General features: G+C 38.7%; 3 protein-coding genes and 1 long non-coding RNA gene across 5 annotated transcripts; 2 read left to right on the top strand and 2 right to left on the bottom strand.

Annotated features, from left to right (window-relative positions):
• Positions 1 to 27,776: 27,776 nt before the first annotated feature.
• Positions 27,777 to 30,475, bottom strand: LOC122039875 (protein terminal ear1 homolog). Its single transcript, XM_042599297.1, has 6 exons — positions 29,754 to 30,475; positions 29,489 to 29,660; positions 28,976 to 29,404; positions 28,767 to 28,889; positions 28,100 to 28,241; positions 27,777 to 28,028 (listed from the first exon to the last, which is right to left on the bottom strand). Exons 1-6 carry the CDS (start codon positions 30,280 to 30,282, stop codon positions 27,861 to 27,863), a joined length of 1,563 nt encoding a protein of 520 aa, XP_042455231.1. The 5' UTR covers positions 30,283 to 30,475; the 3' UTR covers positions 27,777 to 27,860.
• Positions 30,476 to 46,000: 15,525 nt separating this feature from the next.
• LOC122041899 (calcium-dependent protein kinase 21-like) lies at positions 46,001 to 48,206 on the top strand. The gene is made up of 8 exons (XM_042601762.1): positions 46,001 to 46,549; positions 46,656 to 46,779; positions 46,850 to 46,993; positions 47,080 to 47,232; positions 47,319 to 47,434; positions 47,511 to 47,678; positions 47,760 to 47,987; positions 48,078 to 48,206. The coding sequence occupies exons 1-8, from the start codon at positions 46,001 to 46,003 to the stop codon at positions 48,204 to 48,206; spliced, it is 1,611 nt and encodes a 536-aa protein (XP_042457696.1).
• Positions 48,207 to 48,650: 444 nt separating this feature from the next.
• LOC122041900 (PTI1-like tyrosine-protein kinase 3) lies at positions 48,651 to 58,105 on the bottom strand. The gene is made up of 8 exons (XM_042601763.1): positions 57,901 to 58,105; positions 56,905 to 57,031; positions 56,099 to 56,346; positions 55,833 to 55,959; positions 55,447 to 55,720; positions 52,842 to 52,974; positions 49,352 to 49,438; positions 48,651 to 49,140 (listed from the first exon to the last, which is right to left on the bottom strand). The coding sequence occupies exons 2-8, from the start codon at positions 56,996 to 56,998 to the stop codon at positions 49,003 to 49,005; spliced, it is 1,101 nt and encodes a 366-aa protein (XP_042457697.1). The 5' UTR covers positions 56,999 to 57,031; positions 57,901 to 58,105; the 3' UTR covers positions 48,651 to 49,002.
• An 8,062-nt stretch (positions 58,106 to 66,167) lies between these two features.
• LOC122039874 lies at positions 66,168 to 69,512 on the top strand. 2 transcript variants are annotated; one of them, XR_006128417.1, is made up of 3 exons: positions 66,168 to 67,086; positions 68,429 to 69,223; positions 69,331 to 69,512. It is a non-coding gene; the product is annotated as an uncharacterized LOC122039874 (long non-coding RNA). The 2 variants fall into 2 exon arrangements; XR_006128416.1 differs by having other exon boundaries at positions 66,168 to 69,223.
• Positions 69,513 to 72,089: the final 2,577 nt, after the last annotated feature.

Raw genomic sequence — 72,089 nt, 5'->3', positions numbered from 1 at the left:
TGGGACTGAGTGGGTGACCTCAGGAGCTGAGATGGTACACACTAATTTGCTGGCCTATGTCACAATCTAGGTGCCCGGACGAGTCAGAGTTCCCAGAGATAGATAAAATTTACTGGATGAAGTTTCGATAAGAGCACGTCATGTCAGCCTAGTGGGGGCGCCTAGGGAGGAGTCTAGACGCTCAGATGGGGCCATAAAAGGAGGGTTCGACCAACATCTTTAAGACATCAATTCGAACGACTTTCTCTCCTATGCACTACTCTGGAAATGACTCTACGACATTGAAACACTGCTCTGATGATCGAAAGCTCGAGTCCATAAATCTTTAGCTGTCGGTAACTTTTACATATTCGCACTTACATTGTAATCAAGATATATTGTGTAATACTTCGAATTGATAGTGAATTGTCTAACGAAAATGATCGACAATCATGAGCCTTAGAGTAGGAGTTGTCACAGACTTCAAACTAAGTAAAATCAACTTGTTAACGATTGTTTGTTTTCTATCTCTTTCTTTTCACTGTGTTTATTCTGATCGATTGTTTTCCAAACAACATGAAAAATCCACGAGCGTTATTCTCCCCCTCCCCCTTTAGTGCTTTCAATCCAACACTGCTCGGGCATTTGAGGCGCCTCAAGACAATTGAGGCACATCGGGTTTTCATGATCAACCCTCAAGTTAACCATTTTCAGGCGCAGCTCGCTTGGGTCATTTCTGATCATCTGGAGTTGAGCTCGTCCGAACCCAACTCCGACTTTCTCCTCAAGTAGGCTTCCTCCCCGACTTCTTATCCTTCAGATGCAACGTGTGCATCCTTTTCACTTCACCTGTGTACTGTTTCATAGCTCCTCATCCCTCGGATGCATCGCGCCCAATGACTCTCTTCTTGTGTCATCCTTTTCGCTCGTTAAATCTTCTGCTCGACTTCTTATGATCATATATATAGGATCGATGTACGTGAGAGTGGGGATGAATTATGTGTATTTTTCGAAAACTATCTTTTCCATTTTTTATAAAACAAGTGCATGGCGGAAAGAATAAAAGAAGAATGAAGACAACAAGATAGAAAATGGGCGTTTTTTACTTGGTTTAGAGCCTTCAACGACTCCTACTTAAAGACTCATGTCCATTGGACCTTGGCGATGGATAATTCACTATCAAATTGTTTCTTTATAAAACTTAGGTTGGTAACAAAACTACCAACCTTAGAATGTAATATGCAGGAAAAAAAATGATAGAAAAATTATACAATAACTACACATTACTAAAGTCTAGACTCGTTTAAGCATGTAGCGATAGCATGTTCTTCTTGCATCGTTGAAGCTTGAATGTAGCAGCAATGTGACGTGGTAGACTAGTCATAAGAGCTTGTGTATTAGTTGAGTTTCTTCTATTGGCCGAACTGTTGGTTGCTACTCGGAAAACCTAGAGGTTCCACTGTACAAAAATTTTGTACAAAGGTCTGAACCTTTTCCTAGCTACCATGTGTTCTTTTAAATTAAATTTTGGATCACCTGCGGAACTTAACACGTTTGATCCAAAACTTAATCTATTCGTTCTTTTAGGTCTTGACTTGGGTCTCCTGCGGAACTTAACACGTTCGACCCAAATCACCTTAAGTTATTAATTCCATTAAATATTAATTTCCATAATTAGTTCCCAGTACTGACGTGGCGAGGCACACGGCCTTCTTGGATATGGGAGCAACCACCACCGACTAGACAAAACCTTTTATGGAAAGATAATATTTAATTTCCTAAAATAACTTTAGGTTAACCAAAAAGAACAATCAAATCACAAGGAAAAATAAAACAAAAGAACACAATATCGAAAAACATATTCGAAATACTAGAATCGTAAGCCTCTTGTATTTGGTATTATTTCCATAAATAACTAGTATGATGCGGAAAAGGAAAAACTACTAGTTATACCTTCTAGAAATACCTCTTGATCTTCTACCGTATTCCTCTTCTAACCTCGGACGTTGTGTGGGCAACGATCTTCCGAGATGAGAAACCACCAAGCACCTTCTTCTCCTCCTAGCTCGGTTCGGCCACAACAAGAAAGCTTCACCAAGGAAGAAGAAAAAAAACACCAACCAAGCTCCAAGAGATGCAAGCTTTCTCTCCTTCTTCTTCTTCTTCTCCAAGTAGTATCCGGCCTCCACAAGAGCTCCAAGCAATAGAAAGTTTCGGCCACCACAAAGAGGAAGAGGAGAAGAGATGATGATCGGCCACAACACCAAGGAAAAGAGGGAGAGAAATAATAGAGGTTCACACCATGAAGGCACCCTCACCCCTTCTTTTATATTCCTTGGTCTAGGCAAATTAGGAAATTTAATTACAATAAAATTTCCTTAATTTCCTTGACATGATTTAATTGAGAAAAATAAAATAAAATTTCCCCAATTAAACTATATTGGTCGGCCACATCAAAAGGAAGTAAATTAGACAAGTTTTAATCAACAAATTAAAACTTCCTAATTTGTTTCCGGAAATTTTAAAATTAAAATTTCTATTCAAAAATCTCTTCATGGTTGATAAAAAGAAATTTTCATAATTTTAATTTTACAACATGTGAATAATTTTTAAAGAGAAAATAAAATGTCTCACCAATCTATAAATAAGGAAAGAGATCTAATCTCTTTCTTTAATCTTTTGTAGATCTTTTACAAGAGAGATATTTTAATTTTAATTCTCTTTAATAAATTATATCTTCTACATAATAAAAAATTAAAATTAAAATTCTTTTTAATTTAATATGGTCGGCCCCTCTAGCTTGGGTTCAAGCTAGGGCCGACCACCCTAAACCCATGCTTAGGCCGGCCCTAGCTTGGTTCCCAAGCTAGCTTGGCCGGCCCCCTTTAGGTGGGTATAGAAGGTGGGTATAGGTGGGTATAATACTCTATAAATAAGATGCTACGATAGGGACCGAGAGGAGGAATTGGTTTTGGTCTCCCGATAAAATTAAGCATCCCGTGTTCGCCCCGAACACACAACTTAATTTTATCAATAATAATTCATTCCACTAGAGAACTATTATTGAACTACCGCACCAATCCCAAATTACATTTTTGGGCTCCTTCTTATTATGAGTGTGTTAGTCTCCCTGTGTTTAAGATATCGAATGTCCACTAATTAAGTGAGTTACTAACAACTCATTTAATTAATATCTAAGTCCAAGAGTAGTACCACTCAACCTTATCGTCATGTCGGACTAAATCCACCTGCAGGGTTTAACATGACAATCCTTATGAGCTCCTCTTGGGGACATTATCAACCTAGTATCTCTAGGACACAGTTTCCTTCTATAATCAACAACACACACTATAAGTGATATCATTTCCCAACTTATCGGGTTAACTAAATCTCACCCATTGATAAATTAAAGAAATAAATATCAAATATATGTGCTTGTTATTATATTAGGATTAAGAGCACACACTTCCATAATAACCGAGGTCTTTATTCCTTTATAAAGTCAGTATAAAAGAAACGACCTCAAATGGTCCTACTCAATACACTCTGAGTGTACTAGTGTAATTATATAGTCAAGATAAACTAATACCTAATTACACTACGACCTTCTAATGGTTTGTTCCTTTCCATCGTGAGCTACTGTTTATAATTTATAAGGTACTAATAACATCATCTTCTGCATGTGACACCACATACTATGTTATCTACAATATAAATTAATTGAACAACTACAAACAAATGTAGATAATTTGACCAAATGTGATTCTTTATTCATAATGAATGTTTACAAAGCTTAGGCTTTCAGTATACACTCCAACACGAACAACTCTTTTATTGAGCATTGAGGGTGCCTCCAACCTTATCTGAGGCCCCTCCAACCTCAAAATCGATTTCGTAAACTTTAGACTTGATCAACTCCCTGAACTCTGGTTTCTATTTGTGAGTGGACACCTCCAAGCACTCTAAGGAGCCTCCAATTCTCCTCTGGCGCACTCAAGGCGCCTCCCCATAGCAAAACTTTACCCACAAAGTTTATCTCCTCAAGGGTGCCTCCAACCTATCTAGGGCACCTTCATTCGAGCTTTGAGGCTCCTCCAACCACCTCTGAGGCGACTCAAGCATTGTTCATTCAAGAGTTAACTTTTGCACTTTACTCATGCAAAATATATTAGCAAATATACCCTGCAAAACAAAGTTAGTACAATATAAAATAAATTTATCATGACTTAGATGTTGTCTTACCAAGATCAGGATCTAGTCATGGTCTCAATTTAAACTTCCAAAATGGATTTAAATTGGACCACCGCCTATAGTCTCACTGGGGCTCATCCTCATTGGATCTCTCTCTTCAGTTGTTTACCTGACCTTACTGTTGGGGTTGCAAGGTTGCAAACATAGTCCCACATTGAAAACACATGGAAAAGATCATGGGTTTATAAGAGAAAGATATCTCCATTGGCATGAGGCCTTTTGGGTAGAGCCCAAGAGCAAAATCATGAGGGCTTAGGCCCAAAGTGGACAATATCATGTCATTGTGGAGATATTTAAATTCTTTTCGATCCTACAATTGGTATCAGAGCCCGAACTGCCAGAAGGTTTAACCGCCGACTGTGCACAAGAGCTATGGTCTGATTGAACCATATGAGTACAATATTGACCTCGAACAAAGAAAGTGGGGGCTCCTATGTTCGGATCAAGAGGACCAGACATCAGGCAGGAAGTCCTAGTAGGTCGGGTGGACCGAGGGGCAGGAAGTCCTAGTTGCGGCTAGGCAAGGAAGTCCTAGTAGGTCAGGTGGACCGAGGGGCAGGAAGTCCTAGTTGCGGCTAGGCAAGGAAGTCCTAGTAGGTCGGGTAGACCGAGGGGCGGGAAGACCTGGTGGGTCGAGGATCGGACGTGGGAAGCCCATGGTCCTTTGTTTGAGGGGGGGATTGTTGGGGTTGCAAGGTTGCAAACATAGTCCCACATTGAAAACACATGGAAAAGATCATGGGTTTATAAGAGAAAGATATCTCCATTGGCATGAGGCCTTTTGGGTAGAGCCCAAGAGCAAAATCATGAGGGCTTAGGCCCAAAGTGGACAATATCATGTCATTGTGGAGATATTTAAATTCTTTTCGATCCTACACTTACCTGTCAGACATTTGGTTCTCTAGACCTATTTAGACTGTCTCTATCCCTCCTTAGTATCTGATCATCCTGATCAACTAAGACTTTCTATAATACTAAATTAGCACAATAGATATAAAACAATAAAATAAAACAGTGTTAGCAATATTAAGAATTCGCTAGTCCGGTCAACCGTGCACGGTCGACCAAAAACTAGCCGATCACCTAAGGTTACCTAGCTTCACTCATCAAGACTTCCACTGTCTAACTTCACTCACCAGGACTTCCACTACCTTGCTTCACTCACTATGGTCTAACTTCATTCACTAGTATTATATCGTTACACGCATGAGAGAAATGGTGAATCATGTGATTTTAAAACTTTTCTTTTTAATCTTTATAAATAAAGTGCGTGTAGTGGAACAAAAACTAGAAAAAAAAGCACAAGAAGTCAAATAATTTTACTTGGTTCGGAGTCTCGGCGACTCCTACTTTAAGATCTAGGTCTCTCGGATCTATTGAAGGGTAATTCATTAATAGCCTCTTCCGGATATGTCAGAAGAGATCAAACGGGATATAATAATATAAACGAATAAAGGACATTGTAACAGCCTACACTTTCTTTAATAATATAAATGAACAACTTAATTTAAATGTTACTAACAACCAAAGTAGAAGCGGATCGCTCGTGTGTTGGTGGCAGTCTATCTGCTGTAGTCGGACGTGACACTTTCGTAGCAGAGTAGCAGCATGAAGTCGGAGCAGTCGGAACGTCAAATGAATGCATAGAAGCTTATAGAAGAGTTGTGACTTGAAGGTTGGTCAAAACACTCTTTTATTAAGCATTGGAGGTGCCTTCTATAGCACTGAAGGTGCCTTCAATGTGCAAAGTTTTATCCTGAAAAACCAGTGCCTTATCGTCGCTAAGGTCTTTTTCGTTATCTATTTGAAGGAACCTTCCAAGCTCTTGAAGGTGTCTTTCATCGCCTAGCTAGGTGCCTTCCTTTGCATGGAAGGTGCTTTGGGTATTGTTCACTCGTCATTTTGTGCTTCTTTTACCCTGCAAAATGTGTTAGTCCAACATAAAATATCTAACCAGCAAAATAAAATTAGCACAATAAAATAAGAAGTTTAGTAATTAGATCCTGTCTCTCTTAGACCAAGATTTAGTCAGGGCCTCACTTTAGATTTTCAAAATAGACCTAAATTGGGCATGCACCTAAAGTCTTAAATTGGGACTCATCCTCACTAGAACACTCTCCTCTAGTGCTTACCTCCACTTACTTGTCAAACCTCTAGTCCTTCAAACCTATTTGGACTTTCTCTGACCTTGCTTAATATCTGACCAAACTTATCTACTAAGACTTGCCTGCAATACTGAGTTAGCACAATAGATATAAAATAGTAAAGAAAAACTATGTTAGCATTATTAATAATTTGCTGGTTCGGTCAACCGCAATCGGTCACACATGCTTAGAGTTTACTCCTCCAAGACTTCTCATTACCTAGGGTTATCTCCCACTATGGTTGCCCAACTTCACTCACTAGGACTTTCATTGCCTGACTTCACTCACTAAGACTTCCACCACCTAGCCTCGCTCACTAGGGTCCGACTTCACTCACCAGGACTTTCACTACCTAACTTCACTCACTAGGATTTCTACTATCTATCTTCACTCACTAGGGCCCGACTTCACTCACTAGGACTTCCACCGTCTAACTTCACTCACTAGGATCCGACTTTACTCACTAGGACTTCCACTATCTAGCTTCACTCACTAGGGCTTGACTTCACTCATCAAGACTTCCCCTTGTCTAACAAAGTTAGGATTTTTCTTTGCTAGTCATCTAGTCCTGACTAAACTTCTCTTTTTCAAACATCAAGTCCTATTTAGATCAACCCTTGGTCAAACTCACCAGACTTAGGTACTTTCTCAAATATCAAAACTCTGGAGGTCGATTGCACCAACAACTAGGACTTCCATTGCTTGACTTCACTCACTAGGACTTTCATGATCTAATTTCACTCACTAGGGCCTAGCTTCACTCACAAGGATTTCCACCACTTAGCTTCACTCACTAGGGTCTGACTTCACTCACCAAGACTTCCCCTTGACTAACCTCCAGTTATGACTAGTCACTTAGTAGACTTTTCACCCGCTTAACCTTCGGTTAAGACTTACCCTTGCTGGTCATATAGTCCTGACTAGACTGTTGGGACCTTAGATGGCTAGAGGAGGGGGGGGGGGATAGCCTCTTTGAAAAACACTAAACACAAATTACTTCAAGAACTTTGTTAGCACAGCGGAATTAGAAAACTAAAATAATAAAGCACAGCACACTAACTCAGAGATTTACGAGGTTCGGGGATAACTTGCCCCTACTCCTCGGCGTGTCCGTAAGGTGGACGAATCCTCTTGATCTTTCGGTAGATCACACCCCGGAAGCTATCCGGCTAAAGGATTCTCCTTCTCGGTGGAGTAACCTCTCCACAAAGTCTTTAACAGCAGTAAGAAATTAAGCACAAGACTTACAGTAGTGGCTCAAGTGAAATGATCAAAGGAAGCTCACAGCCACAATCAGCGAAGAACAAGCACACTGCTTCAATCTTCCAGAGAGTTTTTCTCCACAGTGTTTTTCACAGCAAGAGCACAAAAAGCATTGTTACGAGAGTCTCTCCTCTCCAGCTTCATATGCCTCTCTGCTCTGTAACGGATCTCTGCCAAACCTGCAGCAAATCCCTGCAAATCCCTGCAACCGTCCACGACGTCGCCAATCACGCTTCTTCCTTGTCTGATTGTCTCAGCTCCCACCAATGGCATCCTCGTTTCCACTGGTACCTCTGAGCTTGAACCTATCAGCACAAGTCAAGCTGATTTCGACCAAACGGCTGCCAGCAGATCGCAAACATCGCAAACGAGACGTTGCTACCAAAACTGGTTTGTCCGCAGCGAGACACAGCAAAAGCTTTTTCGTCGCCTTCTACTAATGATCCTCAATTTGAATTCATCCAACATCAAGTAATCTGTAATCTGTAACAAAAGCTTACGGCAGATGGTTAGAAACGAAATAGGTAAAAGCAATTGCGAATCGAAACAATAAGAGAAAGCGATGCAAAACAAGTTATATCGTGGATCGGTCTCGCACCGATCCATGATTGATCATCTCGATCGGTCCGCGACCGATCAGAATTAACTGATCGGTCCCGCACCGATCAGCGCCGCTTGCGCAAGACTTCGATCGGTCCGCGACCGATCAAGACTAATCTGATCGGTCCCCGCATCGATCACGAAATCTCGAGGCTACCGATTGATTGATCGGTCCGCAGACCGATCAAAATCCTGTTGGGCTATTGATCGATTTCTGATCGGTCCGCAGATCGATCAAGAACACAGCGGCTCTCGATCGATTTCGATCGGTCCGGCACCGATCGGCAAACGCTCAGCAGCCATCGACATTCCCCGATCGGCGACACCGATCGGTATAAAGCTTTCACCGGATCGGTCCGCACCGATCCAGTGTCAAGTTTCCTTTGATCGTCTGCCGACCGATCCAGCCTTCTGACGGGCTCCGAGCCCTCTCGACCTAGTCCGGAGGAACGAGCTCCCTAGCTCTCTCCGACTTCATCCGGGTCCTAGAGAACGAGCCACCGAGCCCTCTCGACTTCGCATGCCAAGCTTCCTTCTTGGACTTTTCAACACGGATGTCCGATCACCCTTGATCCATCCGGATTTTTCCTTGCCGGCTTCACTCACTGGACTTGACCGCCAAATTCCGATTAGGACTTTCCCACCGCCTGGCTTCACTCGCCAGGACTTTCCAACCGCCTAACATCCCAGTTAGGACTTTCCCACTTGCCAAGCTCCCTGCTTGGACTTCTCCATGCAAGTCTCCATACTTGGACTTTTTCCGAATCAGTCAACCAAGTCAACCTAGATTAGTAATTAACTGAGTTAAATATCGATACAAACTTAAATCGTTGTCAACAAGAAACAACATCCGTGTCGATCAGATCAACAATCTCCCCCTTTTTGTTGTTTGACAACACGATTTAAGTTTAGATCAGAAGTGCTCATTTACCCATAATTTTAGGGAAATCGGAATCCTCCCCCTAAGACGGATACACCACCAAGTCAATGACGGGAATCAAGATCCTTCCCGTTATCCTCTCCCCTAAAATTAAGCTTTCATACATTTCTAAACTTAGGTATCCTCTCCCCCTTTGTCAAACACCGAAAAGGCTCCCCCTTAATCCATCCTGCCTTCTCTTAACCAACCTAGAGTTCCCTCTAAGGTTTCAATATGACAATAAGATAGACAAAAGATACAATCAAATCATGGCATAGGAACAGCATAATAAAAGAAAACAGAGACAATGAAGCATAATAGAGAGCAAGCAAATATAAAACCGAGGAGCATAAATATATGAGTAGCATCAGAAGTACAAATATCCAGGTCAGACTAACACATAGCATCCAAAATACATACAGACTAGGTGACACACAGACTACATCAATCAACGTCCTCAACATGAGGAGCATCATCATCATCGGCAGGAAGGGTGAAATCCTGAGACGGCACGCTGGAGGATGGATAGCCTGGGTAAGACTGCGGAGGCGGGTATCGTGCCATCCATCCGAGTAGCAACTGCTGCGTCACCACCTGATGACTGCGCATATCATCGAAGCGCTGGTCAATATGCCCGCGCAGGTCATCGTAGCGTAGTCCATCGAACTCAGCAGTCACCATCTCCTCGTGGCGGTCAAACCGGCTCTCCAGCTCAGCGATCTGCCAGCGCAGATCTGGATCCGCCTCGCCAATGTCAGCAGGAGGAGCAGCTGCAACCTGTCGTGGAGGTCCCCGTGGTAACTCACCTAAAGCTCTCCCATCCTTCCACTGAACATCCCCATTTCGCCCTATGATTCCAGACTTGGAAAATGCCCTTTTCCCAAGTCGGCAATCCTGCCTGACCATTTTGATTATTCTACCCTTAGAGACATCAACCTGAAGAGTCTCAAGCCAATCAGTAATTATATGCCCATAAGGCATATAAATAGTGAAGCCGCTAGGCTGAGAATATGATATGATCGAGGAGTAGATGCTCGACATGATATCAAAATCGAGACGCCGACGCAAACCATAGAGCATAAGACAATGATATGATCGGATCTCAGATAAGGGTTTAGATGTGATAGGTAGAAGGCAGTTCGTGACAATTTTAAAAAGAATGTAATCTTGAGGAGATAATCTCAAGGCTGCAAAAGTAGGGAAGTCAACATCTAGCTCATCTAGCCCTTGTCTAGGCTGTCTGAAGAAGTACTCATATATGTCGTCAGGTGAGATATCAAACGGTGGAAGTAATTGTTCTGGTAAGTCAGGAAATATCGAAAAAACATCACCGGAACACCTCCGACAATCGAGATACTCAAAGAAAGATGAGATACTGAAATCAAGAGTCCGCTTAGCAACTCTTGTTTTAAAACCTTGATCACTAGTCTCATGAAGGTTATTATAGAACTCAGAGACCAGGTCATAGTTGATATCTCGTTCCAAGTAGACTAGTGAATCGAGTTTATAGTATGCTATGATTTCGGACACTTGTGGGCAAAATTCGTCCATGAATTTTCTATCCACGGACCTACAAGGGAGTAATTTGAAAGTCCTTTGTTGAAAAGCTTGTTCAGACTGGCGGTTTGGGAATCTACTGGAACTAGCTGGTTGGGGTCGGGAAGAAGCAGCAGGAGTTTTGGATTTGGATGTCTTGGTTGGTTCCTTAGAGGTTCCCTCACCATCAGTGGGTTTCTTCCTAAGGGGATACAATGGGAAAGAGCACAGGAGCCATCAACAATGAAGAACCGAGACAACAAAACAACAGAAGATTCAGTGAGAAATGAAAACACAAAGCCAAGTTTTTAGAGAGGCAAGAAGTTACCTTGGTGCCATTTGAACTTTAGAATAGGGCTTCGAGGGTTAGAGCTTCGGGTAGGGTTTGCTGTGCAACGAGAGAGGAAAAAGAGTGGAATGGTGGGGAGAGACGGCTAGGGTTCGCGTGAATGAGGGAAAAAGAGGGATCGGGAGGTTTTAAGGGTTGAGTGGGTGTACAGTGAAGAAATGATCGGACGGTTGTCCGATCAGAAGGTTTCCAAAGCCCCTGATCGGTCTGTAGACCGATCAGAAAGTGCGAAGCTGATCGATCCTCGGACCGATCAGGGAACTTCCTGATCGGTCCGTAGACCGATCAGAGATCGATCAGTAAGCCCAAATCACAGACTTAACCAATGGAACCACTGATCGGTCTATGGACCGATCAGAAGAGCCCTAAGCGTATCAGATTACAGACAGAAAGGTTGGGAAGTTTTTGGATCGGTCTGTCGACCGATCCATCTTCTCCTGATCGGGCTGTAGCCCGATCAGTGTCTGATACTGAAGTTTTCAGTGATTTCAGTAACCGAAATCCTTAGATATTTTTGATAGTTCGTAGAAGTTTCTCCAGTAAAACTTTCAAAATCAATATCTAGAACGCTGAGAATCTACAAGCATAACTATGTCCTAACGATGGCCTCTTATGGTGTGAATTTGTTTATAACCTGAGACTTTCAAATTCGACCACAAACACTGAGATTTCAGACAAGTTTCAAGTTTGTCAAAATAGACAACTCAAGGTTAAAGACTTAAATCTTCAACCTTGCTATGTTATGTTCAGTCCCAAATTTGGCAAAATATGTCCAAATTTCTATCATTATTTCAATGACTTATCCTAGTTTCAATCAAAATCACGGAAGGTATCGATCAAAGGTATCAAACATTCTAACAATCAAGATTACATGATTTAAAAGGAAAAGTCCAACCAAGTTTCCTTGGTTGGAATATATGAGTAAGATCTAGGAACCAAATACACATGAGTTATATAATGGTCTTCCCCATACTCAATTAATGTCTCTTCAACCTAATTATTCAAGGGATGCATGATACATTTTGAATAATTTGGTTGTTCCTAGCATCTCACCCCATTTCTAGCAAACAAAAACAATTTGTTAAACCTTATCGTTTGTGTGAGATGTCCCCAAATTGCCCAAATCAGTTTCCCAATTACTCTTGTCATTTTAATAGTCCTTATTGATCATGGTGAGGTTCTAATGACCTAAGGAGCCAAACACATCCCCAACTCCCTCCTTAAATGACTAAATTCATTTTCCGGAAGGGGTTTGGTGAAAATGTCGGCTAGGTTTGACTTTGACTCCACATATGTGAGCACAATGTCACCCCTAGCTACGTGATCTCTAATGAAGTGATGACGCACTTCAATGTGCTTGGTCCTAGAATGATGGACTGGATTTTTAGTTAGGTTGATCGTGCTAATGTTGTCACATAGCACTTGTACACCCTTATAAGAAAGTCCATAATCCTCTAGGGTGTGTATCATCCACAACAATTGCGATACACTCTCTCCCATGGCAATATATTCGGCCTCGGTCGTGGAGAGAGCAACACAATGTTGCTTCCGACTTGACCAACTAACTAAAGATGAACCTAAAATTGGCAACCCCACTAGTGCTTTTCCGGTCCAATTTGCACCCAGCATAGTCGAAATCGGTATAGCCTATCAAGTCAAAAGACTGCATACGAGGGTACCATAGACCTACTCGAATTGTGCCCTTAAGGTATCTCAATATTCTCTTAACTGCAATTAAATGAGATTCCTTGGCACAGACTTGATATCTAGCGCACATGCCCACAGCAAAAAGTATGTCTGGTCGACTAGCTGTGAGATATAGAAGACTACCAATCATGCTTCTATATTGCGTTAGATCAATTGGTTTTCCACTCTCATCATTGTCAAGGCGAGTGCTTGTCGCCATTGGAGTGGACACTTCCTTAGAGTCACTCATATTGAATTTTCTAAGCATCTCTTGAGTGTATTTTGCCTGATGGACATAAATTCCATCTCGAGTTTGTTTGATTTCAAGTCCAAGGAAGAATGTCAATTCTCCTACTAGACTCATCTCAAACTCACTTTCCATGTGAGAAATAAATTCATTCAAATAGCCCTTGTTATTTGAGCCACAAATTATGTCATCGACATATACTTGGGCTACAAAAATATTTTCACCATCTCTACGCAGAAATAGTGTTGGGTCTATTTGGCCTCTCACAAAACCCTTTTCTAGTAAATATGTTGACAACCTTTCGTACCAAGCTCGAGGTGCTTGTTTAAGCCCATAAAGAGCTTTCTTGAGCTTGTATACGTGGTTTGGAGCTTCGGTACTCACAAACCCCGGGGGTTGTTCAACATAGACCTCTTCTTTAATGAAGTCATTTAAGAAGGCAGATTTAACATCCATTTGATAGAGTTTGAAACCTCTATGTGCAGCAAAAGCTAGCATCAAACGAATGGACTCTAATCGTGCCACGGGAGCATAAGTCTCATCATAATCGAGACCTTCGACTTGACTATAGCCCTTGGCTACAAGTCTTGCCTTGTTTCTTACAACTTCTCCCTTTTGATTTAACTTATTTTTGAAGACCCATTTAGTTCCAATAATGGTGGTCTTCTTAGGTCTAGGAACTAAGTCCCACACTTGGCTCCTTTCAAATTGACCTAATTCGTCTTGCATAGCTATGATCCAATCAGGATCGTGCAATGCCTCATCAACTAATTTCGGTTCAATCTCTGAAATCAATGCGACTTCATTAGACTCATTTCTGAAGAATGACCTAGTCCTAACCCCTTGTTGAATGTCTCCCACAATTTGGTCTTGGGGATGACTAGAGGCTATCCTAGATTGTCTTGGTGTTGATGGTGCCTCATGAATGGTCTCACTAGGCACAGGCAAGGACTCAATATCTGGCAAAGGATCAGATTGAATTCTTTGTTGCCTTTGTTCATCATCTTCAGAGTCAACTTCGACTCTTCCAATGTTTTGATCATTCAAACTTAGATTTCTAAGTTCGAATTGAATTTCTCCTACATCCCTTGATTGATCATTTGATTTAGGGATTTCTTCAAATGCTACGTCTGAGGACTCTTCAATCAATTTAGTCCTCTCATTGTAGACTCGATAGGCTTTGCTGGTAAGAGAGTACCCGACCAGTATCCCTTGATCAGCCTTAGCCGTGAACTTCCCAAGATGGTCCTTGGTGTTTAAGATAAACACTTTACAACCAAACACCCTAAGATGTTTAATTGTAGGCGGTTTCCCAAACCAAAGTTCATGGGGAGTCTTTCCTAAAAACCTATGTATTAAAACTCGATTTTGCACATAGCAAGCTGTATTCACAGCTTCAGCCCATAAGTAGCTCAGTACTCATGAAGCATGCTTCGTGCAGCCTCTTGTAGAACTCGGTTCTTTCTCTCCACAACCCCATTTTGCTGTGGGGTCCTTGGAGTAGAGAACTCATGCCTATATCCCTTTTCTTGACAAAACTCTAAAAACCTATGATTTTGAAATTCCCCACCATGATCACTTCTAATGGTTTTAATTGTTGTCGATTTTTCATTTTCAGTTCTTCTACAAAAGGAAATAAAAATATCTATAGTTTGGTCCTTATGTTTCAAGAAGAAAGTCCATATGTATCTAGTAAAATCATCAACGATTACCAAACAATATCTACTTCCATTCAATGATATTACACTACTGCAATCAAATAGGTCCATGTGCAATAAATCTAAAGCAGTAGATGTACTTACATTGCTTTTACCTTTATGGACAGCTTTTGTTTGCTTACCCTTTTGACATGCATCACATAGTTTGGTCTTGTGGAACTTGATGCTTGGTAAGCCTCGCACTAATCCTTGGTTGGCCAACTTCCAGATGTTCTTCATGTTTACATGTGCCAATCTTCTATGCCATAACCAAGACTCTTCTTCTTTCGACATGAAACACTTAATCAAAGCATTAGTAGCACTTTTAAATGATACTTGATAAATATTGTCAACCCTTGTGCCTACTAGTACCGTGTCAAGTGTGTCAATGTGTTTAACCAAACATTGACTTGAATGAAATTCAATTGTGTAACCCGTATCACACAATTGACTGACACTTAGGAGATTAAAAGTCATCCCCTTGACTAGAAGGACATTCTTGATATGAAGACATTTGGATATATGAATGTCTCCAATTCCTACAACCTTAAGGCTACCATTATTACCAAAAGACACATTACCTCTACTTTTGTTTTGAATGGTAGTAAACAGTGATTTGTTCTCAGTCATGTGCTTGGAGCATCCACTATCAACAAACCAAGTTGATAGATGCTCCCCCTCGACCAATGCCTACAATACACGAAAAATAGAGGTTTTAGGTACCCAAATCTTGGGACCTAATGCTTCTACAACGAAAGACCTAGGAACCCATGCCTTGGTCATACCTTTCCTAGTTCCATGAACTCTAGAAACATGTGATCTACTATTTTGAGTTCTAGACATTAGAGAAATGAAACTCGACTCCTTGGGTTGATACCCTAACCCGGCTTTGTTGTAAACTGCCCTTTGGGCATTTAGAATCATGTCTAGAGTCTTAGAGCTAGTTGAGAATTTCTCAAGCATTTTCTTGAGTTTCTCAACCTCACCCTTTAAGGCCTTGTTCTCATCCTCAAGGACTTCTAGATGTAGGTCATCGACCTCATCTTCCCTAAGGGTCCTTAAGGTTTTTACTTCTTCTTTCAACAATTTATTTTCTGTTTTTGACTTTTTAAGCAATGTAGATAAATGAGTGATAGTTTTATAACACTTTTCTATATGAGAAGAGGTTACCTCTTCATCATCCGAAGATGATGAAGCCGTGGTTGAAGCGCTTGAGTCATCACTCTCGGATTCTGACTCTTCCCTTGCCATGAGTGCCAATTGCCGAGTGCTCTTTTCCATCTTCTCTTCTTCCTCCGATGAGCTTGATGAGGACTCATCCCAAGTGGCCTTGAGAGCCTTCTTCTTCTTGGCTCTTTCCTCCTTCCTTTTGGCTCGTTCCTCCTTCCTCTTTAGTTTCGGACACTCGCTCCGAATGTGTCCTTTCTTGCTACACTCATAACATGTAACATTAGATTTATCAAAATTTTGATCATTAGTTTTACCTTTTCCTTTGTATCTTCGGCCTCTTCTCATAATCCTCCTTACGAAGTTCGCCATCTCGCTTGATGATGATCCACTTTCATCATCGGATTCGGAAGAAGAGGTGGATGAGGAAATCTCCTTTTCTTTCTTCTTTTCCTTCTTCCTTCTTCCATCCTTGCTCTTTGGTCCTGCAAATAAAGCAATACCCTTCTCCTTTTGACCTTTGTTAGCAAGCTCATGAAGTTCCATCTCACAGAAAAATTCATCTAGTTTAACAATGGAAAGATCCTTGGATACCTTGTAGGCATCCACCATGGATGACCACAAGGCATTCCTAGGAAAAGCTTTTAGAGCATACCTTACGAGGTCACGGTTTTCTACTCGTTCATCCACCGAATGGAGACCATTGATGATCTCCTTGAACCTTCCATGTATCTCACTTACAGTTTCATTTTCCTTCATGACAAGGTTCTGTAGTTGGTTTAAGAACAAATCCCTCTTGGCGATCCGAGAGTCTCGAGTCCCTTCTTGGAGCTCGATGAGCTTGTTCCATAGATCCTTCGCACTTGTGAAAGGACCAACCTTGACAAGTTGATCCTTGGCTATCCCACATTGCAAAGTGACAACCGCCTTGGCATCGGCTTGTCCCTTGCGAGTTTGCTCGGTTGACCATCTCGATGAGTCAAGTTCCTTACCTTCTTCGTCCTTTGGAGGTGAGAATCCCTCCTTGACCGAGAACCACATGGAGATATCAGTCTTGAGGTAATACTCCATGCGGCTTTTCCAGTATTGAAAATCTACTCCATCGAAATAAGGTGGACGGTTGGTGCTGAGTCCCTCCTTCATGGCCATTGTTTAGCTCTTTGGGTTGTTAAGCCGTAATGAAGAGCACCAGGCTCTGATACCACTTGTTGGGACCTTAGATGGCTAGAGGGGGGTGAATAGCCTCTTTGAAAACACTAAACACAAATTACTTCAAGAACTTTGTTAGCACAGCGGAATTAGAAAACTAAAACAAGAAAGCACAGCACACTAACTCAGAGATTTACGAGGTTCGGGGATAACTTGCCCCTACTCCTCGGCGTGTCCGTAAGGTGGACGAATCCTCTTGATCTTTCGGTAGATCACACCCCGGAAGCTATCCGGCTAAAGGATTCTCCTTCTCGGTGGAGTAACCTCTCCACAAAGTCTTTAACAGCAGTAAGAAATTAAGCACAAGACTTACAGTAGTGGCTCAAGTGAAATGATCAAAGGAAGCTCACAGCCACAATCAGCGAAGAACAAGCACACTGCTTCAATCTTCCAGAGAGTTTTTCTCCACAGTGTTTTTCACAGCAAGAGCACAAAAAGCATTGTTACGAGAGTCTCTCCTCTCCAGCTTCATATGCCTCTCTGCTCTGTAACGGATCTCTGCCAAACCTGCAGCAAATCCCTGCAAATCCCTGCAACCGTCCACGACGTCGCCAATCACGCTTCTTCCTTGTCTGATTGTCTCAGCTCCCACCAATGGCATCCTCGTTTCCACTGGTACCTCTGAGCTTGAACCTATCAGCACAAGTCAAGCTGATTTCGACCAAACGGCTGCCAGCAGATCGCAAACATCGCAAACGAGACGTTGCTACCAAAACTGGTTTGTCCGCAGCGAGACACAGCAAAAGCTTTTTCGTCGCCTTCTACTAATGATCCTCAATTTGAATTCATCCAACATCAAGTAATCTGTAACCTGTAACTTCGAAAAAGCTTACAGCAGATGGTTAGAAACGAAATAGGTAAAAGCAATTGCGAATCAGAAACAATAAGAGAAAGCGCATGCAAAACAAGCCATACTGTGGATCGGTCTGCAGACCGATCCATGATTTCTGGATCATCTCTGATCGGTCTGCGGACCGATCAGGAACTAATCTGATCGGTCCCCAGACCGATCAGGCGTCGCTTTTTCCGAAGGTGCGCAGCTTCTGATCGGTCTGCGGACCGATCAAGCACTAATCTGATCGGTCCCCAGACCGATCAATGAAATCTCAGTAGGCTACTGATTGATTTCTGATCGGTCCGCAGACCGATCAGTAAAATCACAGTGGGCTACTGATCGATTTCTGATCGGTCCGCAGACCGATCAAGGCTCTAAACACAGATTTCTGATTTTCCGCTTCCGATTCAGAAACCCTTTGAAAATTCCAGACAATTTCAAAAATTATAAAACCTCGGTCTGCAGACCGATCCAGGTGTCCAAGGTTTCACTGGATCGGTCTGCCGACCGATCCAGCTTCTTGACTCAGTCCGGGTCGAGCCCTCTCTGACCTAGTCCGGAGGAACGAGCTCCCTAGCTCTCTCCGACTTCATCTGGTCCTAGAGAACGAGCTACCGAGCCCTCTCTGACTTCGCATGCCAAGCTTCCTTCTTGGACTTTTCAACACCAGATGTCCGATCACCCTTGATCCATCTGGATTTTCCCTTGCCTGGCTTCACTCACCAGGACTTGCAACTACCTAACATCCCAGTTAGGACTTTCCCACTGCCTGGCTTCACTCACCAGGACTTTCCAACTGCCTAACATCCCAGTTAGGACTTTCCACTCGTGCCAAGCTCCCTGCTTGGACTTCTCCAGTGCCAAGTCTCCATACTTGGACTTTTTCCCGAATCAGGTCAACCAAGTCAACCTAGATTAGTAATTAATCTGAGTTAAATATCTGATACAAATTTAAATCAGTGTCAACAGCAAAACAACATCCAGGTCAGACTGTATCAACATAGACTTCTTTCTTCCAAATATCAAGTCTTGTTTGGATTAACCCTTGGTAAACCTGACCATACTTGGGTACATTATCAAAGATCGAAATCCTAGAGGTCGATTGCACCAACACTAAGTCCCTACACACTTAGACATAAGGTATCAAACAAAGGATCTAATTTAATTCTGTTGATCACATCAAAATTAACTCGAGGTACTTACATATAAATCCACTATTGTCGTGGGTTTAAACCCACCAAGTTCAGTTTGGAAACCATGGCGTATAGGTCGTCCATGTTGGTCCCTCGTTCAAGTTGACCTCCTGCTTATGATTGACTCGATCACAGTTAAAGCATTTCTTAAAGAACTTCTTCTTGCTTACACCTCCTCTAGGTTTAATGTGGGAATAATAGTGCAAGCTTTCGGAGGCCATAACTTTTGACTCGACTATTAGAATGGGATAATCTACGTGCTAAATCGAGCTTCTTTAGATATCTATATTTGTTTTTGGATGAAACTTATAATGGGCTAGTTTGGCATCCAAAAAAAAATATCATTTAAGGCCTTTTTTAAAGCTCTAAATAATTTTTATTACTATTTTTTGGTTTTTAGAGTTCAAGGGTATCTTCACCTTTTGCAACTAAGATTTTGGGTCTATTTAAACGTCTGTTTAATTGTTTTGAGGTAATTTTAATTGATTATTGACATTTTCTCCTTTGGGAACAACGAGTTTGATTTCCTATTTCTTATATTCTTCTACCAAATAAATAATTTTTAGAAGATTGCTTCTGTATTTGTGCACAAATCAATGGATTCAATAGCTTTCTGCTACATCAGGGTCCCATCTTGGAAGATTTGAGACTCCTTCATTTTTTGTTTTAACTATGCTCGACCACATTGACTTTCACAGTAGTATAAGAGAACAACTTTCTCTTTGAACACTTGTTGTCTTTTTTAATGTGAAGTCTAACAAGTTTCTCCATATTCATCTCCGTCCACTTGTGCTTCAGGTAGTTTTTGAAGTCCTTCCACGTAGGAGGCAACTTCTCAATGAAAGCTGTCACCTAAAAAATTTCACTCAACTTCATACTTTTTGAGTGAATCTTATACAAGACTACCTGAAGCTCCTAGACTTGGCTGATAATCATTTTAGGATCAACCATTTGTAGTCCAAGAATCGGCTCACAATGAATTTCTTGGCCCCCGCATCCTCCCTCTTATACTTCTTGTCTAAGAACTCTCACAATTCTTTAGTCATTCTCATTATGTTATACACAACAAACAACAAGTCTGTAAGACAATTGAGGATATAATTTCAGCATAGAAACTTTGAATGATTACGTGCTTCCACTACACTAATGGTTTGGACATCAATAGCATCCTCAACTGGCTTGGGAGATTCCTCTGTCAAGAACCGAGCCACGTTTAGCATGCTCACATAGAAAAGTGTTGTCACTGCTTGAAGTTCAACCAAGTAAACTTTTCTAACCTTTCCCCATAGTTGATTGGAACATTTCCAATCGGGATAAAGGGAGCCTTCATGTATTGAGCCAGTTGCATCTCTCAATTGTTTCTATGACCATCTTAATAGAATATATTTTAAGATTGTTGGAGAATCTTTGCCGGAGAGATAGGAGATATTCTGAATTAAAAATTATAAGAAATTCAACTTTAGACTTATCTGTTAAATTATCTGAGCTAATAATCTCAAGCTATCGACAAAAAGGATGAGCTGTCAGGTTGTCCAAGATTTCACTGGGTGACAACCAAATGGATGTCGCTAGACTAATGCTCCCAAGTTGTCCCGAGTACCACAAGAGCCGAGCAGCCAAGTGTACACATTGCCCGACTATTGAGTTGGTCGAGTCCGAGTGATTTGTCGCTACTTGTGCATCGAGTCGAGAGAGTGATGCTGAGTCAAGAAGCTACATTCCCAACTGTCGAGTGTTGCCTGAGCTCGAGTGGGTCCCTAAGTGCTCGAGAGCGAAGCCGATTGGGAAAGAGTTAGTCAAATGTCGAGTCCGAGTAGGTTTCCAAGTGCTTGAAAATAGAGAAGCTGAGGCATGTATATAATGCAGTTTTCTTAAAACAGATTTGTCATCTCGAGTAGTGCTTAAAGGTTATGGCAGAAGTGTATTTTCCATGATACAACGGTAGTCCACGATCACCACCAAGCACAGCTCGATTGCGGTGAATTGAGATTGTACCCGAATTTTTATCACGGGTAGACTGCCGAGCGAAAATGCATGTCGGAGAGGAAAACTAGGGGAACAAAGGTGGAAGAATTTATTTGTCATAGTGTGTTCTTTTGTCTATGATCGTAGCTTCCTTATATTAGATTTTAGACCCATAACAGTATTCAATTGATGATTAATGGTCATTTACTGCCTTTACTAGCTGAGCTTGAAACGTTAGTCGCTCAGCCATGATTCTCCATTAATGCATGATTAATGCATCTGTTACCCACTTAAATAGTTAGCAAAAAAGGATTAAAATGGCTGATTCATTTGGAAAAATTTTATCCCGACCGATCCGACATTCAACGCGTGGAAGTCATCTTCGAACATGAGTCACATTTGATTTAATGCAATCCAAATCCTGAATTTACACCCCCTACACGAGTGCATGTGTAAGAGAGAGTCTCTCTCTATACGTTTATTCACAAGAATGCTTATGATTCCATATAAATCAACTTTCATATTTTATAACTCTCAATATAAAACTAAAATTTTCATTCACGAGTCTTTTCTATCCACTCCTCATTTTCATTCACATTTTTTCCAACTCATGGTCATTTAAGTATGAAGGTAGTCTTGTATCAGCTTGCCATGTCCTTTTGTGATGATTTAGTGGCTAGCGCATGAGGTGTTGCCATCATGAGGTCTAAGGTTCGAATCTCGACATAGCCGAAGTAAATGTCTCCCTTATGTGTCAGTCATTATTCCAAAAGCTAGTAACTATTCGTAATTTACTTTTTTCATGTTAATCTTGAGACGGATTGGCGAGAGCGCTAGGACAAATATAGTCACTTTTTACCACCATGATATTAACTTGCCGTTGTTGGAGCTGCGTAGCCTTCGCTTCAGGATTATGGTCCCAGAAGAGCCGAGACATAAAGCCACCGTCGGTTGGTGATCGGCCTTCTCATCGTTGATACACCACGAGTGAGATGACCATGACCGGGGCCAAGTTTAGGGGCGTCGAATGTCAGGTGTGTTGGCCTAGAATAGGATACGATAGCACACAACACCCAAGAACAAAACAAGAAGAATAGGACAAAATAGAAACTTCACTAATGAAAGGAAACCTTACAATGAGATAAGATACTACATGCCTCTCGACCCTTTATATAGCATCACAAATGCTATGAGCACGAACCATGAGATCCACAAAAATAGGATCTAGATGAGATCCACAAAAATAGGAAGACTAATTCTAGACTTTATCCCTTAAAGCTAGGAAAGTTTATCACTGCTAATGTAAAGAAAGAAAAAATACGTAGCTAAATAACATGTCTGGATTATACTCACATTACCCCTCCTAATCCTGACATGGTTCTAAGTCACGGACGCCGAGTAGTTGTCGCATGGCGGCTTCACTTCTGACAATGCTTTAGTTATTACATCGGCTCGCTGTTCTCCGGTATTAACGAACTCAACCACAATATGTCCATCTTTGGCACCACGGGCAGTCCATTTGTCCGTACCACGAACAAGTCCATCTGTCTGCGTTATCCATGGCTCTGTTTCTTTGGCTCTGCGCTAAAGTCTGCTTGCACACCAAGTGCTCGGCCCATGGCTCGATCTCTTTGGCACCACGAACAAGTCTCGTCTGTTCGTTCTCTTTGTGACACGAGCAAGTCCGTCTGCCCGCACATTCGTTGCCACAAACAAGTCTCGTCTGTCTGCTCCTTCGGCAACACGAGCAAGTCCATCTGCTCGCACAACGGACAAGTCCATCTGTCCGCCTTTGCTGCTTGGCATATGTTGCATACCTGCCACACCCGCTTTGCTGCCAAGTCTGCCTCCTGCAAACTTGGGCTTGGAACGTGCCCAGCGCATTGCCAATCCTCTACTTGGTATAGCTTGCGCCCATGCCACACTTGTTGGTTTGCCAAGTTTTCCTCCTGTAAGACTTGGGCTTGGGCAGCCCTGCACTGCCGCTCTGCTTAGCATGTCTTGTGCGCATGCCCGACTTGGATGTATGCCAAGTCTGCCTCTTGCAGACTTGCACATGGACAGTGCCCTGCGCACTACCGGTTCGCGGCTTTGCATGTGTCCTAGCCAGGTTGGGTCTTCTTGTCTTGCTAGGAGACACGCTTGCTTGAATATCTTCAAGGTTATCTTGTACAAGCGATTTTGTGTTCTCTTTATCAGCATCAAGAGCTTCCCGTTCCTATCAATCACCTTCATGGTATCTCCTTTCATATGCACTTCATTCTCAGCTTCTGTCAATTGACCAAGACTTATGATATTACTACAAAGTTTCGGAATGTAGTATACCTCGTGGAGAGCCTTCTGGTCGCCGTTCTTGCATTCGAACACAACCGTCCCCTTGCCCATGATTTCAATGGTTGATCCATCGCCAAACCTCACCCTCCCAGTGATGGTTTCATCTAGTTCTTGAAACTTCTCACGATGGCCAGTCATGTGGTTGCTGGCACCGTTGTCAAGGTACCAGACGTCTTTATCTTCTCCTTTCTCAACGCTGCGATACATCTCTGGTAGGAACCTATCTTCACTGAGTAGAATGATATCCTGCCGCTCATATCTAGTGTCAGACTCCTCGTGGGACACGGTCATCATCAGTGCTGGCTCTTCATCGGTGGCGCAAGTGAGGTGAGCCTCATCATCACGCCGCTTGTTGTAGCATTCGGACGCATAATGCCCCATTTTCTCGCAATTGAAACACTTTATATGTCTCTTGTCACGAGTGTCTCTGCCGTTGCTGCTAGTGCCTCCTGCACTGTCTTGGCTTGGCGTACCACGGCCACGACTGTGCCATTTGCCACGACTAGGGCTACTAGATCCACGCCCCTTTCCTCCTGACGAAGTGTTCACGTTGCTCCCCTTCTATCGCATTTGCCATTCGGCATGAGTTAGTAGGAGCTCACCTTCAGTGTCGTTGGTGTTGCTGCATAGTCGTAGCGTTCGTTCTTCGTACGCCTTCAGTCGCCCTATAGCCTCCTCAAATGGTATAGACTCAAGGTCGTAGAATTGCTCAATACCGGCAACAATAGGAAAGAATTTATCAGGGACAGAATCGAGCAATTTTTTTACCAACGAGGAATCTTCAAGCGTGTCACCAAGGGTGGAGAATTTGCTGCTTAGGGCGCTGAGTTTGCCAGCAAACTCATCAATCGTTTCGGTCTCTTTCATCCGGAGAGCGTCGAACTCGCTCTTCAATGTTTGTACACGTGCCTTCTTCACCCGATCACTACCAAGATATCTCGTCTTCAGGCTGTCCCAAACATCTTTCGCCGTCTTCTTTGTTGCAATTTGGAGAAGGATGTCTTCGGGGACACACTGCAAGATGTATGCGCGTGCCTTTTTGTCCTTCTTTGCATCCACCTGGGCTCCTTCCACTGGCTCCACCGTCTCCCAGACTCCCTGGGCATCAAGGATCGCCTCTGTCTTTATCGCCCACACAGTGTAATTGTGAGGACTTAGCATCGGATAGGGAAATGGCACTCCGCCGTTCTCCTTTACTGGGATGCTCGACATTTTATAGAATCGTAGATTCTTGGATGTCTTATACTACCAACGCTCTGATACCAAATGTTGGCCTAGAATAGGATACGATAGCACACAACACCCAAGAACAAAACAAGAAGAATAGGACAAAATAGAAACTTCACTAATGAAAGGAAACCTTACAATGAGATAAGATACTACATGCCTCTCGACCCTTTATATAGCATCACAAATGCTATGAGCACGAACCATGAGATCCACAAAAATAGGATCTAGATGAGATCCACAAAAATAGGAAGACTAATTCTAGACTTTATCCCTTAAAGCTAGGAAAGTTTATCACTGCTAATGTAAAGAAAGAAAAAATACGTAGCTAAATAACATGTCTGGATTATACTCACAAGGTGCGAAAGACGTTTGAGTCGGAGTACTTGACATTTCGGACCGATTCAATTGTTGACAAAGTTTTAGGGTGGAATTAGAAAATGATAGGCAGCGTCAGTAGTAGAGTGCATGGACCTGGATCCAGAGCTGCTGACAAATGCTTGAGCAAATGTGTCTGCCTGCCAGCATCATGCATGGCTTGCCGGAGCCAAACCTGCTACATGCCGCCATTGGCAGGCACGGGCAGAAATGGCAGGCTTGTGCAAGTACAATGCCCATGAGTTATATGACAAAGTAGATAATTTCACTTCTCTCTAGAATTCCATTTCTTATTAATAACAACTATGATCAAGTCCTACCTCTCAAACCCTTTTAGAATAGAAAGATCCAGACGTGTTAATTGAACAAGAAGAGAAGAGGAAAATCAAAATGATGACAATGTCTTTTGAGGCACAAGACATTAAATGATGGAGCAGAATTCATATTATTCTTCGTAGTCTGTGAGTGTACTGATTTATTGGTCTTCCATTTATCCCTTCTACTGAAATTTCTGGACCGACAAAGAGAAATAACCTGAAAAGGGACAAACTGAATGCCATTGTTTGTTTTGTGTTGTATATCACACAAGGTTGGATATTATTTTGCAAGTATCTCCTCCTCCTTCGTCTTCTTCTTCTCATGAATCTTGGTCGAGAGTTGCGAAGATAATTTAAACTTTTACTCGGACTTCTAGTTTCATATTGGGCTCAAAATTTTGTAACTGATATTCCGCTATGGAAATTAAAAGGATTATTTCTCTGCTACAGAGGCGACCATAATCCCATATACTTTTGCAGACAACTTTTAAAGGTAGTGTAAAATCAAATTTCTTTTGGGGCAAATTACTGAACTATGTAACTAAGGTTATCGAATATTTAGATCATGTAGGTAAATTTTAAAATTATTAAATCATAATTGTATACCCATTTTATTCCTCCATATTTATCCTGATCGATTCAGGATAATGTTCATCAACACAATAATATTATGTAGTAATCAATTAAAAAATTTAATTTATGTTTAAAAATTTTAATATAATAAAAAAATAGATGAATCCACCTAAATCCATGAGCCAATTTTGACTGTAGCAATGGATATTATTATGCTAATGAATATTGAGGAGGGGCAAAATGGATACCGGTATATGATTTGATAATTTTAAAATTTTAATTACGTTTGTTCAGTAGTTCTTTTTTTAACAAACCAAATATTGCCACCAAAATAGAATAAATAAAATTGATTAATTAGATTAATTACCGAATTATAATTAATTGATTATATTATCAATAGACTAATATTGGAGAGTTAAATCAGATTTATCAATAAGTTGCATCCGATTCAAATATTATAATTAATCGTGGATAATTTCTAATTATTGTGCCATATTTTTCTCTAATGAGATGATAAATCAAAAATGTTAGACTATCCACACCAGCTTCCCTTAGGGTTGTAAACAAGCCGAGCCGAGTCGAGCTTTGGGGTGTTCAAGCTTATTTGATAAGGTAACTAAGCCGAGCCGAGCTTAAAATGAACCAAGCTTTTGAAATGAGTGTTCAAGCTTGACTTGGTTTATTTTTTATGAGCTTGAGCTTGTTTGAAGTTTGGCTTGAGCTTGGTTTGTTTAGATGTTATCAAGTTTTCAATTCAAGTTTGGCTTGAGCTTGGTTCATTTAGATGTTATCAATATCTCAATTCAAGGTTATTTGATTGTTTGAAACTTTTAGTTGTTTGATTGGTTATTGAACTTGATAATTTAAATTTATTTATTTATTTAATTTTATTTAATTAGCATATTGAAAAAAAAATTATTAATGAATATGGTTCATGAACATTTTTCATGAACGTTGTTCGCGAACATTGTTCACGAACGTTAACGAGCTAAACACATATGTGTTCAACCTTGTTTGTTTAGCTTAACGAGCTGTTTAACACATATGTGTTCAACCTTGTTTGTTTAGCTTAACGAGCTGTTTAAGCTTGTTTGTTTAATTAATCTTATGTATATTGAACAAACATAAACAAGCTCTTACCAAGCCGAACACCAAGCTTGTTCACGAACGCTGGGTTCATTTACAGCCCTAGCTTCCCTATCCAAAATGCATAATTTAGGGTAAAAAAATTACTTTATTAAATTTAGATATCCACTTTTCAATAAATCATATATCAACTTTCTTATTTCTTCTCTCTCCTCTATAATATTTAGGGAATAAAATCCATTCTCCAAATTTAAAGAAGTTCATCAATACATAATTTAAGGAATGGATAAATTAAAGTAGTTGATGAAAAAAAAAAATTAATTATCCTATCTAAAATTTAAGATAAAATCTTTAAATAGGACTGTTAAATATTTTCCTCTAACGGGATGATAAATATGAGACACTAGACTATTGGCTGCCTGCTATGAGAGTTTTTGAATTTACATTAATGGATGATAAAAATTTTCGTTCGATCGGATCAAACATTCTCAAGATTAGTCCACCCAAAAAACTGAATACCTATTGCTAACTAAAAAACCAAGATAAGTCAGATGCCCATCGCACTAACTATTTCATGTTTTGCTAATTATCCCGCTAGTTTCCATGTTTTTGGTGGCTATGTCAAAGAGTTTTTATGCCAATAAGGAACTCCCTCGCTATGAAATACAGATCATCGGTGATGCTCATTCGTCCGTCATTCTTTTATGACTCGATAAAGTATCAAATGTTCTCACATATGCAAGTTGATAATGTCTAAAAAGCAACAGGTATATTGAACCATCCAGAACTGATAAGTAAATCAAAGCTACCTTCGTTCCACATTTGGCCTAAGCAAATGTTTCAACGAGTTGGAAGTAAACAACAGAACACATTCATCTATATCGACTGCAACATCCTTCCTTGTCTCATCTAGAATTACCGTCCTCAGTAGCCCTGGCACGCCTGCCGGCGACAGGGACCGGTTCGGTGAGCTTTTCGCCATCGCGTGGAGGATAGAAGACTGCCGGCATGAACTCATCGCAGTCACAGGTGAACCTGGAGCTCCGGAAGTGCTCCTTCAGCGCTTCCAATCCCTTCATCACGAACAACACATCAAACGCTCATTCAAAACGAACACACGCACAAAAGCTAATTAATTAGTAACCTGCAAACGAGCGTATGTGACTTGGCAGATCTTGCGGGAGTTGAAGGCCTGCCATGGCTGCCGGTGGAAGGATCTGTAGAGGCGGAGGGCGGCCGCCGGCGACGTCAAGTTCACGAACCCGTACCCCATGTTGCACTTGTTGCTTCGACACAACCGACAAGCATCATTAGTCAATAATCATCCTCCAACTTTAAACAAAACGACAAGTCCCAAGATTAAAAGAAACCACAATTCATGCTTTCGTGTCTTGTCCGAAAGCAGCTTTCTAGTGTTCTGAGTTCATGCACGAGATAAACTATTGTTGTTCGTGTTAAGCGAAGGCTTTGGGTTCTGATGGGTCACTTCCACATATCTCGATCTAAATCAATCTATCGGACGAGCACTAACGAGACTGGAGTGGATGGGCGACTTTAATATTTGTTTGTGCCAGAAAAAAGTTGTGCTTTTGTTGGATTATTAAGGTTCGATGGATTCAGATTAAAATTTTCAGCTTCCATACTCGGTCGAGTACTTTATGCTCTGTTGTTTCCAGGATTGTCGTCCACCAAAATGCAATCTTACTCTACTCATTAGCATGGAGGAGGAGAAGCAGCAGCAGCAATGGAGGAGATTAATGGCAGTTTTAATTAAGAACAGTTTGCAGAATGCCGGAGAATGCAAAACTTACTTGAAATCGATGGGGAGATAGAGAAAGTCGTAGGCGGAGTAAGGCTCGTCCTCTTTGCTGTCTCTGATCTTATCGTTGCATTCGACGCAGTGGTCGTCCAGCAAGCTCAAGAGCAGCTTCTGACTGCACTCGCAGACCATGAATTGATGTTCAGATTAATCATGAAATGAGATCGTTTCGAGCATCGGAACAGGAAAAATGAGACGGACCTATACTTGTTGGGGATGTTCTTGATCATGACGGTGGTTCTCGAGTCCCTGCGAGGAGAAAGCTGGCGAGATGCCTCTGTGTCGATTTCCTTGAAGAGAAACCTGCCGGAATCCTCCTCTTTGGTCTTGGTAAATTTCTTCCAATTACCCCTTCTTTTGCTGGTCGACGGCTCTTGCGGCGACGACGGCGGCGGTGACGGGACGTAGCAGTGGTTCTGGCGGAGTGACTTCCTGCTCCATTTCTCCGCGCTGACAATGGCGCTGTGGCTGGTCTTAGCGCTGGGCTTGGCTGCGTTCACAAAACATGGCGCCGGCTTCCCGACTTGCCGGAGTTCACTGCTCTGCAGCCATCTGCCGTCCTTGAGACTCCCTCGCGCGAGCCTCGGAGGCAATGAGACCTCGCGATTCTTCTCGTTTCGGAGAGTGTTGCTGCTCCGGGAATCGAGTGGATATGTAGGGAGTTAAGATTATAATTAAGCAAATGAGAGGGATCGAAGTGTGGAGAGGAGGCACCTTCTGATTGTTTGGGTTTCAGTCGCTCCGAATTGGAGAAACAGCCGTCTTCCGTCGATCTCTTTGCCGTTGAGCTCTAACATAGCGCGGCCGGCGTCCCTTTTGTCGTAGAACTCCACCAGCACGAGGTGCTGCTGCTTCGATGGAACCACCTTCACGTCCTTGAGAACTCCTGATTGATCAAGAAGGGCATGTATGTGTTATCTGCTCCATAGGGATTAACCGTGGAAGATTTAATTGGAGAAGTTACGGTTGAAGACCTCACCGAATGCTCCGAAGATTTGGGCGAGGGCGGTGCAGGAAAACGCCGAATCCGAATTAAGCACGAAGATGAATCCCTGGTTGGGCTCGTCGATCGCCGCCGCCGCAAACTGAGCCCAAATCGCCGAGAAGTGGTTCGCACCGACGCCCCAACCGCCGAACCAGCCCCATCCGCCGGAGAGATAAACCAGCCCGTGAGCCGCCGCCGCCACTACCGCCTGCGCGCTCCTCAGGTCGTAGTAGTGCACGATGACGACGCCCTCCGCCGCGAGAGCCCCCACATCGACCGCCTGCACCCTGCCGAACGCCTCCATCGCGGCTCTCACCTCCGCCTCACCCAAGTGCCGGGGCACCATGCTTATCATCACCGCCCTCGAAGCCAACACCGAGGGAACCTGAGGCGGCGGGGGAGGCGGCAACGGATAGTGCAACTGGTGGCAGGAAGCGAGGACGGCGAACCGGTGAGCGGTCTCCGGTCGAAACTCGGCGGCCGCCGGATCAAGAAGGTTTCCACGGGCTCCTCCTCCAGCCATTAAACCGACGTAAAAACCCTCAAAAATAAATAAATAAATAGAAAAGGCAGGCGGTGGCGGTGCGTGCCGGCGGCGCGCGCCGAAACGAGACGTCTCGCTGCGAAACTACGACTCCGTCGCTTCTTCTTCCACTATCCTATGGGCACGCCGAACGCCGCGACGCTACACGCCCTCCGAAACCTCTCTCGCTCTCGCGCGTGGAGGGTGGCGTAAGGAGGGTAAGTAATATTTATCGACGGAAAGCGAAGCGGCAGCGGGTGTCAAATGACGGGGTTGGCCTCGTCCTCGGGGAACGCACCCGGTGTCGCATCAAAATAGGAAACCCACCGGGCGAGCGAGAGGGTTCGTAGCCGCAGCCCAGCGCTGGAAGGAGGAAGGGATCGCAGAGGCAGCAGTAATGAGATCGGCTGCTTTTTGTCCGCGTCGATCGCTAATTTCCAAGAAGAAGAAAGAAACACAAGTCTGTAATGTATGAGCTGCAGCCAGAGAGCCGAGGCGGAGGATTGGGGCGACGGAAAAGTGTGCGGTCGTTGCGTCGGTGCGCTTTGGTTTCCCTTTTGCGGGTGATAGGGCAGAGGGAGGATGAAAAGAGGAACAGTGGGCATGCAGGAATTAATCAGGAGTAGTAGGATAGGAGGAGGAGGAGGATCGATGGAAAATAGTAGGATCGCAAGGATATCTTTCCAATGTCGCCTTGCTCATATATGGGCGGGCTGTCGACGACAAACACTCCTACTATTTTTATCAGCAAATCGCCAAAGAAGATCTCCTACTTGTTTTTATCAGGAAATCAGGTTAAGTCTGCTGCTACTCGTAGTCCATGTCTAATTCATGTTGTGTCATTGTAGGGATTATGAGCCACTCTAGCCGGTTTAGTCGATATATATATATACCATTTAAGTTGCAAAAGGTGGAACCGTCATCTTAGCGGCTCCCTGGGTTCGGTCCCACGGATATCTAGAGGAGGTAAATCATGATTAAGCTGGGCAGAAGGGGTGACTGAGGGTCGAGTGGAATTTAAAGCGCAGCAGACCGAGGTTTTACGTCCATGTGCAATTGACGACCCTCGACCCCTGAACTTCCGTTGCAAGCGTCAAGTACCCTTCTAGCTGATCCAGCCCGTGGGGCGTGCTTGACTATATACACCATTTAAGTGTCTGTATGCGACGTTTTTTTTTTTTAATTCAACGATTTCTTGTGATCCGCCTCGCTGCGGTAGGTCGTCACTAGACGCCGGCGGATAGGCTCAAGCTGGCCCCCGGCCGGATCGTTGTTGAATCCCGTCCACGGTAATGATTGCAGCCGCTAGCGTCGCGGCCAAATCACGGCCAATTGCGGCTGGATTCTGGCTGCAATTCAGCCGGGTTCAGTAGTGGTCAGATTCTGACCGTAATTGTAACGATTCGTGGCCGAAATCTCGTTGTGATACCCAATGGGTTCGCCTTTCTTGGATTATAGTTTGGATCGGATCAGACGATCGGAAGTTGCCAATGGTGTATGTGCAGCCGGGCGTCGATCAAGTGGGCGGGTGGCGAGTAAGGCAGGCACGGTGGGCGCACAGGCAAGTGGATGAAGACGACAAAAAAAAATGACATGACAGTACTATTGTACACGCAGTCAGGATCCTCTGGACCGCAACTCCTGATCCGCTCCTGAACCAAGGGTTGCTAATAGGTGGGATCCCATGGACCCTACTTGTATAACAGGTGGAGTCCATGAAATCTCACCTATGAATGAAGTGGTCCATCCTCTGGACCGTACTTTACGGTCTAGAGAATCCGGCCTACTGTACACGGCGCTTATATATATATATATATATATAGTGGTAATACGCTGCGCGCCGCACAGTGCGCGCCCGTGCGAAGCATATCACACTTTTCTAATTTGAATTAAAAAATCAAAATTTCTATATATAAATTCTTAATATATAAATATATCTCCTAAACATATTATAATATTTCATAAATATTTAAATTTATTTTATTTTTAATTTTTCTTTTTATTAAATATTATAATCTAATTGGGATGTCTAAACCCTATAAGTAAAATCTTAAAAAAAATAGATTGAAAATTATAACTCAATTCGAATGCATGAACTCTAAAATAAAATCTTAAAAAAAAATTAATTAATTTTTTAATTCAAAATTTAAAAAAATAATAATAACAAATAATAACATACTATATCTATTATTTCGATTTTTAATTTTAAAAAATTAATATTTCTTTATATATAAATCCTTAATCCATGAATATATCCCTTAAACACATTACAATACTCCATAAATATTTAAATTTATTTCATTTTTAAGTTTTCTTTTTACTAAATACTATAATCTAATTAAAAAATCTGAACCCTCAAGATAAAATCTTTAAAAAAAATAACTTATAAATTATAACCCAATTCAGAAGCATGAATCTTAAAAATAAAATTTTTTAAAAATATTTTAATTATTTTTTTAATTTAAAATTTAAAAAAATAATAAAAAAGAAAAAAAATGTTGATATCCTGCGCACTGTGCGTGTCGCGCAGGATATATATATATATATATATATATATATATATATATATATATATATATATGGATTATATGTTGCGGATTGTGTGACATGGACGGGTGCGCTATAGTGTCTAGGTGTGTGGATTTTTTTTAAAAAAAATTAATATTTTTTTAAAGAAACACTATAACTATGAGTATTTAAAATTTTTAATTTTAAATACTATAATTTAAGAAGAAAGTCTGAACCTTAGAGGAAAATTCTTATTAACTCAAAATTCATTATAATAAAATTCTTAAATTCTAAAATCTTAAATTTTAAATACATATAATACATTATGTGAGCATCTAAAATTTTTAATTTTAAATATTATAATCTAAGAGTGAAGCATGAATCCTAGAGAAAAAAATCTTATTGATTCAAATTCATTATAACTCAATTTCTAAATTTAAAAATTTTAAATCTTAAATATATAATATACTCAAAATAATAAAAAACTAACATATATATATATATATATATATATATATATATATATATATATATATATATATATATATATATATATATATATATATATATATATATATAGTTTAGTGAAATATATCGTCGATGAGTTTATCGTTGGTTGAAGAAGAAATCATCCTTGTCCAGGCACGAACAAAAAACATGACGAGCATGTACTAATAATAAGCAGATGGTTGTAAAATTTGATTAACATGGAGGTTTAGCATTTACTAATTAAAAAAAACACTAAAAAATAAGGGTCCCGTCGGTGGTGGGGCCTGTACGACCACCCCACCTTGACCACGGGTCAATCGAAACTAGACATATATGGCGATATTTGTAGGTTGGTTGGCTGGTGTACAAGGTTATATGCATCTAGTACTCATCCGCTACAAGTGGCGGATTTAGGATTTTAACTTTGAAATACAATCCTCTAATTAAAAGAAATTTAATATTTTTTAAATTTTTAAAATGTATTTAGTTCAAATTATTATATATAATTAATTATTTGATAATTACATAATCAAGATTATATAAAATAAAATATAATATTATTTAATTTAATTTAGATAATATAACGAAAATTTATTTGTTTAAAAATTTTAATATATAATCTGATTTAATATTTTAATATATTATCCTTTATTACATAATCAACTACATATATTATTTTTCTTTCTTTTAAAATTCTATTATTTTTTTTTATTTTACTATTTTCTCCTTTTTTTTAATGTTTTTTTGTTTTTGTTATTTTTTTATAAGTTAATGTTTTTTTATTTACGTTTTCCTTTTTTTCCCTTTTTTTTTTATGTTCGTTTTTTTTAGTTTGCGTTTTTCTTTTTTCTTTTTTCTTTTTGTTTTTTAAAGTTCGTTTTTCTCTTTTTAATTTACGTTTTTATATTTTTTTATTCACGTTTTTCTTTATTTTCCTTTTTTATTTTTTTTTAAATTTACGTTTTTCTCTTTTATTATTATTATTATTATTATAAGTTTATGTTTTTTTTTTTACTTTAAAATAAAATTTTTGGTATAAAAAATTTTAAGACTATTTTTAATTAACAATTATTAATTCCGAAATTAAGAAGAATTTATTTTTCAGAAAATTTTCAATTCCGGATTATATACTTCTTTTATTGACATATCGAGCATGAATCATTACTCAGGACTATTAAAAATAATCCTCAACTAAAAGTACCTTTATAGTCTGTTTGGGAGGAGGGGAACTTTGAACCTCGTTTGGGAAGGAGTGACAAAAGAGAAGAAAAGGTAAGGAATGATAAACTTTAACCTTCGTTACCCATGGAAAAAGAGATTTTCTTACACCTCGAATTGGGGTATAAGGAAGAGGAAGGGAAATCAAAAAAAAATTTATTCCAATTTTATCCCTTTTCTTAATTATTTAAGAAATATTTCAATTTCTAATTTTACTATGTCGCCGGAGTTCAATTTCCTCGTCTTCTTCACATCTCGCTTGCTGCCAGATTATTAGAGGGGGGATTTGACACGTCTTCTAACTGAATTGAAGGGAGAAACTATTTTTGTCGTCAAAATTCAAGATGATACCTATTATTTTTTAATTTTTTCATCAAAATTTAATAAATTTTTTAAAAAATAGAAATTCTCGTTATTATCTTTTAAATTTTTTTATTTAAAGTTTCTAAAGTTATTATTTTTCATTTAATTACTTGATTATCGATAATTCATTATTTTATTATGAATAGTATAAAAAAATTATAAAAAAATAGTTAATTTAAATGATAATATAAAAAAAATAATTTATTATTTAAAATATCTAATTTATATTTATAAAATAAATATTAATATTATGAAAATTTTATAATTTAAAAAGTAAGGGTATTTTTATAACTTTATCTATTTAACTTTCATTCCCCTTTCTTGCCTCCCAAACAAAGTAATACATGTTACATTAATGAACTTTCCCTTCCTCTCAAATAAGGAGAAGTTTAATACTTTACTTCCCTTCACTTCTCCTTCCTTCCCCTTTCGTTAATGAATCTTCCTTTACTCCATCCAAAAAGAGAATTAGGGGTTAGAAAAAAAAAATGCTCAAACAAATATGGAAATTCATTTGATATCTCAAATCAATGAAAAGTTCATACCTACATCTAAATATATAACAAATATAAATTATTGCTATCAAAATTGAACTAAAATTGCATGAATCAATTCAAAAATTTGCTAATCCTTAAACAACCAACCTTCGAATTCTCGATTTAAGGGTTAAATTGAGCTCAAATTTTTCTATAAATCACCATCCCAGATTGCGAGGCGGTTGACGAAGGCAAACAGGTTGGAACACAACTTCATCGTGAAATAGGGTCTGACGACTTGTCTGTCATGTCAATAGAAAACTTAGATCGTGAGCTTTTTCTAATATATAATTAATTCCAAATTTTGGAGATTGACGGCGGCACAATGAAGGTGAAGCAAGGATTTTGGGATGAATTTGAAAAAATTTGATCAGGAGAGAAGGTAAATGGAGGAGAGATAAATTTCTATACAGGTTTATCTTTGGAAAAGATAGATCCGTTACCTTAACGGTCCCCTAGTGTCGGTCTCATGGATATGGAGGGAGGTTCATGCAGGTACACAGGCCATAGTCGCATGGCGGGGTAAACCCCAGATCGTCAGTTCTTGAGAATCGACCCCTGACCATTACGCCAGAGATATCATGCGTCCATCGTCTGCGCTACGCCCTGGAGGTAACTGGCTTATCTTTGAACATTATGTTTGGAGGGGCCAAACAATAAATATAGGAAGAAAATAAAAAATTTCTATATAAGAATATTATTATTATTAAAAAAATTTGGGTGGGATGAAGGGCCAGGGCCATGGCCCCGGTCTAAATATAAAATCAGCCCTTGTTTAATAAGCTCTGCGATATTGATCACACGACTATTAAAGATGTTAAATGTTTAGACTTCATCGGTCTAATTTTAATAGTAAATGGTCTTCTAAATTTATTTATTAGATAAATTTATAATATAATTTACACCGAATAGAATAGCTATTATTCTGACCATGGATAGAATAACCATTATTCTGAAGATGGAAGTTAGAAGGGAATGCAAGACACGAGAAACCGACAATGCAAAGCAAGAGAAAATATCGTCTGTAGGTTTTATCAAGGAAAAAGTTTGATTCATTAATAAAAGATAATACCTAAAAAAAACTAAACATATATTTAAATAGACTAACCCTAACTTACAAAAACAAAAATACTCAAATTTTAAAATAAAAAATTACTAAAAATTATAAAAAAAAAAAAAATCAGAGCTTTTAGAAAAGCTTTAAACGATGTTTACGTCGTATCTTTGAACGAGTTTCAATTTAACTTATAGATTATCTGATTCTGATATCTGATTTAAAATTTAAGACCTATTAAAATTTTACTCATCTTGCATCAGTCTTGTATCAATAACTTAGACATATTCAAAAGTTGACAGTAGAAATTTGAGCCAACCACACCGGTAGGATTATTATTATTTTTTATATATTTATTAGCACCTATTAGGGATTGTATTGCTCAATTTTTCTACCATTGTCCTCTGTAAAATCAGTAAAAGATGAAATTCGTCATTTTGATGGTCCCCATAACTACTACACATCATTAGAAGAGAATAAATCAGGTATCCAACAAACCCCTGTGTGGGAGGATATTTTCACGATTTTTACTGAGATTCGATCCCTCTTCAATTATGCAAATCTACCATCGTCATTGTTATGATAGTTGCTAATGCTTAATTTATGATCACTATAGAAACAAATAAACTCAAATGATGGTGCATTACATTTACCTTCTTACACACTTATCTATCTCCCTATTAGGGCATTCACAGTGGGAGCTCTCTATAGGATCGAATGAGTGCGATAGAAGGGGGATGAATATCGCACTTTATAAAATTTTTCTTTTACTTGTTTAAATCAAAGTTGTGCAGCGAAAAATAAAGAACATATTCGGTTACTTGGTTTGGAGCCTAGGTCGACTCCTACTCTAAGGCCTGCGATCCTTGATCGCACCGATGGGCAATCCACTAAGACTATTCTTTCCGAAAATCTTGGAAAGAAACAGTGCGTACAATATGTAAGAATATAAAATAGTAACAACATACTATCTTATGTGAGTTCAAGTATAATACAAGCTTTGTAAAATAAAAGTATACCGACACTAATATAGAAGATGATGTTGTGTCGGCGCTTGAACGAGGTAGTTGTTTGCGTGAGTTGTAGAGTAGTAGCACAAGCAGCAGCTAGCACAGAGATGAACTTCAAACTAAAATCGACTTCATTTTTTTTTTGCACAGCCTCGGACCCCGAGCTCACTTTCATAAGAGTCGTCGATGTTCAGTTGACCGGTCCCTAGGTTCGGTCGACCGAACCGGCTCTCTTCCATTTTTTCTGAGATCTGATGCTGATTCGATCTTCGACATTTAATGACATTAAAGTATTTGATCGACTGATCCCCTTGTTTGGTCAATCGAACAGAGATCCTTCCCTGTTCACCGAGATCTGGAATTAATGTGCCATTTAAGTGATGATGGTTCAATCGACTGATCCCCTCGTTCGGTCGATCGATCTCCTGGTTCGGTCGATCGATCAATCGCTCTTTCTTCTTTGCTTCTGCTTGATCTGAACCGTGCTGAGTCATCAAGGTTCGGTCGACCGATCCTCTAGTTCGGTCGACCGATCAAGCTTAGATGGAATGTGCTCTGCTTTGGTCTGAACTGATCTCTAATCTGAGTCAAGTTGATTTGGTCGACCGATCTCTACGTTCAATCGACCGATCAGGACGAACCTATAACACAGAGTTAAACATATTATTACTGCAACACAAAGATTAGTACAGTAATATATATAATGCATGAGTAATATTAGACAGTAGAACTGTTTTAATCTCAACTTGGAAACCTTCCCGGTTTCTATAGTTGGATCAACAACCTTAGGTTGTTCCTTTCAAGAACACGATCTCACTTTCGCTCCTCCAGTTGCATACCTCAATGCCAAACATTGATCCTCCAGACCTGTTTGGACTTTGTCTGCTTAGTGTCTGATCGCCTGATCTACTAAGACTTTTCCTGCAATACTATATTAGTCAACAACAATAATAGTAATATAGAATACTATGGTAAACTTAAACTTAAATTTATCGAGATCTACTGGTCCGGTCGTCCGATCAACTTTGCTTGGAGTTCACTCCTCCAAGACTTCTCACTACCTAAGGTTATCTCCCCCTAGGATTTTCATCATCTAGCTTCACTCACCAGAACCTAAGGTTACCACCCTCTAGGGGTTTCTCCACCTGGTTTCACTCACCAAGACTCAGTATTCAACTACCCAGGGATCAAGTCCTCCAGACCTATCAAATCCACTTGGCTTCCATGATCTACCAAGACTTTCCTTACCTCAATATTCGGCTACCCAGGGATCAAGTCCTTCAGACCTATCGAATTCACCTAGCTTGCACGATCTACCGAGATTTTCTTTGCTTAGCCTGCAACTAGGACTTCCATTGTCTAACCGCAGTTAGGACTAGTCACTCGGTTGACTTTCCACCCTTGCCTAGCCACGACTAGGACTTCCCATGATCAAGCTCCATTAAACTTACTCAAACATATTTGTCGAACATTAAAACCTTAAAGATCAATTGCACCAACACTCTCTACTGCGTATGTGGCAATATAGAGGAAGATAGTGGGAGAGAAGTCCTTTCCATTTTTATTTTTTTAATTAAAATAAAAATTTTAATTTAAATATAATACTGTAGGTGTTTTTTTTCATTAGGAGCGAAATATATATTGTGGAGTTTAAAAATATGGGACCTATGAAAATGTTATTGAGTGATTTTTTTTAATAAAAGAAAGATGTACGTGTAAGATTTTTTACTTTTGACATGATATGAATGTCGTAACAAAAGAAACTCTTCGAAAGCTCCAATGAAGGTAAATGCTCTTAGTATTACTGAAAAGCTTTACCGTATATTAATCCTCAGTTTAAAATTAGTTACTAGACATATTATTGTTTTAGCTTACTCTAAATATTAGAATTATTTTTTAAAAAAATCTACTGTTGTATTTTTTTTTAATAGAGTAGCGTGACTATAATTGATATTGAAATACTAATTAGTATATTAATTTGTATGATAAAGGTAAGGCTAGCTGTTTCCGGATCTCCTCCCCTTGCACCCCACCAAACCCTACACCTTATTCCCCACAAACAAACCTCTTCCATTTCTAAAATCTCCCAATATCATATTATAATACAATCGACTACGTCATCTTTTATATGCAATTTCCTTATTTTTTAATTGTGGAATTCTAAAAGACGTACTTATTTTTTATTTATAATTTTTTTTAAAAAAAATTTAAATGTGCCTTTAAAAATTTTCACAACTGGGTCCTTCGTCAAATGCCGATTTTTTTTTAATTATATGCCAATCATTAATTATACACTTTTGAAGCCCCTCCCCCCTTATTTTATCTGGTCGCCCAAACACAAAGGACGTAGACAATGCACTATGAACCCCGAAGAGGTAGCCATCGCTTTATGCAGCAAGACTCTCTCCTTTTCATGCTCCACGAACTGGAGCCGACATATTGCGTCCATGAATCATGACATTGTGTGTATACACTAACTACACAGGCTACCCATACATTTGTGCATTCGAGATGCCTCGCAATGTACTGCTCCTCCTGTCTCGTCTATATTCTATCTTCTATCTGTTTAATTATATGGTGCATGCTGAATAAATTCATAGTAAGCCGAAGATCATAGAGATGGATAGCTCCTGCATGCGTGGCCATTGCAGCTAGCAGTTTAGTTTGGGAGTGAAATGAAGCGGCGGAGGTGTCAGACGGCATCCGCCAGCAAGCAGGGCTGCAGTCTCAATATTGTAATTTAATTGAGGGGAAAGGAAAAGTGCAGGAGGATGATGCCATCAGTCGCAGTCGCAGTAGCAGTCGCGGTCGCGGTATACCATTAACTTTGAATGGGCCTGCGTGCATCAGACATTCTATGCATGAATACGTGTTTTTTTTTTGTGCTAAAATAAATTTAAAATATAATTTATATATATTTAATAGTCTATTTTTAAAATATTCAAACATTTACAAAAGAACAGACGTAGATTTCAAATCACACGCCATATTTTAAAATTAATCAAAAACATATTAATTTTAGGTGGTCTTCCCGTTTGACCCTTCGTGTTAAAATTGATTTTTTTTTAGTTTCTTTTTTACGTTGCATTCAAATTTCCTCCACGCCCTTTCCACCGCTTAAAATTTTCTATTTTTTCTCACTGTTTTACGTGTATACATGCAACAATTATTATTACATTAATTTTCTAAAAAAATTAATATCATAATTTAATTATACTAGTACCACGATGGTACATATTTTTTAAAATCAACATCCTGGTCTATCCTGGTCTATCCTTATATTAGGCCATGTGATTGTTTCCTCGGGGTGGTATGATGGTTAAGATATGGGATGTTGCCATATGAGATCTTGGGGTCGAAACTCGGCATGATCGAGCATAACCTCCCCCATGTCTTGACCATTTGCACTAATGGCTAGTAACCACCCGTGATTTACTTCCTCCGTGTTGACTTAGGGACGGGTTGACAGGAGCGATAGGATGAATGAATCACCTTTTGTCACATATTAGGCCATGTGATCATTATAGTCTTGAGAAGATGAGACCCAAGTTGTTATATTTTAGGAGTATCCTAAAGGTATATTACTTTTTGAATATATTATTTATTTGATAAATAAAATTACTATTTGATGTGTATTTTTTAATATTATTTGATCTTAAATTCAATTAATGAAGTTTATAATACAAAGAATAGTATTAGAAAAATTGTAATTGGATTACAAATAGTAGGTATCTTATCATGTGTAGTATATATTAAAATCTTCCTTAGTCAACGAATTGATGAAATTGGACATCGTCAATTCACTAACATATGTTATATTTTTTGGTTTATCCAAACAGTCGATCGTTGTTGGCTGAAAATATTGGGATGTTGAGAATGAATATGTCGATGTTAGCTAGTTATAGATAACTAGTTCATTCGATGTGATCTGCTATGAGATTTTATGTGGTTCTTTATATATTGATGAAGATCTCATTGCAGTTCGAGTGCAAGTTTTCTTAGGCTTGAAGTATTCAAATCATCTTGATCATAGAGACTTATACTTTAATATCTTAATAGGATATCTCCTAAGAGGTAGATATGAGATGATTGAGTATAAGTCGATATGTTTGAAGATATTTGAATAGCCTATAGAGGATTCACTACTCCTTTTATAAGGAGGCGTATACTCTATGACCTATTGTCAGAATTGTTACTCATAAGTTTTTTACCAAAGCAAACACATCAAGAGGATGATCTTCTTAGATATATGCTTTTGAGTAATTCGAATACATAGGATAAGGAATTACAACTTAGGCTACATGTAACGTACTCAGCCTAGTGGGGACTAATACATAGATTATGTCTTAAATTAAGTGGGCGTAAGATGACTGAAGGGAGCAAACACACTAATAACTACAGCTGCTGAAGGGTTCAAAAAATATTCTGAAATCAACTATGATTTTTCGGTCAATTGAGAATCATGATATACTACTAAGTGTCACTCATGATCAATTCATAATTAATAGTTGATTATGAATGACCAATATAATCAGAAACCTATTGAGTCACACACACTATGAGTATGTCTTAAAGACCTAAGAGTAAGTTAAGAATAAGATTCTCAAAGAGAGAAAGAGATTAAGTTTGGTCGGACCAAACGAAGGATAAATATAGAAAGTATTTATTGCAATGGAAGGGCTAATAGGTCATGCCTCTTGTAGGCAAATTGGGCCTACTCATGTGACATGGTTTTGGTTTTGGATCATACCTCTTGTAGATGAATTAAGCTAACACATATGCTATGGGCTTAAGATTGACCTTGGGCTTGGGTTATAACTTGTTCCCCATGTCTTAATGAAGAGATTTATAAATACCTCTTCATATAATAAGAGGGTTAAGATTTCTTAAGGGTCTTTCTCCTCTTGGTGTTTGGTGTGCCGCCCCTTCAAGAGTTGTTACCTCTCTCCTTGCTGCCGCTCCTTTGCAAGACTCCGACCAAAAGTTGGTCGGACTTTCTCTTTGCAATTTTCCTTTAACAAGCTTGTCCTTCCTTCTTTTCGGCCAAAAGATGGTTGGAATTCTTGGAGCACAGCTGGATCTAAAAGGGAGCACCACTAGACCTCCTTTTGTGCTACCGAATTGCAATTGCACTGGTCACCAAATCGAGCCATTGGTTTTTCTCCTCTTTCGTGTCGTCTCCTCATTTGGCTAGTACCAAATGGAGAGAAACAACTTGTGTCTTGTGAAGTAGTCTTGAAGACAACTCGACATGGATATCGATAGAGGCAAATTTTGCGAGGTTTACTAGTTGATGTTGTTTCTGTTAAACGTCATCCGACATGTATAATTCCTAAACGAAGTTTTAATCTATGGTTATATCTTGCACACGTGTGTTTCTATGAATGTGCGTGATGTGTGTCGTAATAATTTATAAATTTATTTCATTTCTACTGTATAACTTTCAAAAACATGTTTACACACACATAGATTCATATGTAGAAAACTCAACATAGGTGTTCTAGTTGAAAGTTAACATATATTGGAGCATCTCTGGGAAGCCCGAAATAAGTAAGGGAGAACACTTTTAGACTCCTTGTAACCTTAGAAACTCACAAGACCTAAAATGGATGTAATTTGAGTTCTCTAAGTCAATCAGTGGGTTTTAACCAAAATTCACTAATTTATCTAGATTATTTGAATTTCTACAAATTTGACCATTAAAATATTTATCTCATTTGAAATTCAATATCATTTCTTTTTCATTCATGCGGTCTTTTGCTCTCAAGTTAAGCTATTGATCTCATTTTAGTTAGGTGAATAGATATTGAGTGTCTAGAATAATATTGGACATTACAATATAATAGCACTTGATTTAGTGCCACTTATTTTGATCAGATGATTATGTATGTTGAAATTTAGTAAACCAAATTTTATCATAAAGCTACATAGTGAAATCTTTATTTCCCAAGTTAAAAAATATTCATTAAAAAGAATTACTAGAATAATATAATATAGTGCAATTTTAGTCTACTATACGAAGGGAGTATGGGTCTACTAGTTTTGTGGAGTAAAAGCATAATAAAACATTGATGGTCTAGTAGATAAACAATCTAGTGTCTCTCTTTTGAATAGATTAATCACGATAAAATATATACTTGCCTACATAAATCATATGTTGAATCTTATTCACCAAGTTTCATGTTAAGGTCACACATTCTCGGAGTGGTCACCTATCGTTTCTCGATTTATCTCCTTACAAATAATTATGGAACCAACCGTGTGGAACCGCGAACATGACGAATTCCACCTTTTGCTACAATATTAAGATCACACATAATGAAATCTTTATATCTGATGATAATTGGCACGTAATCGCTAAAATAAAAACTAGAGTAATATAATATGCTATAGTTTAAGTTTACTCTATAAAACCTTAGAATAATGATGCAATGGTTAGACCTTCCAATAAATAACTAAGAGATCTAAAGTTCGAGTTTCAACTGTCATGAAAACTTTCATGATATTAGACAGGTCATTCTAGAATTAATCGATTTAAAGAGTTATATATCCGGTGACAACTAAAATTTTTTTTTAAAAAATACCGAAAGCATTGAGTCTATTTAATTAGTGGAGTAAAAGTACAATAAAACATGAAAGATTTAATATCTAAAGTCTATCAAATAGTTTCCCTCTCATACTCCTCTCTCATAATTGATAAAAGAAATAAACATCCCTATGGGTATAGTTGATGTTTCGATTAAATACCATAGACAGTCAAGCCATCAATCAATGAACATGTCGACACACACACTCTTCGGGGATCGTCGAGGAAGGAGATGAGAGGATCTGAAATACACTCTGATGGAGAGTTAGACTAGTCGCGAGACGAATCTTGGAGCCACTCTGACGCTCAAGTTAGGATTTACTCGAGATGGTCTATGGAAAAAATGGAAGGAGGAAGGTGGAAGCTGGTGGAGTTAGCCAAAAATTGGAAGAAAAAAAAATCCTCCTTTTGTCGTTACTCGTTACCTTGGTAGGTGCTTATATAGTTGTCCAAAAAACATCTGCATGTCAGTTGGAATGCTATCATTGTGGGAGCCAAAAAGGAGACCAGATCCGATAGCCATTAATAGTCTCCCCAATTATCCATTTAATCGGGGGCATCTAGGAGACTAAATATGACAACCTTGTAAACACTCCTCCATTCTTAGATTGATATTCGCAATCGCTGTCAACTAGCCTATGTAGGGCATCCTGGGGTGAATGAAGATGAAGTGGATGTGGAATAACCCTGGGAATAAATAATGTCAAGTTCTAAGATCTATATATAAGAGAGGTTGCTGAGATTCTATATGCTGAGAGGTCGTTAAGACCCAAAATGGCAAGAAGTTGCTGAGACCCAATATGCCGAGAGGTTGCTAAGACCCAAGATATCGAGAGGTTACTGAGACTCAAATGCTTAGATCTCGTTGAGACCCAAGATGCCAAGAGGGCACTGAGACCTAATATATCGAGATGCTGAGAGGGTGTTGAGACCTAATATGCCAAGAGATCGCTGAGACCCAAGATGCCAAGAGGTCGCTAAGACCCAAAATTCCAAGAGGTTGTCGAGACCCAATATGTTGAGAGGTCGCTAAAACCCAAGATGTCGAGAGGTCAAAAGACCTAATATGCTGAGGTCGTTGAGACTTAAGATGCCGAGAGGTTGTAAGACCCAAGATCCCAAGAGGTCACTGAGACCTAAGATGTCGAGAACGGCTCATTTCCTAGAATAAATGGTGGGAGGCCACCGGAAAAAAAAAAAGGAGTCATTAAGATCTACTTTTACATCAAACATGAGTCTCTGGAGAACCAGCGGGTTTGATGAGACTCAATCTCATCTAGGTCTAGTTTGACGGCTTAAAAGTCAGCTTAACCTTAACTGACAACTCAACACGATTCTAGATCTCATGGGATATCTGGGTGTTACATAATTCTACCATATCAGTTGATTTAGTACTCAAGCATGACTTGCTACCATAGAGACATATTCGATTTTTGATAGGTGCAAATATTATTTTGGATTATCTCGTGTCTCTTATCTAGAGAGGTCGCACAACTAAGATTTAATAAATCTCTATAATTTATCATCCTTTTCAAAATGTGTGGGATTATCATGAAGAAATCGCTATGACGACTTCATTTTGCCACCGGATAAAAGAAATAAACAGTCTTCGAGCATTAGAATTCCTCTTTTAAAAATTTTCTTCTTTCAAAAACTTTAATCTTCGAAATCTCTACTTGAACATCTTGTTCCAATAATATAATTATATTGAAATGTGCCCTTTGATAAAACAGAATATAGAATATATATTTTGAATATTTATGAAAAATAAATAAATAATGGGAAGACTTTGACGGTCCTCCCGACCGTTAAAAGATTTACTAAAAAAGGCGCCAACAACCTGATCCCGCCATCGCCGGCAAACCACGCACCGGAAACTTTCCTCCTCTCTTCAACGCCTTCCTCCGACGACTGAGACAGAGAGACCGAGGAAAGGCAGCGGAAAGAGAGGAGAATGGGAGGCTGCTACTCCATCCCCCCTTACTCCGACTCCTTCCCCGGCCGCAACAAGAAGCACTCGCGCCGGAGCATCCGCTGCCTCCCCTACACTAACGAAGACGATGACGACGGCGACGATGACGATGACGATTTTGACTCTCGCTCAGCCTCCCCCATCTCCATCCTCGACGCCCCACCCGCCTCCGCTGACTTCCTGCGGCGCTACCGGCTAGGGGCCGAGCTCGGCCGGGGCGAATTCGGCATCACGCGCCGCTGCTCCGAATCCGAGACCGGCGAGGCACTCGCGTGCAAGACCATCTCCAAGCGCAAGATCCGGAGCAGGGCGGACATGGCGGACGTGCGCCGGGAGGTGCAGATCATGCGCGCGCTGCCGCGCCACCCCAACTTCGTCAGCCTCCGGGAGGCCTACGAGGACTCCGAGTCCGTCCACCTCGTCATGGAGGTCTGCGAGGGCGGCGAGCTCTTCGACCGCATCGTCGCCCACGGCCACTACTCCGAGCGCGCCGCCGCCAACATCGTCAAGACCATCGTCCAGGTCGTGCAGGTAATCCATCCCTATAGATGATAGATCCTCATTCATTCAAACTATATCAACAAACTAAATTAATCATCCTTAACCGATGACGATCTTGGTTCTCTGTTTTCTATAGATATGCCATGAAAATGGCGTGATACACCGAGATTTGAAACCTGAAAACTTCTTGTTTTCTGATAAAACAGAAGATTCGCCCCTCAAGGCAATTGACTTCGGCCTCTCTGTATTTTTTAAGCCTGGTAGGTCTTCTTCTCTGCTGCATTCTTCGCTCCATCTCGATCAGACACAGTATTCTTTCTTCTTCTTTAGGTCAGCGCTTCTCTAAAGTCGTAGGAAGTCTGTATTACATAGCACCGGAGGTGCTTAACAAGAACTACGGGCCAGAAGTAGACGTGTGGAGTGCTGGGGTTATTCTTTACATCTTGTTGAGTGGAGTTCCACCTTTTTGGGCAGGCAAGCAGTTGAAATTTCAGATGCTTGCGATACGATCAATCGATCGCACCGATGTCGATTAACCTGTCTGTAGTTGTTCTTTGTAGAAAATGATGAGGGAATCGTGCAGGCTATTCTTAAGTCCTCCGTAGATTTTAAAAGAGAACCTTGGCCGCAGATATCAGTAAACGCCAAGGATCTCGTACGACGAATGCTCGATCCCGATCCGTCGACCAGGTTGACAGCTAAACGAGTTCTCGGTAAGAATTTCTTTCTCCTCTCCATCTAACTCTTCGCTGACTGAAAACATATTCACATGGAACTGTTCTTGCCTTTGTGAGAACAGAGCATCCTTGGCTTCAGAATGCTAACATGGCTCCCAACATCTCGCTCGGCGAAACTGTCAGAACTAGGCTGCAGCAGTTCTCAGCGATGAACAGATTCAAGAAGAAAGCCTTGAGAGTGAGTGGGGTTTTGTGGTTATAGTTTTTATTTTTCTGAAGAAGCTTTAACATTTCATATGATATATACTTCACAGGTCGTAGCTGAGCAATTGCCAGTGGAGGAAGCAGCTGATATTAAGCAGATGTTTCATATGATGGACAAGGACAACAATGGCAGCCTGACCCTCGAAGAGCTAAAAGAGGGTCTTCACATAATTGGGGATCCTGTTCCAGAACCAGACATCAAGATGCTGCTCGAAGTAGTGAGTGTTCTATTTCCTGGCGGCTTAACCTCTTCGATCGATCGGCACCTTCATGTACATGCTTCTTGAGTGCCATTGCAGGCTGATGTCGATGGAAATGGAACTTTGGACTGTGAGGAGTTCATGACCGTCTCGGTCCACCTCAAGAAGATCAGCAGCGAGGAGCAATTAACCAAGGCATTCAATTACTTCGACAAGGATGGCAGTGGCTACATTGAGATGGATGAGCTAAGAGAAGCTCTGCATGAGGGTGATGCACCTTCTGAGCAAGTGATATGGGAGATCATCTCAGACGTCGATACCGACAAGGTTAGAGAATTATAAGGAGATCAGTTGTTATAATCCATTGCTTGATTCATGTGAAACATGAAAAAAAAAACATATCTGAAAATGCTTCAGGATGGACGCATCAGCTACCAGGAATTTGAGCTGATGATGAAGTCTGGCTGTGACTGGAGAAATGGATCCAGACAATACTCCAGGCAATTGTTCAGTAACCTTAGCAAGAAGTTGCTGAAAGACAATTGATTGCACAAGGAAAGTTAGGATTGCTGTTTGGAGCACACATTGTGTTTAAATATCGAATTGTGGCCTGCTCGTCCCTGCATTGAGATTCTCCTTGTTGGGGAAGCAGTGGAGTCGTCTGTATCTCTAAATGCAGAGCAGTTTTTGCACTAGAAATATTTGTTCTAAGTGAGTCACCACCAGTTTGCTCATAAAAAAGAAATGGTAGTGTGATTTAGTGAGGAAATCTGCAATTTGCTAGTGTTGTTAAATGTTAATACTCCTAAAACACTCTTCCCCATCCCCATCCCCATCCCCATCCCAAACAAATTGATCTCCCTCCTGGACTCCTGTTATGAGTTGACAAGGTTATTCTCATGTACCATTCACCAACAATGATAATCTTGGCTAAAAGGGGGATGGTGTCTCAATCATTAAAGGAACAAAATTCACTAGAACTAGAAATCATGAAAGCTCCACCCGCAGAAACAAACAGAATCAATGAATAGCAAAAGCTTCTATGGTTCTTCGTATATTATACGGTACACTCTCACACAACCAAAGAACTGAAGTTTCTCAAACAAATATACAACAGAAATGTCCCATTTGCATGAACTGAATGAAATGACTAAAAAACGACACAAACTAGACAGTACCCTCAAAACATACAAAGAGAGCGGAGGCTTGTCACCTAGGTGATTATTAGGATTTTGGTCAGATTTTTTAACTTGTAGAAGGGGTAGTGATAACAAGAATGCTTGTGAGATTTGACATACAAACACAGACAGTTTAGAGTTACGCATATTGATCACTGCATCCCTCAAGCATCTGTCAAAGGGTCAGCCGCAGGCAGTGGAGCTTGCTTATATAGAAGAGGGGAGAGTGCTTTCACCACAATGCCCATATTGGGTCTAAACTCAGCTTCATACTGAACGCACAGAGCTGCAACAGCTGCCAACTGCAAGAGGACAAAAGAAAACAAAAACAAAAAAACAATATCAGGCATTCGACACCACAAGCATTGTTAGTGAATAAGTGTTGATTTACTTAAACCAGTTATACATGGATCAGGCTATTGATTATCATGCAAGGGATTTCCATACAGTTGGAAACTTTTCAACCTTTAGTGGCAAAAAAAAAATTCAAGGTATATAAAGAAAGGAAAAGACCTTGGCAACCCCTTTCGGTGGGTAATCTCCCTTCAATCTTGGATCTACACATTGCTTGACTTTGTCCTCGCTCAGTCTTGGGGTTGCCTGTGGAATGGAAAAAAGAACCGTTGTCAGAAAGGTTAGCAAGTACCAGTTTAATGCATGCAGTAGCGTAGCATTAGAGGCAACACAACCATAGCTTCATGTTAAATAAAGAGAGCCTGAGACATTCACAACTGTAAACAAGGAAAGGTGACTGCTATGTACCTGACCTGCTTGCATAAGAGCAGGTAATAGCAGTGTAACACAAGACAAATGAGTCGCTAATATTTGTGAGGATGCTGCAAAATTATTAACTAATCAAGTTGCTAGAATGACTTTCCACCATAATGTAATACAAGGAAATCCACACCTTTCCAGCTCACTGAGGTTTTTCGTCCATGCTAATAGGGATTTCCATACAAGGTTGGAGTTACTTATGTCAACTAAGCAGCTAGCTTTTCATTGTCAATTGACATGTAACCCAGCTGCTGTAATTCCACCAATCACAAGAAATCATACTGATGGTTTCCTTTATCTCTCATCTATTAGACCTCTATTCAATGATTAAAAAGATGATATACTATAGTTCACCAAAAATAGATTGAGAACAGTGAACAATTGGTTCAAGCTTTGCTACTTGGGCATGCTACATCTAGGATTGAATGAACTACCTTGTATGAAGACTTAATAATATGGTTTATATAATAAGGATTGAATGAACAAAATGTCTTTTGACAATAATCATGAATAAATCATGAAAGCTAGATTAGCTTTATATAATATTTTTTCATGATTCACTATCGTTAATAATATGGTTTAAGGGAGTTGCACAAAGAGCAATTATTGGAGGATCTTTCTATAAGGCACTAAGTAGATCACTGCTCTATCTTTATAATCATGCAGATTGGTTCATATACACCCTAAAGGTTATTGTAGCTCCAAAATATTTGAAATTAACTGCACACAGCATTTCCCATTGAACTATGTAAAGGGCAATATCACTGTATACAGCCAAAGTTGTCAAATCAAGATTCCTATCATGAATCATGTTGGTGGATTTTTCAAATCATGAGTCATTAAAATTTGAATTAAGCAAATTATAAAATAGGTAAAAGATTTTTAACTTATCTGGAATAGTTTTTCATCAAACAAAAATGGAGTATGTTAAAAATATATATATAGGTTCAAATTTCATCTTGAATAAAAAAGCCAAATACTGATCATTGTAAAGGGCATTCCACCAAAGGTTGCATTTGATAATATGACAAAATTGTTGCCACCATCCTCAACATGGATTTGATGACTTTGACCTTCAAGATTGCTGTGGTTGAAAAAGTAAGCGGACAATGATGCCAAATAAAGAAGAAAGAAGATGACTTCAATGTGAAAAAAGTTGTTCTTTGAAGTCATTGTTAGGCATCAACCCCACCTTTGCAGTAGTCTTCACACTGCAAGATTTTCTTCCATGTCAGTTCACCTTCCCTAACCTCCATTTTTTCTTTGAAAAAATATTCTTTCCTTTCATTATAATGGGTTGAGTTTAACTTCATGCGTTGAATTTAATTTTAACTAATCAAGTTTCATCTTTGGTGAGCTTGCTTTCTTCTTTTGTAAGCATAAAACATAATTCAAAGGTTTGAAATACATTTTCACCATAAATATTTATATTACATATACATATGTATGTATGTATGTATAATAGCATACATGTGGCAGGCCAGTGCACGAAGCTTCCGCTATACGAGCTCCCATCTTCAAAAACATATAACATACTATCATGTTCCCAATTTTATATATATATATATATATATATATATATATATATATATATATATAGGGTTTGGACTATAGTATTAAATCTAAAAAAAATGGATAGGTCGGTGCACGAAGCTCCCGCTATACGGGGTCTCGGGGAAGAATCCATTGTACGCAGCCTTATCCTGCTTTTTGCAAGAGGCTATTTTCAGGATTCGAACCCGTGACCTTGGTCACAAAGCAACAACTTTACCGTTGCGCCAAGGTTCCCCTTCTACTATAGTATTAAAACTAAAGAAATTTTAAAAAAAATTACACATGATGCTCATAAGGTGTGCACCATTGGGTGGGTAGGTTAACATTCCTCTCTCTCTCTCTCTCTCTATATATATATATATATATAGAGAGAGAGAGAGAGAGGCCTTCACCACCTCAGTACCTCCAGACAAAAGAGGAGACTAAATGAAAAATGATTAATTTATTTGAAATTATGATGGTAAGAATCATGTAGCTAATCCTTATAGTTGGGACAAGAACTGCTCAATGATGTCACATTAAGGATTCTTTTCTAATTCCAATTCATATTATTTAATATGTATCACTTTAGAGATGAATGTTACGCCACACATCTTACATCGCACCTCAAAAATTTTTTTGTTTTGAATTTTTTTGTGCTACATCACTTTACATATGATGATGATGGTATGTTGAGAAATCTTTTATAATTCCAATTCATATTATTCTTTACATATGATAATGATGATGTGTTGAGAAATCTTTTATAATTCTAATTCATATTATTTATGTATCACTTTATAGCGAAATTGTACCATACAATACAAATCGTGAATTGAACAATTTTAACAACAATGTTTGTAGTAAGGGCCTCTTAGAAATAGAGTGAATGAGGGGAAAATGTTAGTCGGGAAGAAGGCTTTATGACCAAAATAAAAAATAAAAAAAACTTTGTCAACTTGTTTTTTTTTTTAAACAAAAAGAATCTAGATTAATCAAAAGAGCTAACCAGTTAACACTTGTGCCCTTGAAAATTGAGATCATAGGAAAGAATCAACAATTATGTAATCATTTGAAGTTAGTAACCCAGGATCCAATTATTTCAATATATAAAGTTGACAGTCAAAGGCAGCCAATATGTTTCAGATACTAGTTAGGCCATATAAAAGTTATAATCCCTAATCAGCCACAAAATGCAAGGTTACTTTAACTCTCCTAGTTATATAGTCATGGCACCATTAATAATTTAATATAATCGTTTAAAAGGAAATTAATACCAATTTCATTAGTCCATAAGACAAACTAAGCTAATAATCATCCTGTCTTTATCTAGCTTATTTTATTTTCTAATTGGTTCCTTTATGCTATAATCCCTAATCAGCCACAAAATGCAAGGTTACTTTAACTCTCCTAGTTATATAGTCATGGCACCATTAGTAATTTAATATAATCATTTAAAAGGAAATTAATACCAATTTCATTAGTCCATAAGACAAACTAGGCTAATAATCATCCTGTCTTTATCTAGCTTATTTTATTTTCTAATTGGTTCCTTTATGCTACTGATCTTGCAAATTATGGATCTGATTGTGACCCCATCTAATCAGCCACTTTATTTTCTCAAGATTGTATAGGGAATTTGCAAGTGAAATTAACACTATTCTCAACCAACACCAACTTCAGAAGTAAGACCTACCCAAGTAACAAGACTTTGCTGCCCTCTAGGCATTGTATGATCCACAGGTTTCCTGCCTGTCAGAAGTTCCAAAAGAACCACACCAAAACTATATACATCACTCTTCTGTGTTAGCTGACCAGTCATAGCATACCTGCATAATATTGAAAAGATCAAAATATTTAAATAGTAGAACAAAAAAGGTGAAGTGGCATCAAAGACAAACAATTTCCTTATAAATTGCATTCATGATTAAGTACCTCACTATGAGAAAAATCATTTTTTAGCAAGCAGTAATCTTGGCAATCAAAATTAAGAATTTCATAATGGTCATCAGAATACGAACGATTTCAGATACCAAGCTTCAGCTTATTCAAGTTTCAATTTAACAATTTTACGAGTATTCTTTGTCAACACAAAGAATGTAACCGAATAACCCAACTTGTAACCTTTTATGTAATGAGCACAAGAAAATATAACGAAGATAAGCTAATCAAAGTGCATAAAAGATTGCAATTTATCATGTATCCTGTTGCAGCTAGAGATTCCTATGGACTATTTGCAATGATGAAATCACAATGATCCTATTTTGTGAAGAAAATAACATCATAGAATCCAAATGCATGTGAAAAATGGAAGAAATAAAGGAAAATCGCCTCAATCATTTTGTGTTCAAGCCCATGGAAGAGTTCAAATTGTTTAGAAACAAAAATAATGAAACCAACCAATGAAGACATGGGCTTATGTTATTGGAGCTTGGTTCAATAATACTGACACAAGAAAGTTGCACAAAATCATACAACCCAGACAGTGAAATCTAAGATTCAAAGATTTAAGTATACTTTTTACACCTAGTGATCTTAATTCTCAAGTTTAATTTCATATTTAATGATGAGAAGTTTTCACATAAAAGTTCCATTGTTTGGGGATTCAAAGCATGTTCAAGGAGTCTTATGAACAATCCAAAGTTTGCATACCTGCAGTGTACTGATTAGGAATAGGAATATGGATACTATTTTAGGTAACCACTTTGTCTGAAAAGACAAAGATGTTGATAAAGAGCTCAATTTGTAGGTTTAGGGTTCAAAATTTCCTAATCACAATCAAGCAGAACAAAGCTTAAACTATGGACCTAATAGTAACCATGTGTTGGCCAAAAAGAAATAACCTTAGCACAAATAGGACGATGGCAAAATAAAGAAACACAGTAGGAAAGTAGAAGGTAGAGCTAACATTTGAACTAATCAACTATACCCTAATATGTTGTAGTTATTTGATTAGGATATAACATAGTTCAAAGTTTCTCTTATGCTGCTAGGAAAGAGCTCAATCTACACATTTATGGTTAAGAGATTCTATTAACACTACAACAATAAATGATGATCACACACACTAGTTTTCTTTTAAGGTATATCAACTGGATATTTTTTTAGTCATGAAGTTTGAAAAAAAAAGAATTAAACTTCATCATTTTTAGCCATATCATAGTTAACTTGTCCTATGAAGTTGAGAAAGAGATCAATGGTTCTGTATTTTTTTTCCAATATGGTAGAGCCACACCTAATTGCTATTGGATAATAATACTTAGTACTTTTTAATTTTTTCCCCCTATGAACACCATAAAACACATTAGCATTTTTCTCATCTTTGCTACACTTTGTTTTTGTTGTTGTTGTTTCCCAAGTAGCCAAAGTTCTCATCCATAAAGTAATGTGAGTTGCAACAGTTGTATAAACTTTCCTTGCACCTAAGGGTAACAAAACAATCACACTCCAAAAGCTATTTTCCGTTTCAACAATCCACTTTTTATCCTATCTTTGTCAATATCGCTCTCTTGTTGATAATAGATACAAGATATCTAAAATTTTCTTGTTCACACAAACTTCATGTGCTTCCATCATAATTACTCTAATTTCTTATTATTGAACTAGATTTTACATATTCAACTTTGATCTTCATAAATTAGTAGCATTCTCTCAAAGAACAAAATACTGTTGCAAATAACATACATTATTGAATCTTACCTTGAAAATCATATATGCATATCTTTCCTTTTTATCACTATATCTATCTTTATTGTAATGCCATTAGAGGATTGATGTTTGCTTAATTAAAGCTTTTTGCAGGCCAGTTCCGTCATCTCAAATTTGCACCAGAATTGGTTGGCTTCCATAGGGTGGAATCTTAAAGCCATCACCTAGCAGGGTTACTGGGAGTTTAGCCTTGTGGCATATATACTTGAATTTTTTTGCGAAATCAATTTAATTTTCATAATATTTGCTTTATATCTTATTTTGCTGGTGATAATTGTTTCCTAATGATTGATGTATGATTCATCAACTATAATAAGAGTAACATTTTGTGCCAACTTTATTTTTATGACTTGCTATTGGAAAGCTTTTCCTTCATTTCTCAAGCATTTCTTCATTATTAAATTTTTGCTAAATAGCTTAATTAGACAAATTATACCTTGAACTACTCAGGCTCAGCTTCAATTGACACTAGTTAAATTTCTTAAGAAAAATTACAAATAAATGATTTTATGTATATTATAAGCACAATGATTGACAAACAAGGAAAATATATCTCCAACTAGTTCAGCCCTAAAAAGTATTCAAGTAATTACTCTGGAGCATGATAACCGAAGGTACCCAAGACTCGAGTAGAATGAAGACGAGCTGCCATATCAGGAGCCTGATTTGAAAGGTTAAAGTCTGCAATTTTGGCTCTAAAGTCCTCAAAAAGGAGGACATTACTTGATCTGATATCACGATGTATTATGGAAGGCTGAACTTTCTCATGGAGATATTCTAGCCCCTTGGCTGCATCAACAGCTATTCTCACTCGTTGGGTCCAGTCCAGTACTGGACCAGGTTGTGCCCCTTGGACTCCTTTTCTGCCTGCAGTTTAAAAAAAGTAATAAAAAACAATTTACTGCCTTACAGGTGCTGAAATAAGTAAACAAGCAACTGAAAAGAGAAAAATGGAGAAATAAATACAACTATTATGTACCATGCAAAACATCGTGCAAAGAACCCATGGTTGCAAACTCATAGACCATCAAACGCATATTCCCATCAACACAGTATCCCAGCATTTCCACAAAATTTTCATGCTTCATCCTTGAGACCATAGAGACCTGATGTCAAGAGAAAGTGCTTTAGTTATTGAGTTTTTACATGTTAGATTAAATGTTATGCTTCAATGGTTAGTCCAGATTTTACTAAAGGGTGAGATAAAAAAAAAGAAATGTCTATTGCAGATGAGTAAAGAAAAACCTGAGTCAAAAATTCAGAGGTGTTGTCTTCAGATGAAGAATCAAGCTTTTTTACAGCAACCTGCTTCCCATCCTCTAAAACAGCAAAGTACACTCTTCCATATGATCCTTCACCTACTAAAGATTTTGACCCAAAATTATCAGTCTTCTCATTCAGTTCTTCTAAAGACAACAGAGGCACCTCAATAGGTGGAGGTGCTTTTGGTGCTTCACTTTTGGGAGCGTTGTACTTTGAACCTCTGTTCACACCTGGAATGATTATAAGAGTAAATCAGCAAAGCCGCAGAAGTAGCATGCTAATATATCAAGTCAAAAGCAAAGATACAAGGTTATCCTAGACTAAATTAAAGGGGGTGAACATGTTCCAATAATTGTTTAACAGTACACGAATGGTGCACTGGATAGCTTAGCATATGTACGACTTTGACATTGCAAATGGACAATTTTATGGAAAGAAGAGACAACCAAACCTTTCTATTATTAAAATTTTGCTTAAACTAGCATTTTCTGTGATTGATAAGATACTCACTGTGTTTTGATAGAAATTAAGATTCAGCTCAAACAAAATCCACTAATTGTCTGTGCCTATTGTTTAAATATGTTTTAAGCTCACCACTATATTCTCCTTAGAATAGCCTCGCATACTAAAAAGAATGCTAAAAAGAAATGTAACAGCAGCAAAACCTTTCAATCTGCCTATTCAATAACTCCAGCTAACCAATACATTCTTCACAAAGAAATATGGAATAGTGGTAAAATTTTGCAACGAGGAAGTAATCTGTTTATGAATTATGGAGTAAAGCATACCGTCTGTATTATTGGTTGGGTCTTTCAGGTATTCATTTTCTTGGCCATGATAAGACTCGTCGACCTTACATGAACAACAAAGCCAGCGTCGCATTGTATATCCCTCTTTTATACTGTTTTAATGTTCCTAAACATAAAGTACAAACAGTCAAAATAAAGAAAACTTGAAGATAGTAAGAAAACAAATATCTAACAATATCTTGTGAATTTATTGCCTGGAGATGTCTCTTAAAAAAGTACCTGCTCATGTTCATGTGCATATATTCTACCTAAACAAACTTAAACCCACTATCATACTACCTAATATGCCAACTCATCACAATACAAACCAACTAACACAGTCATTAATTAGCACAACCAATTACGTGTAGGCCCCAATCACTTGCTTGATTATAATAAAGATGCAATCAGTTACGGGCCAGAATTGCGTACACTCAAGTGTGAAGCAGCTGAAGGATTATTCCTCCAAGCCATCGTTGTTCTATTATGCATAGCAAGTATGCTGAATGACATTTTTACAATGATCACAATTTTCTCTCATTCTTGATATATTAATGGATGGAATCAATCTTACGCAAGAACTGGGGATCGAAACGGAGACAAAGAACTCACTTTCTTTTCCTAACAAGACAAATAATAAAGAGCGATAAAACGCTTTAAATTAAGCATTCTGGTACAAATCCCCAGAAACGCCAAGTTTCAGCTAATTATATTTCAGAAGAAAAAAATCTGATGCGAATATCTTCCGATCCGAGACGAAAACCAATCATAAGAGAAGGGAGTCGTTCAAAATTGCAACGGAGAATAAATCCTACGATTTTTTTTCAAAAAAAAAAAAAACAAAAGCTCATCCCGTGAAAGGGAAAATCAATTTTGCTTTCAGTGAGAATTACACGGAAGAGAGTCCTCTTAGAAGCATTCAAACCCAACGATACCAATGGCATCCCCAAAATAATTCGCCCGACGCAATGAATTGATTGAGAGCAGCGATCTGACCTGGAGAAGGGACCCGTGAGCTGCAGGTTGGTCAGCTCTTCACACCCCCAGGCACAGGATTAGGGTTTCCTTGGAGTGGGCAGATGCAAAGGGAAAGTACGGGAACTGAGAGAGAGGACATAGCGGAGCTCGCCCCTATAACGAAGAAGTTGAATTCTTTTTTCTTCTTTCTCTGCTTTAGAACGTTTCCGAGCGTTACAACTTAAGTACATTGTTAGAACGCGATCATTCGAGGGCTGTTCTTGTCCATTCGTAACATCTGTCGTTGCTTAAGTCATTACTCGTTTCCTTTTGTTTATTCACCTGCCATCTTTATGGCCGGCTCAGGATCTCGTCCGTCATTCGCATGATCTGACGGCTATCAGCTGTCGGTGGAGGTCAGTGCCTCCGTCAATCTAGTGTAGCTTGATAGCTTGAGTGGAGGCACTGACCTCAACTAGAGGACCACAGCACAGGACAAGTAATATATAAGCGACAACTAAATCAGACGAGGGAAATTATGTAAGTGAAAGAGCGAAGGATGATATGTAAAACGAGTCTTAGTGCTCAGTACATTGAGGCTCCGACCGTTTGTTATGTATTATAGGATAGAATTGAATTGATTAGGATAGAATTAAAAGTAAAATAAATAATATTTTTTGAGATCAAGTATTATAAATTCTATTTTTAATTATTGATAATCCGATTTCTAATCAACTCTACCATACGTTTGATTAAAAACTTTTTGAAAATATAATTCTATTTTATCATGCATACCAAACGGAGTCTAAGAGACTTAGAATTTGTCCTTTCAGGATGGCACCATCGGTATGGTTAAAATATGGAATATTATCATATGAAATTTTAGGATCGAAATTTTATGTGTCTAAGTATATCTTTCTTCGTACCTTACCCGTCTATACTAATGACTAGTAGTCACTAATGCTCGATCTTTTAATATCTATTCCTTAATAGGGATGACAATGGGACGGGATAGGGACGAGTTTGTCATCCCCGAATTTCATCTTCATCCCCATCCTCGCTCCCATCCCCACTTTTCATATTCGGAGAATCTCCGAACCCGGACTAACAGGAAACCAATCTTCATCCCCGCTTTCACCCCGCTCTTATTCCTGAAATTAATTTTATATTATTATTATTTTACTATTAGTATTAATGATAATATTAATATCAATTTATTAATAATTTTATTATTTTATTATTATTATTATTATATTATTATTATTATTATTATTATTATTTAATGATACTATTATTAATATTTTAAAAATAATAATAATAATATTATTATTATTATTATTTTCAGGACGGGTTAGAGGATGGGGATAGTATCCTCATACTCACCCGGAACTCATCTCATCCCCGAATAAATCGAGGATCCTCGTCCCCATTTTAATTTTTTCTCATGAATCTGAACCTATGGAAAAAATTATCATCCCTATTCCATAGTTACTATGATACCCTCAATAACATTAACATTCATATATAGTCTAAAAATCCATCAATTGGGCGTGGGACTATCTTTCTTGATGACAATCTTAATACCAATATTCATACGAATCAATCAAAGGGATATATCTATTTAGGTAAACAAAAGAAGGTTAAACACTAATTAACTTGTTAAATGGAATATAATAATCCTAAAATAATCGCATGAGAAATTTGATGAAGTAATTCTCTTATTCGACTTTGAAATTAATGACTCAAATATAGATTGTCCTCTGAGCTATGGTAAAGTAGAAGGACGTCAAGTTTTTATCTAAATATCTATAGTTCAATCTTCAACTAAGATATATTTATAATGATTTTTCTTCCAAATGAAACACGCAATCACGAAATGTTGGGTTTCTAGACTGTCAACCATGACTACTTCCTGATTTATCCTAACGATTAGTAGGAAATTTTCTAGAACTAAACCGGTCGCCTCAAGTTTAATATTACCTAATTAAATATTTTTTTAATGAGAATATGATCTTCTAAATTAGAAGTTTGATATGAAGCATCCAGTGTTAATGATATAATTTCAAGGTTAAAGTTGATTTGTTCAATTGATGTAAGGGCAACCTCTCAATGTCATTACGTTGAAGAAATTTTTATGAAATTTGATTATAGTTATAAAATCAACCTAAGGCCTTTGTAAGAACGGGGTTAAAATACTATATCTCAATTAAGGTATATTCTTAGATAATTGGTAGCTCGATATACTTAACAAATTGTTCTTAACATCGTCATATCTTATATAGTTACTAAATTGAGTAGGTGTATTAGTTGCTCCTCTTACAAAAAATTGAGATAATGTTGGTGCAATTATGTCCAGATAATATAATTTTGATGCTTGATAGTATTTAAGTTAAGATGAATAAAATGAGATCTCACCTTCGCATTAAGCATGCATGTAAAGTCCTCGTTGGTCAAGTGTCCGAATCCAAGATGGTAAAGTCCTTACATGTTCAATGACCGAATGCAAGGCGATGAAGTCCAAAAAAATTAGAAGTCAAATTTTTGTCAAGAAGAAAAATCTAGGCATATTAGGAGATCGAATGCAGGGCAAATGAAGATCCAGAGACATGGAGTAACCAAGCACGAAAGTACGAGGGAATATGGTTCTCTGATAAAAGTAAGAGATAAAGGGTAAGAGGTAAGTATGATTATAGGTACCATCCGATAAAAGTACTTCCATTAGCTTAACTAAAACTTATAAGAAGACACAGAGTCTGGACCTAATAAGCCCTTCTGAATAGAGTTCGCTTAGTCAAGGTACAGTGGCTGGACCTAATATGACCTTAGTGAGACCGATCTAGTAAGGTTTCTGAAACTAGCGCTCGAGAGAAAATATTCCTTTTTTTTTTTTTTGAAAAAGAATCTTGTATCAAAAGACGTAAGGTGGTAACCGGGGTGTGGAACCCAGTAATGCCACTAAGAAGGTGAGATAGAGGACTCTTTGTCAAAAAAAAAAAAAAAAGGAGAGGGGGAAAACCAATGAGTACTAGTAGATGATTCAGATGTCTAAGGATGGGAGGAATCTATCCAACTATGGTATACTAATTCACGCACCTGAAACCTGGAATTAGGGATGTAAACGAGCCGAACCGAGCCGAATAGTATTAGGCTCGAACTCGGCTTGTTTAAGTTATATTCGGGCTCGAGCTCGACTCGAGTTCGAATTGAGCTTTTATTAGAAGGCTCGAGCTCGGCTCGTTTTAGAATTATCAAGCTCGCGAACAGTTCGAGCTCGGCTCGTTATTAACTCGATTATCAAAGTTAACGAGCCTAACTCGTTAAGCGAGCTCGGGCTCGTTTTGGCTCGTTTTAGAGTTCATTTAAAGTTCATTTTAAGATTCGTTTTAGAGCTCATTTTTTTGGCTCGTTTTAGAGCTCGTTTTTTGGCTCGGTTTAAGGCTCATTTTAAGGCTCGTTTTTTTGGCTCGCGAGCCTATAAACGAACATGTTCGCGAGCTCACGAGCCGAATATGCTTAAGCTCGCGTTTAACTCAATAAAACTATCGAGCTCGAAATCGAGCTCGAGCTCGGCTCGATAAGATAAATGAACGAACTTGAACCGAATCGAGTTCCGAATAACTCGCAAACCGTTTGGTTCATTTACATCCCTACCTGGAATACCTTGATCTTGCAGCAACTGAAAAGCCATCAAACAAAGAACTAGCTCATAATATTAGTGTTATACACAATAGGGTGTGTCCGTCAAGTAAAGTTCACTTAAAAAATTTCAAGCTGCTATTAGAGCAAGAACAAAAGCTAGAAGAAGTGAAAAAACTAAGAACTGCTATAAAAACCCTGACAACTCTATTCCTTGAAAATAAACCACTAACAAAACATGAAGCTTGGGGGCTTGTAGCAGAAACTTCAAAACAAGCAAGACTGGAGGAAGAAGAAACTTTGAGGCTAAAAGACAATCTTGACCAAAAGCTTCAAAAGGTGGAGTAATTGCTGGCAAAAATTGAAAAACAAACTTTTGTATGAACTATATATTCTCCAAAAATTCAAGTTCTTACAAACAAGTAGTTGAAGCTACTGAGGATCTTGAACCCCCTGCACCTGGTTTTATCAAGCCAAGTGACTACGCAAGCACTGTTGCCCATAACGTAGTAGTAATACAACAACATAATTTACAGATTCAACTTCTGGTCCAGATTGCTGAGGACCTGAGAGATATCAAGGCAGATATCAAAACGGTGTTGGAATCTCACAAGAAAGGAAGAGCTTCAACGCCAACCATACCAGACGACCTGATCACTAAACTATCCAACCTGACAATAGGCCTAACAGAAATACCTAAGGAGCCAAAGGGAAAAATTCTAGTATTCAAGGACCCTTTGAAAATTCTGAAGGAATAAAAGGAGAAAGCCAAAAGATGACAATTAGGGCAGAAGGATCAATAGCAGTCACAATAACGTCTCTAGTTGAAGATCAAATAAGAGATTACAGAAAAAATCAAAGAAGGTTATTTAACGCGCAGCAAGCTACCCGGAGACTAGGAAGAAGGCTTAGAGGCAGAGCAAGTGCCCAAAGCACACTGGAATAGCAAATAAACCCCCAGGTACAATTAAGACTTTCCATACAGGAATGAGCAGCAATAGTACCTGCAGAAGTTCTTTATCATTCCAGACAGGTTGACCACCATCATCGTGTCTATACATAGATCGAAGGAATCAATCCTGTGCACAGACGCGGACCAAGTGGATAGACCATTCATTCATGAAAACAGCTATAATAAGCTGCAGCAAAGCCGCATGCAATATATCCATATTGGAGTAATGCAAGTGAGAATTCAAACACCTCATCAACAGGAAGAGGACACTATGGCTCTGGTAATCTTTCAAGATAACAGATGGCAGGATGATCGGTCCATTATTGCAACAATGGAAGTTGACCCGACAAAGGGAAGTCAATTAATTTACATAATTCCTGATATAATGATGACCATTGGTGACTTTTTCAGGAATATACAATTATCAATTCTCTCCAAGGGATATGAGTCATGGAGAAACGGGAAAGTCAATCTATTAATTACAAGGGGGATGATTGGCAGACTTTCCAACACACCTAATGTCGTCTTTGCTTACGAGGTCAGTGGTGTGGTTGATTATTTGACAAGTCATGGCGTGAATGCCCTTCCAGGGCGAAGATATTCCACATCACAACTACAAGGAATGAATTGGGTCATAAAGCTGACTCAGATAAACTTTCCTATGCAACCAACTGAGGTAAACAGCCGAAACCTAATTGACGGCAGGATATCCATAAGCTTCCAAAATTATGTAACAACACCTCAGCAAATCAAGATGAAGTTGTATCTCCAGATGAAGAAGAAATACAGAATCATATACTGATAGTACTAATTAAACAAGACATTCAGATCCAAGTAAAGAAATTAACACCCACAACAATAATACCCAGAAGATATTCAGATGAAGTTGCTGGCTATGATCTCTCTTCTGATGAAACCATCACTATTGAACTGCGCGACCGAAGCTTAATTTTTACAGGAATTGCTATTATGATTCCTAAAGGATTCTATGACCAGATTGTCGCCATATCCAGTATAGCAAGAAGATTGGGTGTACATGTCGGCGATGGAGTTATTGACAGCGACTATCAAGGTGATATTAAAATTTTGTTGTTTAATCACACAATGTGACCTATCTTTATTAATGCAGGGGACTGAATAACACAACTTATTATCAGTCCAATATTGCAAGTGGACTTGACCGAGGTTATGGAGTTTACAACAACCACAACAAGGGCCGACAAGGGCTTTGGATCCACTAACTACCCCCTCACTGAAGAATTAATGCAAAAAATATTACCCCGCCCAATTCCACAACCAAAGGCCTCGTTACCCATGTAGGAGCTACAAGCCCAGGGGTCACTATACTTCGGTCCATGGACTATCATTTGAATCAGGACAATACGTCTACCAACCTCATAGACTATATCAGAGATTATTGCACAGTAAAATATGATGGGAATTGGGACGATGAGTTATTTGTCGTGGTCGCAGACGCAACTTTAGAAGAAGGAGAGGAACCTTGAGATATGGAGTACCTGTAGCTGGCTAGGCTAGCGGAACATGCCTATTCCTCTTCAGCCATAACCACATATAGACCCCCTACGGATGCCACTATGGGACCGGCTAATTACCCCCTAGCAGTAAATATAAATGAGGAAGGAAGCTCCAGCCAGAAACCCATGTTTGAGGGATATACTGGAAAAAGAAAATTCAAAAACAAAGACCTTTCTGAATGGTGGAATTTACCATCGGCCTTCCAACAGTCTGGAGCTATGCTCGTTATCCCAAGACAACTAGGAAAGTTTGACGAGGTTTTCATGTGATGGGAGTCAATAACCAAGAATCTAGTAGCCACACAAGGATTTACAAACCCTCATAGCAAAGTAAAATTTATTGAAAATTTATTGGGGGAAGCTGAAAAGCTAGCATGGGTGCAATGGAGAATGTCATTCCCTGATGAGTATCAGCTACTTATTAGCAATGCAGAGGGCTCAGGAGGAACACAAAATATCTTGTCCTAGATCAAAACAATTTTTATGCTCGAAGACCCATACCAAGGATCTACTCACATCTAGGAAGAAGCTTACTGAGATCTTGAAAGATTAACATGTGATAATTTGAAAAACATAGTTCAGTTTCTAAATGTTTACCTAAGGATAGCATCCAAAACCGACAGACTTTTCACAAGCCTGGAGTTATCAGAAAAATTATGGTCTAAAATGCCTGGTGATCTAGGAAGAAGAATAAAGAAAGCTTTTGAAGAAAAATACCAAGGGAATACTATTGGCGTGTTCCCAAGAGTATTATTTGCCTACAAATACCTGGAAAATGAATGCAAAGATGCGACATTCAAAAGAGCACTAAAGGATCTGTCATTCTGCAGCAGCATTCCTATTCCAGGATACTACCAAAAACTGAAGAAGAGGTTTGGAATCTGAAAGTCAAGAACATTTAAAGGAAAACCCCATCCTTCCCATGCCCAAATAGAAAGGAAGAAGTACTTGTTAAGAAACAAGAAATGTAAGTGTTTCCTTTGCGGAGAAGAAGGGCATTTTGCCAAAGAATGCCCAAATGATAAGAGAAACGTAAAAAGGATGAGTATTTTCGAGCAACTAGAACTACCAGAAGATTATGAAATTATCTCAGTACAAAAGGGAGAAAATCCAAGTGATGATATCTATAGTATATCCGAAGGGGAAGATATGGACGCTTTGCATCATGGCCTAAATCCGCTAATTCTATAGGAAAAGATCTTCATAATACGAGAAGAAGGAAGATCCTAGTGGATAGGTCCAGAAACCGGCTATCGAGCTATGGTCCAGGTATCACAAAAGCAATATAAATGCAAGCATATCTAGGAAATTAATTATGAATTCCTAGGGGATGTTGAGACTTGTAAATATTGTAAGAATCCTACACAAAAAAGACACCGAAGGCACTGCACTCTATGCGACATAGCAATGTGTGAGATGTGTAGCATCTACTACTACAATAAAAGGACACCTGTAGCAATATCTTCACCGATAAGGATGGACAGAGGAGCAGCTGGATCTTCTCGACCTCTTGGCAGGGGCGACTCAGGAAGTTTAGGCCCAACCCAGCAGCAAAGCAGTGAGAGAGTACCAACAAATGATTCATCATGCCCTAACTTCGTTGAGCAATACCAGGCATACCTTACCCAGTACTAAGTCGAGCTCCAACAAGGGCTCAACCTGGATAGAGATGACGAAATCGAAGCCCAAATGCGAAGAATCCAATCAAAGGCAGCCCAATAAAGCGATGGAAGCCCTACAACAGTATATGGACCTTCACTCTATCAAGCTCAAAGAATATCACTGGCGAGCTACTCGACGAAATTGGTACAGTGATTGGCACCCAGTTGTCAAGCAACAGGATGAACAATTGGAAACAGTTCTAAAGCTCGTCCAAGACATAAAGCAAAGAACCCATAGTTTCAGCTTTTAAGCGAAAATGGTGGGCCCAAGAACCCACTCACCCAGAAAAAATCCAAACTACTTTACTTTCGGTGATAAACCAAATCTACTTTTGTAAAGCACTGAGTCAGAATAAAATGGATTGAGCTCTGGGGAGCCATCCATTAGTGTCCACTAGTGTGCAAGAATCTTATCACGGGAAAAGCAAGAGAACGGATAAGGATGTTGATGGGGCCCAATGAGCACCTAGTCCTTACCACTCTTGCTATAAAACCCACCTAGAACGCTCTTGCTAGGCATCAGTCGAACACTGAGAGCTTACTTGAGCATAGTTTAAGAATTTGTAAGTGTCCTTTGTAATTTCCTAAGTATCCTTTGTAATTTCCTTTCTCCCTTTCAAGTATGTATATTTCTCTAGTTCTTTTATACCTATCTTGCTAAAGGGAGTTGTGTACCGCTTTCATTACACGCTTTATTTTTTGAGGTAACAAGAATTGTGGATAGACAAAGTGAGGCGATTTCGATCATTAGAATGCCTGCAAATAGAGAAATAATCAACAAATGTATCAATTGACTGATTCTCAGAGAACATAAAGATGACTTCTGTTCTAGTTTCACATTTGCAAAACCGAGCATTAGTGGATTAATTATGAATATCAGTTGACTGATATCGATTGGGAATTGAACAAAAGTAAATCAATTTGACTATTCGATTCGATTGATGACATTAGTTGACTAATGAAGGATACAAGTTAACTGATATTGATCGGATACCGAACAGAAACAAATTGATTCGACTTATCCAATTAGTCCATTGATGGTGATAAAAAATCGAACAAAAATAAATTGATTTGATTATTAAACTCAATTGATTGCTATCCATCGATTGTTAGAATTTTGGGACCATAATTGTAATTATAAATGTCTAATGTCATCAATTAAAGAAGTCATAGTTTAATGTGATCTAATTTATGATTAAGGAATATGACTTAAGGGTTTAATTGTTATGAATAAATTAATGTGGATACCATGTGCAATTTCTAATTTGTTGAGGAGACAAATTAGAAATAAGCAACTTAGGCTTCTATAAATAAGGGTTATGGTCCCAGTTTGCAGATGATGCTTTTGTTTTGTTTTCTCATCAACAAAACTCTCTAGATACTAAGGAAGATCTGCAAATTGAAGATCTTGACCAAAATCGATTGTATACTATGGATTCTGGTACGCTTCCGTAATTTTATCTATTCCGTTTACAATTTCTTAAGAATTGAATAGAATGCATAAGTTTTATGTTGAGATTTCTCAACTTATTTTTTTCATCAATTGGTATCAGAGCCTTCTATTCCAAATTCTTAAGTAAAATTTTTATTTTGGGTACAAAATTTTATTTTTTTTGTGCAATCTCGGTTTTGGTTCATGATATATCATGTTGTGATTTTATTCATTACGATTTTCTGCACTGTTCTGTGTCACAATCGGTTGGAAAAATTTGTGACTGCATCACAAATTCCACCCCGGAAGGGAAAGCGACATGGGAGGTTGCTTGCAACCGGTTTCTTAGGCCACCGACGACCAGCTTCATACTGGAGGTTGTTTTCCGGATCAAAATAAAGTGTTACAGTTGGCCGGAGATGCGCCTGTGGCTGGCGAGTTGGCTATGGCCGCCTCTCGCTATTTCGTGACCGGCGTTCGGCGCTGGAAAGGGCTGCCGAGTGCTTCGGTATCCTGTCGATTGGTTGTCGTGATAGGCAACTATAGTTGTGGCAGTTCATGCGGTGTGGAGGCGTGTAGCGAAAGTGGCAAAGAAACAGTTCGTTTCTTTGTAAATAGTTTGCGGAAAAAAAACCACCCACGTACATGGAACGTGGAGTGAGGCCACGTACATGGTGTGATGGCCACGTACATGGAGTGAGGCCACGTTTAAGGATAACAAGTTTTATCAAATTTTATATTTTAGAATTTTGATAAAAGGATGCATGCTTTCACTGAGGAATCAAAATATTACACATCAGTAATATAATTTCCCCCATTAAATGATAATCCATTAAATTTATTATTTAAATTAAATAATCAATTTATTTTATAATATTAATTTAATTGGATTATATAGGTTTTATTAATATCTATTATTTTAAATTAAATTAAATTTGAATTATATGTCGCCAAAGTGACCTCTATTATTTGAATTTAATTTTATTTGAAATATTGAGGTATTAAATAAAGTGTAAATGTGTATATTTCTATGAGTATTAATCGGCCCAAAGGAAGATTTATACTTAACAAATTATACATTTACTTGTGATAATAAACACGTAACAATTATAAGGATTTCTTTGGTTCATGCATATAATAAATAGATCCAAAGATAGGTTTATTATTTGTCATGCATTATTGTTAGTGTTTGATTATTACAGAAAAAAGTACCACTTGCAAATAATATTACTGTCCAAAGACTTGATATTGTTGTTGCATTAGGTATCTTTAGATGGGATTTGCCATTTGTTTTTTAATTAATTCAAAATGAGCATGTTATTTATGTTAAATTCTTGTGTTCTCTTTTCAGCAAATGTTGCTACTATTTCTGCTAACTTAAGTCCAGTGCCGATCCTTAATGGTACAAATTTTAAGGATTAGAAGGAGAACATTTTAATTGTTCTTGGCTGCATGGATCTAGACCTTACACTTCGGACAGAGCAACCCACTGCTCCTACAGATACTAGTTCCTCTTAACTGAGGGCTAAATATGAGAAGTGGGATCGCTCTAACCACATGAGTCTTATGATCATCAAGCGCGGCATACCTGAGGCTTTCAGGGGCGCGGTGTCTAATAGTGTCACCAAAGCTAAGGAATATCTCGATGAGATTGAAAAGCACTTTGCCAAAAGCGATAAGGTGGAAACAAGCACAATTCTGAAGAGCTTGATTTCCATGAAGTATAAAGGCAAGGGAAATATTCGGGAATATATCATGGAAATGTCCCACCTTTCATCAAAATTGAAGGCACTTAATCTTGAATTGTCAGATGACATGCTTGTGCATTTAGTGCTTATATCTCTCCCGAACCAGTTCAGTCAGTTCCAAATCAATTATAACTGTCAAAGGGAGAAATGAACTCTTAATGAGCTCATTTCATACTGTGTTCAAGAGGAAGAGAGGTTGAAGCAAATCAAGGCTGAAAGTGCCTATTTGGCAAGCACCCCTAAAGATAAGGGCAACAAAAGAAAGAATGAGGCTACTAAAGGTCCTTATGTGAAGAAACAAAAGCAGGATACTAACAAGAAAGGTTGTTTCTTCTGTAACAAGCCTAATCATGTCAAGAAAGAATGTCCTAAGTACCATGCATGGCGTGCGAAAAAGGGTACATTTTTCACTTTGGTCTGTTATGAAGTAAATTTAGCTTCAGTACCTTGAAAGATTTGGTGGTTAGATTTTGGTGCTACTACTAACATCAGTGTTTCAATGCAGGCTTGCCTGAGCTACCGAAAGCCAACTGATGCTGAAAGATGCATTTATATGGATGATGGCAAGTCGGTTGAGGTGGAAGCAATAGGGCATTTTAGATTATTGTTAAGCACTGGTTACTATTTAGACTTAATAGATACTTTTGTTGTACCATCATTTAGACGAAATTTGGTTTCTGTTTCTAATTTGGATAAATTAGGTTACTGTTGTTCGTTTGGAAATGATCAATTTAGTTTATCTATTAACTCTATTATTGTTGGAACCGGTTCACTTATAATTTATGACAATCTTTATATGTTTGATATAAATGCTTCTAATATTGAAACCCTGAATGTGGAATCATGTGGTCCTAAGCGTAAATTTAATAATGAAAATTCAGGTGTCTTATGGCACAAACGTTTAGGACACATCTCTAGAAATAGAGTTGAACGACTTGTATCGGATGGAATTTTACATTCCATTGATTTTTCAGACCTAAATGTTTGTATTGAATGCATTACGGGCAAACAGACCAAAAGAATGAAAGAGGGTGCATATAGAGCTACAGAAGTATTGGAATTGATACATACAGATGTTTGTGGACCTTTTCCAACACCTTCTTGGAATGGTCAACAATATTTTGTATCATTCATTGATGATTATTCTCGATGTGCATACCTATTTCTTATTCATGAGAAGGCTCAAACATTGGACATTTTCAAATCATTTAAGTTTGAAGTTGAGAACCAACTAAACAAAAGAATTAAGAAAGTCAGATCTGATCGTGGTGGTGAATACTATGGTAGATATGACGGTTCAGGTGAGCAACGTCCAGGACCTTTTGCTCAATACGTAGAGGAGTGTGGAATAGTCCCACAGTACACCATGCCAGGCTCACCAAGCATGAATGGTGTAGTTGAGCGACGTAATATAATTTTTAAGGATATAGTAAGGAGTATGATTAGTTATTTAACCTTACCAATGTCACTCTGGGGAGAAGCATTAAAGACAACAACTTACATTCTAAATCGAGTACCCACTAAAGCAGCTACTAAAACACATTTTGAGCTTTGGACAAGGCGAAAGCCAAGTCTCAAACATTTTCATATTTAGGGATGTCCAGCTGAGGCTAGACCGTATAGGCCACATGAAAAGAAATTGGACTCCAGAACTATAAGTAGCTACTTTATTGGATATTCTGAGCGATCACGAGGCTATAAGTTTTATGATCCCAAAGTAAAGACCATCTTTGAGACGGGAACTGCAACGTTTTTTGAGGATATTGAGTTTGGGGGGAAGAATAAAGTAACTGACCTTGTCTTTGAGGAGGAATGTATTCCCACTACTCTTCAAGAGGAAATGGTTTATATTCCTATGATTGCTTCTAATAATGATCAGGATTTTATTCCTGTCAGTGATCAAGATGCAATACAAGAACAACAAGACATTGTTAATCAACTCCCAGAAGAACAAACTCAACAACCTCAAGAACCAGTGTGTGTAGAACCAGTGCTTTTACGAAGGTCCACTAGAGAAAGGAGGAGTGCTATTTCGGATGATTACATAGTACTACTTCAAGAACATGAGGAAAATGATGGTATGGCGGAGGATGATCCGATCAACTTTCGTCAAGCCATGCAAGATTAAAATTCTCAAAAGTGGATTGAGGCAATGAATGAGGAGCCTAAAGGAAGCCTCGAGACTCAAGAAATGCAAAAGATTCCCTATGCTTTAGCTGTAGGAAGTCTTATGTATGCTCAAGTTTGCACGCGTCCAGATATTACGTACATTGTTGGAGTGTTGGGCAGATATTTAAGCAACCCAGGAATAGATCATTGGAAAGCAGCAAAGAGGGTAATGAGATATTTAAAGAGAACTAGTGATTACATGCTCACATATAAGAGGTCAGATACTCTTGAGATCATAGGATATTCTGACTCTGATTTTGCGGGATGCCAAGATAGCATGAGATCCACTTCAGGTTATGTTTTTCTGTTGGCCGGCGGAGCTATCTCTTGGAGAAGTGCCAAACAGGCATTGACAGCTTCTTCCACTATGACAACAGAGTTTATAGCATGTTATGAGACATCTAATCATGGAATATGGCTGAAAAATTTTGTCACTGGGCTGTGTATTTTGGGAAAGGTTGAAAGACCACTGAAGTTATTTTGTGACAATCGATCAGCTGTATTGTATTCTAACAACAATAGGAGCTCGACAAAATCGAAGCACATCGATATCAAGTTCCTTGTTGTGAAAGAAAGAGTACAAAGTGGATAGATTTCGATATAACACATAGGCACAAACTCCATGATAGTAGATCCTTTTACAAAGGGTTTACCACCCAATGTCTTCTATGAGCATACCACTCATATGGGTGTTATTCAGTTTGGTGAAATCTAGATCTAGTGGGAGTTTGTACTATATATGTTTTCTATATATGCTTGATTATGTTGATGAAACATATGTATTTGGAGATTATCTGATTAGATATAAAGTTCAATGTTTACTTCATTACACTTTGTATAACTTAAGTTAAAGTTTTGATCTCACTTTGGTTATAAGGAGGACCAGTTGAAAATTGACATGAATAGATCACCTTGCATGTAATTTTCATGCCACATATTCATAATTGATCTATGTCATTTGATTATATTAATGTACATGACCATTGATGGTTTAGTTGTGAAAGATACAACGAAGACTACATTGATCCTATGTCTATATAATTAATGGACGAGATTGTTAAGGAAACCCTACAGCTATGATGACAAAAGTTATGA

This window comes from Zingiber officinale, chromosome 2A (genome assembly GCF_018446385.1).
Source record: "Zingiber officinale cultivar Zhangliang chromosome 2A, Zo_v1.1, whole genome shotgun sequence".
NCBI classification, from domain to species: domain Eukaryota; kingdom Viridiplantae; phylum Streptophyta; class Magnoliopsida; order Zingiberales; family Zingiberaceae; genus Zingiber; species Zingiber officinale.
Note: the sequence above shows the minus strand (reverse complement) of the source record. Positions and strands in the feature narration are given on the sequence as shown.

What these genes read in the sequence shown, in the direction of transcription:
- LOC122041899 (XM_042601762.1), top strand. Translation starts at nt 46,001, where the DNA reads ATGGGAGGCTGCTACTCCATCCCCCCTTACTCCGACTCCTTCCCCGGC. An exon ending in AGTTCCACCTTTTTGGGCAG is followed by an intron (nt 46,994 to 47,079) that starts GCAAGCAGTTGA and finishes TGTTCTTTGTAG; the next exon opens with AAAATGATGAGGGAATCGTG. An exon ending in TCAAGAAGAAAGCCTTGAGA is followed by an intron (nt 47,435 to 47,510) that starts GTGAGTGGGGTT and finishes TATACTTCACAG; the next exon opens with GTCGTAGCTGAGCAATTGCC.
- LOC122039875 (XM_042599297.1), bottom strand. Translation starts at nt 30,282, where the DNA reads ATGGCTGGAGGAGGAGCCCGTGGAAACCTTCTTGATCCGGCGGCCGCC. An exon ending in AACATCCCCAACAAGTATAG is followed by an intron (nt 28,890 to 28,975) that starts GTCCGTCTCATT and finishes CTGCGAGTGCAG; the next exon opens with TCAGAAGCTGCTCTTGAGCT. An exon ending in TCACATACGCTCGTTTGCAG is followed by an intron (nt 28,029 to 28,099) that starts GTTACTAATTAA and finishes TTCGTGATGAAG; the next exon opens with GGATTGGAAGCGCTGAAGGA.
- LOC122041900 (XM_042601763.1), bottom strand. Translation starts at nt 56,998, where the DNA reads ATGCGACGCTGGCTTTGTTGTTCATGTAAGGTCGACGAGTCTTATCAT. An exon ending in CCCAACCAATAATACAGACG is followed by an intron (nt 56,347 to 56,904) that starts GTATGCTTTACT and finishes TAATCATTCCAG; the next exon opens with GTGTGAACAGAGGTTCAAAG. An exon ending in AGCAAAGTCTTGTTACTTGG is followed by an intron (nt 49,439 to 52,841) that starts GTAGGTCTTACT and finishes TCCATTCCACAG; the next exon opens with GCAACCCCAAGACTGAGCGA.